The sequence below is a fragment of the Myodes glareolus genome, chromosome 22 (genome assembly GCF_982192425.1).
Source record: "Myodes glareolus chromosome 22, mMyoGla1.1, whole genome shotgun sequence".
Classification (NCBI taxonomy): domain Eukaryota; kingdom Metazoa; phylum Chordata; class Mammalia; order Rodentia; family Cricetidae; genus Myodes; species Myodes glareolus.
Window position 1 is genome coordinate 12744328 of NC_142047.1, and position 54022 is coordinate 12798349.

The window sequence follows — 54022 nt, forward strand, 5'->3', positions numbered from 1 at the left end:
ATTATAAATCATAACATAAAATATCCGTGTTTTCCAATGGTCTTAGGTGACCCTCTGAAAGGGTCATTAGATAATGAATAACAGAATTTGAAAGGAAATAGTCCACGGAAAGACAAAGCTTCCAAAATTCATAGGTTATTAAACAAAAGTTCCAATGTGGTGTATAGGTTACCTCCTTATGAGTCATTGATTAAGGAGGCCCCATAAACAACACCCAGCTCCATAAACCACATAAGCTGTTTCCACTGCTCATGGATTACCCACCAGAAGTAAAAGATAAAACCCTAGTACTAAAGATACCTGTCCTAATTTTCCTATTGCTGTGACAGCATCTCTTAAAAAGGAAAATATTTAATTGGGGTGTGCTGCATTTATCTAAGTTGTCCTACTACCAATAAAGCCTCAGGATTTGGATACTGGGATGAAACCTGATAGATCAAAGAAGTGGTGGAGGAGACCAGCTGGCTTTCTCCCCATACTTCCTAGACCCCAGAAGAAAGGACAAAAAGACCACGAATCTCCAAGTCCTTCCCTATTCCTTCCTGTGCCACTCTACCCATATCCTAGGTTCTCTGTATTGTCTACGACTAGTCACTGACTTTGTCCCTTACCACCATTCAAGGTTAACTTCATTAACACAATCTAGAAGTTTCACAGTATGATCAAATATCCTGCAACAGGGTGGCTTACAATTTCAGAGGTTCAGTCCGTTATCATTATGGCTGGACATGGCAGCATGCAGGCAGACATGATGCTAGAGAAGGAGCTGAGAGTTCTAAGGTTTGATCCACAGGAAGCTGGAAGTGACCTGTGTCACTGGGCACAGTTTGAGCATAGGAGACCTCAAAGTCTACCCCCCACAGTGACACATTTCCTTAAGCACAAGGCCATACCTACTCCAACAAAGTCACACCTCTTAATAGTCCCCCTACCTATGAGCTATGGGTGCCAATTACAATCAAAGCTGCCACAATACCACACACTTTGCAGGACAAGGAGAGAATAAGCTGGAGCTGAGCTAGAGGTGTCCTCCCTGCTGTCTGGCTTTCATAATTCTATATAGATCGTCAGGGGAGAAAAATCATCAACAATCTCATCTAGCTGTGAGCTCTATGAGCTACAGCACCAACCTGCCAGGCAAGATGTGCCCACTGATGCAATACTGGCATGACTGCTCCATGGTAACAGAGGTGGTTTGAAAAGAAAATGGTTCCCAAGGGGAGAGTCACTCATAGAAGGTGTGGCCTTGTTGGAGGGAGTATGTCACTGTGGGGGTGGGCTTTGAAGTCTCTCATGTTCAAACAACACCAGTGAGACAGATCATTTCCTGTTGCCTGCAGGATCAAGATGAAGTTTTTCTCCACTCTCCACTCCTTCTCCAGTATCATTCTGCCCGCACGCCACTATGTCCCACCATTATGATAATGAACTAACACTGAAACTGTAAGTCCCCCAATTAAATATTTTCCTTCAAAGATGTTGCCATGGTCATGGTGTCTCCCCACAGCAATAGAAATCCTAAGATTGTAGCCAACCATTGGATTTGAGTCCTGTTCCATAAGAGCCTGGTACTATAAACTTGGTCAAAATCTCCCTATCTGGAGAGGTCACATGACTGTTATTGGGTCATGATGTCAGACTGCCTTCCAAATTTTTATGCTTTAGTGATTAATGTTCCTCCTACTTGTGGCAAGAGAAACTTCTGTTTAGAATGGGCAATGGTTAATTCATGACCAATCACAGTCCTGCAGGTAGGTGAGTTTGAGTGCTCTGCTCTAAATGGCCATCTATGGCAATCCTGCACTTCAAGGGCAGGTAACATTGTGGGTAGGGATGAAAGGAAGCAAGAGCTAAAGGGTAGAAAGGAATGCTACCAAAAGCTCTCTTTGACTATGAATGACTGTCATTTTCATTAACCCAGAGCAGGAGCAGCTACAGCACAAGATTAGGTTCATCCAGATTTCATGACGGATGGGGAAAAAGTTCATAAGGTCTCACCCCTCTTTGGAAAGCTATGGGCAGTTCAGGGCTGCTGGTATAGCCACCTCTAAGCTGCCCTTTCTCTAGTTACCCACTTATGCTTATGTGATGGACCCTAGTTAAATGGGCCACAAACCAATTATGGTGGTTTTAATGAGGATGGCCCCATAGGTCCATGTGTCTGATTACTTGATTCTCAGTTGGTAGACTTGCTATGGAAGGGTTAGGTGTTGTGGTCTTGAACAGGTGTCTCACTGGGTGCAAGCCTGATGCTTCAGAAGTTTCCCCTATTCCCAGTATACTCTCTGCCTACTGTTTATAGATCAGGATGTGCTTTCTCAGCTGCTCCAGCTGCCCTGCTGCCTTGCCTTTAATTCATGGACATTGACTCTAGCCCTCTGGGATCATAAGCCCTAAATAAACTCTTCTAGAGTTTGTGTTGGTGATGGTATGGTGTGGGAAAATTGTCTGCATTCTGTCAATTATGTTTTAAATAAACGCTGATTGGCCAGGCAGAAAGTATACGTGGGTCAACCACACAGGAAGTAGAGGCGGGGAAATGAGAACAGGAGTATTCTCAGAAGCAGGAACCTCCCACGCAGTCCTGCCCAGACCAGGGAAGAAGCAAGGTGTAATCTACCTGGCTCAGAAAGGTACCAAGCCATGTGGCTAACATAGATAGGAATAATGGGTTAATATAAGCTACAGGAGCTAATAAGTAACCTGAGCTAATGGACCAATCAGTTTTATAACTTATAGAGATCTCTGTGTGCTTTTCTTTGGGGCTTGCCAGCTTTGGGGTACCGGGCAGGACAGAAACCCCAACAAGCAGTCCCTTTCATGTTACAATGGTATTTCATTAAAACAGTATGAAAGTTACTAAGGCACTAACCAACCATTGTGATGTACCTTGACAATATATATATCCTGCGGGAAGAGATCTTGGTGGAAAGATGAAGGGACTGGGTGGCAGAGGGGAGATAATAGGAGGGGAATATATAATCAAAGTATATCATATATACGTGAAATTATGAGAGAATAAAAATTTCAAAACAGAGACAACTTTACCCTTCCACTCCCCAAAACAAGACATTTGGAAAGTAATTGTCAATACCACTTGCCTGCCTGGCACCACCAAAATGACAAAATGATAAAAACATAAAGGATTGTAAACAGAGATTGTCCTTTTGCTCTCTGGCTGCCCAGACCCGAATAATCACACAAAAACTATGTTTATTACAACACTGTTTGGGCGATGGCTCAGGCATATTTCTAGCTAGCTCTTATATCTTAAATTAACGCATTTCTAATCATCTATATATCACCATGAGGGTGTGGCCTACCAGTAAGCTTCCTGCATCTTTCTCCTTTGGCAGCTACATGGCATCTCCCTGACTTGGCCTTCTTTCTCTCTGCATTCGATTTAGTTTTCCCTCCTAGCCCTATTCTGGCCTGCCATAGGCTAAAGCAGCTTCTTTATGAACCAATGGTATTAAAACATTCACAGCATACAGAGGGGAATCCCACATCAAAGGATTTTCTTTTTTTAACAAAAAAATTTTTTTTAAAAAAGATTTATTTATTTATGTATACAGTATCCTGCCTGCAGGCCAGAAGAGGGCACCAGATCTCATTACAGAGAGTTGTGAGCCACCATGTGGTTGCTGGAAATTGAACTCAGGACCTCTGGAAGAGCAGTCAATGCTCTTAACTACTGAGCTATCTCTCCAGCCCCAGATTTTCTTTTTAAGTTTATTTTTTATTCTATTTTATATGTGTGTGTTTTGCCTGCATGTATGTATATTCACCATGTGCATGCCTGATGCCTCCACAGGTCAGAAAAGTATGTCAGATCCCCTAGAATTGGGGGTTATCGGTGGCACTACTTGGATGCTGGGAATCAAACCTGGATCCTCTACCAGAGCAACAAGAGTTCTAAAGCACTGAATCATCTCTCCAGTCCCCTGCAAATGATTTTCTAACTTCTTGCAAAACGTAGGGCTGACACATAACTCATTTCCTGAAGACCCAGAATGATTTGACATTCTGAAATGATTTGACATTGACATGAATGAAATGACAGTCATCTGTAGTCCTGGACTCACGCATCTACGGACCATTCAGGAACTTCTTTGCAGTTAGTCCCATTCTTGAATTCCTCAGTCCTTCCTCCAACTTGCCACTCTGGTAGAGTTTTTTCTGCATGCTGTTTAATAAATTCTCAAACTCCAGACAGTGAATGAGCAGGGGAAAGTGTGCCTGATATAGAAAGCATGGCTTCTGTTCTGCTTTAGGCATGTCTGACATGCCTGGGACCTGCTCCTCTTTGCAGAGCTGATAGGAATCTAGGAGGGAAGATGCTTCCCAGTTTCAGGCCAAGAAAGGCTCTGTGTATGGCTAACAGCAGGCCAAGTGTTGAGAGGAATATAATTATGTCTCTAGGACTATAAATGGGAACCTGCAGCCATACATAAAAAGAGATACCATATCTGGGCCCTTTTCTGTATAATTCTAGCACTTGAGAGGCAGAGGCAGGAAGATTTCTCCAATTATGAGGTCATCTTGAGCTACATGGTGTAGCTAGGGCAGCCAGGGTTAGGGAATGGAATCTTGTCTCAAAAACAAAACAAAAAATCCAACCACTGGGGTGGTTTAATGAGAAAAGCATTTGCCATACATGTGAGGATCTGAGATCAATTCCTGATGACGGGAATCCACATGATGACGAGAGAGAACTGACTTCAGCAGTTTGTCCTTTGACTTGCACACAGACAGCTTGCCAAGTACACACTACACACATACACAAGCATACAAATTTAAAATTGAAAACAAAAATCGGAGAAAGGGGGAAAGCGTCTTCCAGGGCGAAAGACACTATATTGCCTGGAAACAAACAGTGCAGGTGGGAGACATAAGCAGGCTGTGGCTCTCCTGAGGCAGGAGCAGACCTAAACAGGCTGTGGTTCTCCCGAGGCAGGAGCAGACATAAGCAGGCTGTGGTTCTCCTGAGATGGGAGGAGACATAAGCAGGCTGTGGCTCTCCCGAGGCAGGAGCAGACCTAAGCAGGCTGTGGTTCTCCCGAGGCAGGAGCAGACCTAAGCAGGCTGTGGTTCTCCTGAGATGGGAGGAGACATAAGCAGGCTGTGGCTCTCCCGAGGCAGGAGCAGACCTAAGCAGGCGGTTATCCTTGTGATCTGCTGTAGCCACAGAGCATCTAGAGGGCATCAGTATAAAGTCTTGACTGGTTGGCCAATTTGGCTTGGATTTTTGGTTTTTTTTGCTAAATGTAGCCTTGCCATATAGCCCAGGCTGGCTTCCAGCTTGATACTCTCCTTTCTCAGTCTCTCAAATGTTGGGAGGAAAGGTGTGGGATGCCCTGTCTGAAAAACACTGCTTGTTAGTGCATGCAGAGGACACCATGCATTGACGGTAGAGGCCACTCAGTCAGTGGGCTTCTTTAAACAGCAGTAATATATTTATTCCTCATAGACTGAGTCAGCAAACCATAGCGCCTTGATGGAGAGGGGACTTAATGGGTTTTCTAAAAATGGAGGGACTGCAGAGACCCTGGAAAGGTGTTAATGAGTGTAGCAGCAAACATGAAACCAAGGTCAGATCTGTGCTTTGGAACAGGGCATTGCACACTGTTGGGGTGAGGCTTAGGCATTTTAAAAGTTAGTGTGCTATGACGTATTAGAGGGATGAGGTTTTGGATATCTGAGCTGTATACACACATGAGCTTGAATTCACCTTTGTCTATGCTTTCCCTGCCTGAGGTAGAGTCTCCTGTAACACAGGGTGTCCCTGACCTTGCTCTAGGGGGATTAAGAGTTCTCTACAGCCTGTCTAGTCAGGTTTGCAGGCAATCCTAGAGAACTTGAAATTTAAGCCAGGTGTGGTAATCCACACCTGTAATTCCAGCACTCAGGAGGACTGCCAATTGGAAACCAGTGTGAGCTCTATAGCAAGACACTGGCAGGGAAAAGGGAGGTGGGCAATGCAAGACCCACTCTGTTAATTCTACTTGTTTCTACTTCATTTAAGAAAATCACCGCGCATCAAAGACTTCTTGTTGAGACAATGCAAGGAGCTGTGTATCTCACTTATATTAATCACCCCGATAAGGACAGTCCTGTATGTCCCCTTTTTCCTAAGAGGAAAGTGAGTTATTTCTGTCACTGCAGCCCTTATAAGGGGTCAGTACAGGACAGCTGTTTTCTATCCCATTGGAGATGTGATTGCCAATCAACAGGATCCTCACACACTCTTATCCTGAAGTATTTTCTGCACAGGGCCTAAAATACCCTCATTTGCAGCATTATTGTTTACAAAATCCTTTCTGGTCTAGAGATGCAGTTTAGTGGTGTAGCTGTTTTTTTTTTTTTCTTTCTCTTTGCTCTTAGAGGACCCAACACCCAGTTGCCAAATAATCACATGGAGACTTATTCCTTCTTATGAATGCCCAGCCTTGGTTTATTTCTAAACAGCTTTTTAAAAATTATCTCATCTACCATTTGTCTCTGGTTTTTTTACCTTTCTTTTTCTGTATATCTTTCCTTTTATTCTTGTTCCATGTCTGGCTGTAGGGCAGCCCCCCCCAACATCCTCCTCTCCTTATTGTTCCTTCTTTCTTGTTTATTCTCTCTGCCTTGCTTAGTTCTATCTCCTGCCTAGCTATTGGCCGTGCAGCTATTTGACCAATCAGGTGTTGCAGATAGGCAAAGTAACATAGCTTTACAGAGTTAAACCAATGCAACATAAGGGAATGCAACACAAGATGTTGCATCATGAAACAAATATTTCACCACACAGACGAATGTAGCACATCTTAACTACAATTCCACAACATAGTTGACACAATCCTTCTGTAGCAAGCAAGGGGTTCTAGGTTTGATCCCCAATAGGGCAAGTAGTAAAACAGTGCTTTCCTACAGTATTATGGAAATGCCAGCATCCATGTTCCATTATTTTTCTTTAAAATGGGAGGTACATTAACGTTATGAATGTGAGGCTCATATCCTACCCATACCTATCACCTGGATTTAGCCAATCAGGTTTCTAAATCCCATTAAAACCCTGAGATGAGATTAATATGATGAGATTAGCTTTGTATAAAAAGGAATCAGAAAAATGAAGGAGAGAATTTTGATTTCTGAATGAGAGGAGACTTAAAACAAAGGGGAAAGCAACAAGAGGAAAAGGAGTGAATGAATTCTGAGGCAAGACCGCACCTGGGTGCTGATGTAAGAATGCCAACATCTTGAGACCGGCCTTCCTTTGGTATCCCTGGGAACACTCTGTCCTGGGTACCTGGCAACTTCAAGACTCCTGTGATTTACAAGGCTCTTAGCCATCTGTCAGTATCAGGCCAGACAGATGCGGTCATTATCAGATTGACAAACGCTATTTGGAGAAAGGAGAGGTGAGGTGTGAGGAATAGAGATGCCTGTCTTTGTGTTGACAACTTTGTTTCAATGTCAGGTTCTCTTGTTCACCTTGCTGCAGTGTTCAGAGATGGGAGTAGGGTGAGGTTGGGGATGGACTATGCCCCACCCCAGAGGGGCTAGCTCTCTCTTTCCCAAGCCTGTAACCTTCCAAACCCAGGCCCAACACCCGTGAAAATGCAAAGTTCACTCCCAGACTGTCTCTAATTCTCTTACAAAGGCATTGCAAGTTTCTCTGAAAAAGTGAAAGGAAAATTCTAGGCAAGTGCCTTACCACTAAGTGAGAGTCTCAGATATTTCTGTAGTCTTTATAATTTATTTATTGAAACAGGGTCTCACTACACAACTCTGACTGACCTTGAGCACACAGTGATTTGTCTGCCTCTGCCTCCTGAGTGCTAGGATTAAAGGTATCCCACATCTGTCTCATTTTTGCAAACAGACTCACTAGGTTACTCTTGGACAATGTCATCTCTGAAGAAACTGGGGCCATATGACTGAGACACCATACCTGGCTTGCATCTTATTCTGGAAGTTTGTTGAGATTGGAGTTGTGGGCATTTTGTTGTTGTTGCTGCCTTTGAGACAATGTTTCATTCTGTGCTGACCTGAAATTTACAATATATTCAAGCTGACTTGAACTCTTGCCTCAGACATGTCCCATTATTACTTATATTCTGTAATTCCACTTTATAGTATCTAGTTACACAGTCATGAAATCGACAAACCCCAAAATGTCCATTCCAAAACAAACCATTTTTGGTTAATTTAAAATTAGTTTGTCCATGACTCTGGAAAATCTGCCTTCATATAGCCACACAGGGGTTTCCTCAAGGGGCAAAGGACTTCTGACCTCTGTGACTTCTCGGTCCTCACTCCATGCTTTCTACATGGACTCCAAGCTCTTTCCATTTAAAGAAGGTGTGTGCAGAGTGCACGCCTTTAATCCCAGGCAGAGGCAGGTGGATCTCAGTTTGAGGTCAGCCTGGTGAACAGGCTGAGTTCCAGGGCAGACAGGGCTACACAGAGAAACTGTGTCTTGAGAAACAAAAACAAGAATTCCTCTTGCTTTCTGCTGGAACCTTGGAATGGCAGTCAGGACACTGAAGCTGGGTTTAGGTTTTTAATAGACACTGTATTCAGTGGTGATGCACTCATCTCATTCTCCCGAGCACTGGATCTACCAGCATGCCCCACTGTGCACTAGTGTGTTGGATCTGGATCCTGACTGGCATCTAGCATCTTCTAGGTTTCATGTGGCTTACTTGCTCTAGCAGAGCAAGAATGGGAACAGTAATGGTAGTTATTTCATGGAGCTTTCTGCTTTTTTCGAGACAGGGTTTCCTGTGTAGCTCCGGATGTCTTGGAACCTGCTTTGTAGACTAGGCTAGATTTGAACTCTCATACAGGCACCTGCCTCTGCCTCCAGAGTGCTGGGATTAAAGGCGTGCACCATGGCAGCCAGGCTTATTTCAGGGAGTTTTTGTGGGACTGGTGAAGTAACCCGCTGAGTCTGGCACTGGGGTATAGTAGCATTTGATACTCTTTTCAGGGGCCCATCCAAGATACCTTTCTCCGTAGCCACCTCCTGGTGTGGGCTTTCATTTTGTGGATTTTCTCTCGACTTTCCCTGGGTTTTTCTTCTCTCTGCTTCTTTGGCCTCTCCCATATCGACTCGTACCATTCTGTCACCAGGCCGAGAAGTACTGTCCCTTAGGAAACACAAGTGAACACCTTGGTCCTCAAAGTTCGGCATCTCTGAACTCCACTGGCTTTGCAGCACCCCAGGGCCTTATGCTCTCCCTTCCTCAGCCCATAGTGGAGCAGTTGACAGCAGCAGGGTAGTCTTCTGACATTTTCTTCTGCTTCATCCGTGTCCCCACAATTTCTAGCCTCCCTTCAATCTGGCTAATTCCTTGTCCTTCAGTTTTGTGCCAGACACCTGTGCACACACACATTCCAGAGTTAGGCACCTTCTTTGGTGATGTTTTCCTCACAGCTGTAATGGTCCGTGTAGGAGACTAATGTTTATGTCTCCTGCTAGAGTATAAAACGTCCTAAGTACCCAGCAATGGCTCTGTATTCTCAGGACTAGCACGGGGACTATCATTTGTTCAGTGAATGGGAGAGTGAACGAATTCTTCCTGCTTGGTAAGCTCTGTGACCAAGCACAGCATATGACAGATTATTTTACCATTCCCTATGTAATTATGTATTTGTTGAAATGAACAAGAACACTACGAAAATCTAAAATCTTTGTGGATCTATACAATGGAAACCTTTTATCTGGCTTTTGGGCTTTGGGGACCAACAAATTTGTACTAATATAATGATACTTTTGGCTAAAAACACCTTAACTTTCTCAACTGGATGTGCCAGTGGTTCCAGAGGAAGGGCACGGTGAGAAAACTATCAGCTCAAGAACACAAGTACCAAGGCAGCAGACTACAAAGATGCTGAGGGAAGCTGGAAATTCTGCCTTTGAGCACAAGTTCGGGTGGTGGCTGGGGCGGTGTTTGTGCTGATGGTTCAGGGGGAGGAGTCTTTTTTGTCCCACAGAAAAAGTACTTTGTTTTCACACAGCATTCCATTTCTAGAGTTCTTCCCTGGAAATCCACTCAGGAACCTAGTCAGACCCAGGCACCCATCAAAAAACTGTAACGGGGACTGTGGAGATGGCTCAGCTGAGGCTCTGCCGCCAAGGCTCACCACTGGCGTTGCACCCCCAGAACCCACAAGATGTCCCTCTGACTCCTACACACACAGCCCACACCAGAATCAAATGGAAAGGCTCCCACCCCTTCACCTGCAATTTGGGGATCTCATCCTAGGCAAGCATTCCTCGTGAATACATCTCTAGCCCTGAAGAAGAGGTTTTCTTTTAATAATTTTAGATTCAGGGTCCACCGTGAAGTCCTTCAAATTTCTACACAGACCAACCTGGCCCCAAACTTGTGAAGATCCTGTTTCTGCTTCCCGAGTGCCTGGCTCCTTTTTCTGTTTTAAATTTAAAGCAGCACATGGACAGCCCCCAACGAGGAGCTTCCTAGAAGAGTGGGGATATAGAGGAAAAGCCATGCTTGCTTCTAACTAGCCAGCTTTCAACTAGCCTCCGGGGGCGTGGCCCTCCTCCTCCAGGAGTGGGGTCCTGGAGGCCACTACAGGCCACGGGCCCGCAGAGTGTCGAGGCGGAAACCTAGGCGGCCCCACAGAAAGTCGGGAAACCGCACGGTCGCCTCGCAAGGACACTGGTGGCGCATCTCCGGTAACCGAAACGTCCCGACTCCGAAAGTCAGGTATGTGTGCCCGCCCCAGCCACCAGTGCGCATGCGCGGCCGTGGGAAACCCCGCCCAGGGCTTCTCCGCTCGCGTCCGTTCCCGCTCGGCGGGCGCGCTCTCGTGGTCGGCGAGCGCGCTCTCGTGGTCGGCGGCCCCCGGTGTCCAGTCGGTGTCTGCGCTTCAAGAAGTGGAGGCGCGGCCCGTGGTCGCGACGGTGGCGGGGGACGCAGCTGGGGACCGGGCGCGTTAGACGGGGCCTGCGCGCTCTCCGTCCACAGGTAAGCGGGCGGCCTGGAGGGAGGAGCCGGCCGCGGCCCGGGGTGGACCGGGTGAGCCCTCGGGGCGGGGCTGAGCTTTTGTCTCGGCCGCCCCGGGCGGGCCCAGGCGTGAACGGCCAAGTGGGCCAGCGGCGGACGGGCGGGCGACTTTCCGCTGACCTGCGCCTTCATCGTGAGGGGAAAGAAGGCAGCCTCCTTCCTTGTTTACCTCGCCAGGAGCCAGCAAGGGGAAGGAGGCAGCCTCCTCCCTTGTTTACCTCGCCAGGAGCCAGCACGCGGACACCCGCCCGGGCAGCTCCAGCCTTTAAGCCTGAGCCTTGCTCCCCCAACTTCCTTTGCGGGATAGTTGGGTCCTTGCTCCAAGCTCCCAGATGCAACTTAGTGAAAAGGAGACTCCAAGGAGACAGAGAGTTTGCACCTTGCACTGTGTGTCCAGATGCCGCTCAGAATAGCAGTGCAGGTGGGGCCAGTAGGACAGAAACAACGAAATGTGGGGCTCAATCCTGAACTACAGTTGTAATGTAGACCTTGAGACCCATGGCCTCTCTCTCTCTGTTGCCTCTTCCAGTCCTAAGGAAGTCAGCTTCATTTCGAGGGGAGCTACAGGCGCCACCAGAGAAGCCTAGCTGTCCCTGAAAATGGCTTTCAACAGCAAGCAGAATCCTCGGCTCCTCAAAACGCGAAGGCTGCCTGTGAGAAACGTTCTGGCTGCTGTAGCTCTCCTCAGCCTAAGCCAAACTATTCCCCTCCACCGCTGCCCCAGCTGTTACCTTCAGCTACTGATGCACGATTGGCTGGAACCTCTGAGCTTATGGATTCCTCAGTCACTGGGGTTCAGAAATTTCGAGATAACCTGAAAGCACCGTACAAGCTGGAATTAAAAAATGAACCAGGGAAGCTGATTTGAAGCATATTATTATAGATGGGAGTAATGCTACAATTACGTAAGTCTACTCTGTTCTTACCTAGTTCTCTCAGCAGCATCTGAGAGCTGTGTGCGAGTGTGTGTGTGCCTGTGCGCACGTGCGCGTTCAGGACTGCATTCTGTTCTAGTGGATCTGGAGCCTTTGGAAGCCAGGGAAGGACCAGCTGCTTGGGAAGAGTTTTTGTTGTTGTGTCGTTTTTTGGATTTTTTCTTTTTTGTTTTTCGAGACAGTGTTTCTCTGTGAACTTACTCTGTAGACCAGGCTGTTCTCGAATGCACAGAGATCTGCCTGCCTCTGCCTCCTGAGTGCTGGGGTTAAAGGTGTGTGTAACCACTACCTGGCTGGTTGGAAGGGTTTTGCATTTGATTTTCTGGAGTTCTAAGCTCTTGCTTGACCCTGTTGCTGTGGGTAGGGGAAGCTAAAGACTATATTTTCACGTTACATGTCACTCTAGCACATCTGGTGCAACTGTAGATGAACTAGACTTTGAAACCTGTGTTAGAATCCCAGTACAAGAATGGAGCTGCTGCCTGCTGCTGTCTTTTGTTTGTGAGACATTCTCTTACAGCCCAGGCTAGCTACTAATTTGTAGTACTTCTTGCCTCACCTTCCCCGAGAAAATCTTTTTTAAAAATTAATTAGTTTAAAGTGAGTGTGTGTGTGTGTGTGTGTGTGTGTGCGTGCGTGCGCGCCCGTGTGTTGGATTTTCAAAGAAAGGGTTTCTCTGTGTATCCTTGGGTGTTCTAGATCTAGCTGTGTAGACCAGGTTGGCCTTGAACTCACAGAGAACCACCTTCCACTACCTCCTGAGTACTGGGATTTAAGACGATAGCCACCACCAGCACCTGGTTTATTTTTATTTTTAATTCAGTGTATGTGTGTGTCTGAAAGTTAATTTGTAAACATGGAAACAGTACCCGTGGGGGCCAGAGAAGCGTGTCAGATCCTCTAGAGCTGGAGTTCTAGGTGAGTTTGAGCCACCTGACATGGGTGCTAGAAACTGAATTCAAGCCTTTCTTAACTGCTGAGCCATCACTCCCAGCTCCTACGGATGTTAAATTCTGAGAATAATATTCTCTGTTGAGTGCCTGGATGACCACTTTCTAGGAATTCGGAAAGGTCAACTCATGTCCTGAAGGTTTAGGAATGCCTTTGGCTTTTTCTTTCTGGTCCTCACGTTTGGACAGGGTCCTTATGTGAGGTGGGCGCATGCTCCAGCCCTGTGCTGTCTCCCTGTAGGCTTCTCATCTGGAGATGCTGGGGAGGCGACTTTCTGACTCAGGATCCTCCTAGTGCTTATGTTATAGGCATGAAAAATAAATTATTGGCATATATGTTTATTTTATGTGTATGAGAGTTTTGTCTGCATGTTTATATGCCCACCACATGCATGTCTGCTGTCCAAGGAGGCCAGAAGAGGAAACTGGATCCCCGGAACTATAGTTACAGCTGTGAGCCACAGTGAGGGTGCTGGGAACTGAACCCAAGTCCTCTGCAATGTAGCAAATGCTCTTAACTGCTGAGCTGTCTTTTCAGCCACTGTATATCTTGTCTTTCTTCTTTCTTTTAAGTGTATATGCTGTGCATTTGTGTGAACGCATTCCATATGTTTGCAGGTGCCCCTTGGAAGAGGCCAGACAAATGCATTGGATCCTCTGGAGCCAGTGTTGCAGGCAGTTGTGAGCCTCCCTCTATTGATGTGGGAACTGGAGTCAGCTTTACTTAATGAGTTATTTATTTTGCTAGGTTTTTTTAAATTAAAATTTACAAAGAAATATAACAAGAAAGTATGGCAATTCTCCGTGGGTTTTCTTAGCCCCAACAATTACTAGTTCATGACCACTCTTGTTCCATCTGCACTCTTACCCTACAGCTTTAAACCCACTTTTATGGGATTTTATTTTTCTTTATTTTATTCTGTTTATTGTCCCTGTGGTGCTGGGGGTGGAGGCCAGGCTCTTCTGAGCTTTAGGCCAATGCCCTACTGCTGAGTTCCCTCCCTAGCCCTTGTGTACTTCAAAGGAGATCTCAGGTGCATGTGTCATCCGGAAATACTCCAGGGTGTGTCTAAGATACACGCCATGCTTTCTGAAAGTATTTCCTACTCAGAGGAAGATGGGACTTTATATCTTGGCAGTCGCCTTCCTCATGGTGGCGAGGACTCTTGCTCAGTTCCTCTCCCTCCCTTTCTTTTGGTGTGGCTGTATGTTCGTCTGTCCTTTTCTTGATGAATTCTGGGACCTGCTTGTCCTTGGCTCCACTGAGCAGCTCCAGAGCTCCCTGCTGGTAGGGAGCAAAGCCACACACCTCCCACATGAACTTGGTGTGTTTGGTGAGGTGCCTCCAGCAGCCACTGTGCCTGGCTTGCTCATGGAAAGTCCACAGCCATAGGGTAGCACAGAACCATGGCTGCTGACAGCAGTAAGCTGCAGGACTGGAAGCCAGGCCGTTTGGTCTTCTCTGGTATCTTCAGCTTGCTTGCCATCCTCCAACCCACCTTTGAAGTCTGCCCTGACAGCTTTTGGTGTGTGTCTTTTGTTTTGGAACAAGGTCTCGCCATGTAGGCCTAGTCTGCTACTTGCTGTGATGACTGACCAGGCTGCCCTAAACTCACAAAAGATCCAATCTGTTTCCTGAGTGCCGGGATTGTAGGCATGGGCCTCCACACCTGCCATGTTTGTTTTGAGGCAAAGTCTTACTATGTAGCCCTTGCTGGTCTGCTATGTCAACCCAGGCAGGCCCCCAAGTCAGGAAGATCCTCCTCCCTGTGCCTTCCCAGTGCTAGGCTTTAAAGGTGTGTGCTACTGTGCCTGTCAGTGTGGATTTTGCGAGCATGAGCATTGTTTTGGTTTTCTTTTTCTTTTTTAAATTATTTGTTTACATTTTGCTGTCAAAATTTAAAAAAAAAGTGCCACCATTTTAGATATTAGAAGTTTGGCCATTTGCACTGGGGCTACGTGTAGCTCTGTTGGTAGAATGCTCGCCTAGCATTCATGAAGCCCTGGGTTTTATCCCTTAAACTGGACTTGGTGGCCTCTTCCTGAATCCCAGCCCTGGGAAGGTCAAGGCTGGGGGATCAGAAGTTGAGAAATGTCAAGGCAGGAGTAAAACTATTGCACCTGTGTCCTCATTTCCAACAGTGCTGCCTCTTATGATCACTTTGGGTTCTGGCAGCTCTGTTGGGGGAAACCCAGCAAATGCCCCACAGCTGCATAGATTGATCTAAGTAAAACTGTAAGAGCCGTTTGGGTACCTGTAGGACAAGACCGACTCCAGGTCCTCCTTGTTAGTTCTTAAGCTGAGTGGGGACACAGAGTTTATGTCGTGATTTTGAGGAATACTAATTCTTTTGCAAAAACCTTTCTATATGTGCAAAGATTTCTCAGAGTGATGTTGAAGCAGTCAGAACACAGATGAGCTAAGGCTGAGCATGTTAGCGATATTTGTGTGTGCATGCTATATGTTCATGAGTATGTGTGTGCGCGTATGGAGAGCAGAGGTTAATATTGGGCATCGTCCTCGATGGCTTTCCACCTTGGTTTTTTGTTTCGGTTTTGTTGTTGTCTTTGAGTTATTCTTTCCCTGACGCTGCCTCCAGTTCGGCTCGATTGGCTGCTGGGGACCTCCGAGATTCCTCCTGTCTATTTCTCTAGAGCAGTACTAGGATTACAAGTGTGTGCCCACCCCCACCTTCACTTTTTACATCACTTTTTACATGGGTGCTGGGGATCTGAACTCAAGTCCTCATGCTTGTTTAACACACACTTTGCCAGCTGATCCATCAACTTTTTAGAGTAGTAACTAGTATCGCTCACTATTAGAATGTACAGTACTGTTTGACCATGCCAGCGTGTGTTACAGATATGATCCCTTCTCCTTTGCCCATAGTGTGCTTCCCAGACACATGACAACCCAAAACACTACTACATATTTCCCAACATTCTTGGATATAGTACTGTTGCTTTTGAAAAATAGTGTTATCGCTTAAAATGAGCATGCAAGCTTTTATTACTATATATTTTAATTGTTTATTTATTGATTGTGTTTGTGTCTGTGTATGTATACTACATGGAATGACAGCTGTGAACCACCTGACATGGGTGCTAGGACCTGAACTCAGTTAAGAACAGCAGGTACTCTTAACTGCTGACTTATGATCCTCATTACTTTAGGCATTCGTTTTATTAATGTATATGGGTAGGGGTACAGGGAGGTTGTGCACATGCATGCTGGTGCCGTGGAGGTCAGAAGAGGCTGTTGGATCCCTGGCACTGGGGTTGCAGGTGGCCATGAATTGCTTGGCCATGGGCTGGAAGCTGAACTGCAACTTCTGGAAGAGCAGCTGGTGCTGCAGCCGCTGAGCCAGCTCTCCAGCTCCTCACTAGCTTCGAACACTGATTCTTTCTAGAGGATTTAACTTTCTTTTGAATTTACTGATGTTTGGGCTTAAGAGCAACACTTTGAAAAGGGATGTTACCCTAAGACGCAGCCGCACTTAGTTAGATGTAGGTTCACCTGGAATGTGAGTGTCTTAGGGTTTCTGTTGCTGTGGAGAGACATTCTGATCACAGTGACTCTTCTGAAGGAAAACATTTCATTGGGGCTGGCTTACATTTCAGAGGTTCAGTCCATTATCATCCTGACGTGCAGGCAGACATGCTAGAGGAGCTGAGAGTTGTACATCTTGATCTACAGGAAGCAGGCCGAGAAACTAGCTGCAACTTCTGATCCCTCAAAGCCCATCCCCCTAGTCACACACCTCCTCCAACAAGGCCGCACCTACTTCCTGGCCACACCTCCTAAGTGGTGCTCCTCCCTATAGACCCCTGAGGGTCATTTATAGTCAAACCACCACAGTTAGTAATCAAAGTTAACCCTTTTTCTGAGAGAAGAAAGTGCCAGTATGGGTAGGACTTGACTCTGAGTTGGGACATCTTCAGATCAGATGCCTCTGTGCTGCATGATGCCGGGGACTGAGTGCCCGGAGGACTTCCCTCAGAAAGTCCCAAAGGTGTTGATGCTGGCTCTGGCACAGCCCATCTGCTTCCACAGGGAGTGAGTGCAGGTAGACTGTTCTCTCAACCCCTCAGCCTCAGGCTCTGGACATGGCGGGCTTCCCGGAAGAGAGAGCTGCTGAGGAGAAGTCTAGGACTTTCTTACTGGCTTCTTGTCACCACTTGTGACTTCATGGCCTGCTTGCCTTCCGTGTCACCAGTGTAGACTGCGTTTTAACTGAGACCATGGATTTCCTAAGTTTTTTGGCAGTAAGAATTGAACTTTGGTTCTTAGACACACTAGGCAAATGCTCTGCTTGAGTTTCACTCTTAGCCTGGCATGTTATTATCATTATTATTATTATTATTTATTGCAATCTTCATACTCGTTTCTTGGAGCAAGAATTAGGTACAGCTTGCGTGGCATGAAGTGACATGAGCCTTGTCCAGGGTCACACCTAGACTTGTGGGGCCATGTCTTTCTCCTCAGCACCAGGACTGTCTGCGGCTCCCACAGGAGTTGAGGTTGGACTGCTCAGACCTTTTTCTTACTGGACACATTAGAGCTGCTGAATAATCCTGTCCCATTTGGCACAGCTTGCAGGAATTTAGAAGGAAATCCAAGGCCTGCAGGAATTGGGTCTATTGATGTGAACTACCCTGAAGCAGCACTACCACCACCCCCCATCCTGGATTGCTGTTTATTTGGTTCAGCATGAGGTTGACGCTCATAGATACCACAAACAGGTCTGAAGCACCTGCCTTCTGCTGCTGAGGATGTGTTTTCAGTCGTTTCCCGTCATCACTGTGAGTCAGGTGATGAGTCAGTGGAAATGTTTGCAGTCTCTGGCCCGACATCACAGTAGCGGCTGAAACTCCAGCATGAGAGCACCTGACTAGTCTCCTTTGGTGACTGTGTGTCGATGGGGTTTGCCCGTTGTCTTGTCAGAACTGTACATGTGTCCACTGTGCTTGCTCGTCTCTCTGTAGCAGGTTCCACGGCTATTTTATGAGGTGGAAGATAGAAGGAAATTGTGCTTTTCTGGTTAATGCAGAAAGGGCTTCCCACAGTATTTCCCTGCACTCCCCTGTCTGGCCTGACAGCCACTGCTAGCTAGCTGTTGTCACCCAGCTCTCCTCTGTTTGAAACGTGTGGACTGACTGCTAGAATGTGAAAAATAGCCGGGTAATTTAACTTGTCTCCAGAGGCCTGGAGCAGGAGTTCAGATCTCCCTGAAGAGCTGACACTCCTACCCTCCAGGCTCAGTGTTTTCCTGCATGTGAGGCTGGGGTCTATTTGGAGTCCCTAAAATAGAAGGTATTAGTCTGTGCACTGTGAATGTATGTCCTCTAGGTCAGGGTAGGCCACTAGTTGGCACTTCCCTGTCCAGCACTCTGTCTCTATTGCAGAGACCAGAGGCAGCAAGGATTAACACACTTCATCGGGCTTAGAAGAAGAGCTCTCACTGCACTGTCTAACATTATAACAGCAGTTTGGTTCTTTTTTTTCCCCTTCCTGGGGCTAAGACTTCAACTCAGATCACACACATATGCTATATTGGTCACACCCCAGCCCTCATTTCCTTTTTCTGTAGTTTTCTTTTCTAGATGAATCTCTATATCTAGAACCTTGAAGCACTGCTTAACTGTGGAGTCTTCAGAGTGAAAATGCTGTGATCTTCTGTAGAGAGCACTGAGAACTGGTGCAGCCTTGGTGCTTCTGACAGCAAACTATTTGTTCTACTGTTGCTTTAAACTTAGATACCCAGGGTAGCAGAATTCCTGCCATCTGCTTTGGCTTCCTTTTCTTCATTGACCGCAAGTGGAGCTCTGTCCCCATCCATTCCTGCTGTGTGGTCAGCAGAAGATTTAAGGAGAGGAGGGCAAGCAGGTTCACTGGATCCTGTGTGCGCGTGTGTGTGCTCTTGATTTGGGATCTTCATGTTCGAACTGGCAGGGGATCTCTGTGAGTTCAAAGGCCAGCCTGGTATACAGAGTGAGTTCCAGGACAGGCTCAAAAGCTCCACAGAGAAACCCTCGAACAACTCACAGAGACCTAGGCCTGCCTCTGCCTCTGCCTCTGCCTCTGCCTCTTGAGTGCTGGATTAAAGCATGTGCCACCACTGGCCAGCTGATAGTTTCCTCTTTATTGGTCTCTGAAAAAGCAATGGCTTTATCCTCTAGCAAAGGGAACTTGTGGGCTACTCTTTGCAACCTCCTGACAGCTTAGCTGTGTGTATCCAAGCCTTCCTGCACTCAAGGGTCAGGAATGCAAAGAGGGTTGGCATCATACTATGGGATATTGGAAGGGCCTTGGCCAGGTGTGGGCAATGATTCTACCCCAGCACACCCACTCTCAACAGGCAACTCTGATACACTGCAAAGTAGAAGGTAGGAGCTGAGAGACAGGATGGGCTGACTTCACAGGAGACTAGACTGAACCCTCAGAGGGGCTGGTAGGGAAGAAACACAAGGACACTTAGCAACCAGGATGGGTAACAAGACCATCCAAGAGCAAGAGCTGGTTGGCATGTGTTTTATGGGAAGTTTACCATGACCTGCTCTCTCTGATCTGTCAAATGTGGAGGGGACCTGGAAGCGAGTCCTAGCAGAGGATGTGTGTGGGAACGACATCTCTCCCCCACCTCTATTTGACTGCCTGAAACAAAAATATGTATTTGGTTTTTTTTAAAATCATGTTTGCTTACTTACTTGTTTATGTGTGTTTGTATTGGGGGAGTACACACACCATGGTCCATGTGTGGCACTTTTGCCTGTGGAGCCGTATAGCCAGCTGATTTTTTTTAAATGTGTCTGAGTGTTTTGCCTGTGTCTCTCTCTGTGTGTGTGTGTGTGTGTGTGTGTGTGTGTGCTGTGTGCCATATACATGCCTGGTCAGAAAAGGGGTTCTGATCCCCTAGAATTATGGATGGTTTGAGCTGCCATGTGGGTGCTAAGAATCAAACCCATGCCCGTTTGCAAGAGCAGCAAGTGCTCTTAAGTATGAGCCGTCTCTCCATCCAGTTCTGGTTTTGTACTTTGAAATGTACTGCCAGACTTAGGAGCTACATTTTTTGTGTACCTTCTGAGCAAGAAGTCACACACTGGGCTAAGTACGGCCCCATTTCTGTCTCATGTGAGTAGGAACTCAGCCATATTTGCCATCTACAGCTGTGTGTGGCTGTTGTCACATTGCTGTGGCGGAATCGAGTGGTGAGACAGTGACCATGGTGACCTTTGCAGATTGAGGTTCTGGCCCGTTTCTTACATGTTTTCCTTATTCCTGCTTTCTGATTCATTCAGTATGGTCCCATGGTTCTAGTTAGTTTCCTTTGAATCTTGTTTTCAAATTGTTCTTTTTAAGTTATAAACTCAGGCCTTTTCAGTTCCCTGGAAAGTGTGTGGTGCACCCACCCACCCTCCAGAGGTAGCGGTGACATTGGGCGCTGTGGTAGTACAGCAGGGTCACATCTTTAATCCCTGTCCTCAGCCATAGGCAGGCACATAGCACAGCTACTGAGCCACAAATTCTGTGATAAAATTCACAAGTTCTTAGACATACGCTGGCAGTGAAGCACAGCGGTAGAGTGCTAGCCTAGCTCGTGTGAGGACCTGGGTCTCATCCCTAACACAGGAAACAGGCAGCACCCCACACAGCAGCACAGCCCCACCAGGACTTGACTCCAGAGTCACAGTAGGCTAGATGTGCAGTGTACGCCAGTGTGTCAGAATTCAGGGGGCTGAGTCAGGAGGATCACATGCTTTAAGTCAGTTCATTGACTTACAGAGACCACATCTCACAAAAAGAAGATAAGGATTTTAGAGTCCATTGGTTAGACAGACGTTAGAAACAGTAGTGGTTTTCCAAGTAGACTATACTGGAAACCCCTGTGATAATAAACAGACATTACAGCAAGCCTGCCGCCCTCCAGCAAAACAGCGTACCCAGTTCGTCAAGTACAAGGAAAAGACCCAAGACTCTGAGATGCAGGAAGGACTCAGTCAGCAGGTCTGACTTGGCTCTGCAGCACAGCAAAGTGCACAGCACATTGGAAAAGTAAAAGCGTGTCTGACTGTTTCTGTTGTATGATTGTTCTCTGTGCTAAACGTGGGCTTTCCATATGCCTTAACCTAATGAAATCGTTCTTGCTTTCTTCCAGCCATGGTCTGAAAAAGTTCTTCAGTTGCCGTGGGATAGCAATTGCAGTTGAATATTTTTGGAAGCTTGGCAACAGAAACATCACTGTGTTTGTCCCACAGTGGAGAACAAGGCGCGATCCTAATGTCACAGGTGAGGCCCAGCGACTTTTCCATATTTCTGGTTAGGTATTCAATGAACTGGCTTCAAACTGCAGCACAGGGTACTTAGAATAGAATCACACACGTGGGCAGCAGATTGAATGACGAAATTCTAAATTGGTTCTGTCTGGTAAAATATCAGTTGAAAACTTGGTTTGATGGTACACACCTGTAATGCACTCAGGAAGGAGTAGAGGACCAGAGCCGCCCTTGGCTACACGGTAGAATTTTTGTGGCTGACCTGGGATAGACATGCCTCTCAATTGAGGAGTGTTGTAGTATAAAAGGGAGTGGTTAGGAAGGGTGGAAGGCTAGCATTGCTGTTAGAAGTTAAGTGTCCCTACTAGGTTGCGATTCGGAATATTTAAGTAATTTTTCTTTAAAATAGTTACTTAGCCAGTTTTCTGTCCTCAGATAACGTCTTTCCAATAGTCTGATGGCTTCTTAGGAATCACTTCTGTTTGCCATGTAGTACTTTGTGCATAACCTACAGGCTCCACATAGGAAGTTTGGACTTACTATGTTGTAAAATACTCCAGAGAAACGTAAGGTTGTTTCTGTCCTGGGTCATCATAGACAAACAGGGGGAAAGGCTGTGGCAGGCAGAGCACACGAGGGCTCCTAGAAAGGAGAGATAGCACACGGGGGAGGGGGACATTTGTCCAGTTCAGAAACAGGAAGTGAAGTACTGACGCCAGTCCACTCCACTCCGGAGTGTTCCCAGCTTCCTTTATCTGGGAGATGTCAGAACAGAAGGTCCTAGAGGAGCGAGCAGATTCACTCATTGCCTAGCAGAGTCTTAGTGCATGCCCACTGGGCAGCTGCGAGCTAGGGAACCCCCGTGTGGGCAGGTCAGCTCAGGTCACTGGCAGCTACTTTGGTAGGAAATGCAAACCCAGGAATCTTAGGTCTCAGCTTCTCTTGCCTGTGACTGCTTTCTTTCCCACAGAAGAGCATCAGCCCTCCATCTTGTCCCTAGTGTACCTGGGACAGTCAGGCTTGTGCAGACAACTGAGACTAATTGGGAGAGGAGGCTACATTCAGACTGGAGTGCCAGCCTTTCTTGACTAGAGCAAAGCGGTTTATCCCTGCTGCTGCCTCTGCCTCCAGAGGGCTCTTCCCCTCCCCATTTCCACCTTTAGGGGACTCTTTCTGTATTCTACTTGTCATGTATACCTTTGGAAGAGTTCTTGAGGACAGCGTGAATTAATTACAGGCTTATGGTTTAGTCTCAAGAGGAAATTAATATTGTTTGTTTGTTTGTTTGTTTGTTTGTTTAAAAACTACCCAGTCAGTTCCTATGCAGGGTTTGTCTGAGTATGAGTCTTACTTGATTTATTTTGTTTTTCTACTTGATCTGGTAGTTAGTAAAATTGAGTCAATAGGAAAAGGAGGTTTTCTGCAAGTCCCCAAGTGAAGTATTTGGGTTTGTGTCCATTTGTTTACACTTCTGGGAAAGATGGCCTTTACTGAACACATCAACTTCTTCCACAAACAGAACAGCACTTCTTAACCCAGCTCCAGGAGCTTGGAATATTATCTTTAACTCCTGCCCGGATGGTCTTTGGAGAACGAATCGCTTCTCATGATGACAGGTATGAAGGGCTGTTTCCTTCCCTGGTGGGAGTGGGGTGGTGAGGAGCCAGCTGCCTGCCACCAGGCTGGTGTGCGCTCTGAAGGGACCTGCTTGCTCAGTTTTAAAACTCGTGATCAAAGTCACTACTAAGCTTATACACTCTATGAGGTTAGGAATGACACAGAAGACACCATTGTTTTAAGTTTGATTTTGTTTAATTTAGTAAAGTATGTCTGAAGTGAGAAAAGGCAGATATATGTAGTTGGTTTTCCTTTTTATTCCTTTTATTTCCTCCCTGAGACAGTTTCACCATGCCGCCCTGCCCTAGAACTCACTATGTAAATCACAGATCTGAGTGAATCTCTGCATTTCAGGCCAGCCAGGGTCACCTGGTGAGATCCCCACCTCCCAAAAGGAGGATTTTGGATTCCCAGCTTCCCCGGTGATATGTAGTTTTCGCAACTCTATTCTGGTGTTGTCGTGGTAGTGACAAGCGTGGTGTCTGTTGCCTTTGGGCTGTCTGCCCCTTCTCTGCTTTGTTCTGTGCATTCCCACCCCTTCCACTGAAGGCGGTGCTTCACGTGTTACCCACACTGCTGTGTGGTGGGATAGGAAAGAGGTGATGTAGGAGCTCTACAGACATTCCCTCACCGATAGGAAAGAGATGGGCTTAGATGGGGTGCATTCAAGGTGCTGTCAAAGAGCGGTGTGAGAAGAGCTGAGGGAGGGCAGCACACGGGTTGGGAGCTTTCCTGGGAATCTGTCCTGGAAGGGCAGTTCTTGTCCGCATGGTCACAGGCTCAGGAACCCCGAAGTGCTCGGGTGGAAAAGCAAGTCGGCCAGTAGGCACAGGAAAAGCCTTCAGGCCTCTACATCCACCGCTTTTTCTCACAGCCAAGGGATTCGAACCCAGGAACAGGCATGCAGATGAAGCTTCCTCTGGGTTTCTATTGCTCTGGGTTTCAGAGAGCATAGTTGTGTGTCCTGGTGGGAAGCCTCACTATCTGCTTTTATTGACAGCACAGAGCACCATTGGCCGTCGTGCCCTTTAGAAGTGAACTGAAATGTTTATTAACAAAGACCTTAGCCAAGTGTGGTGGCTCCAACCTGTAATCCCAGAATTTTAGAGGTCGAAGCAGGAGGATCAGGGATTTGAAGTCATGCTCAGTTACATAGTGAATTCTAAGCTGGCCCGGAATTTGTGAGTTCCTGTTGGGGAGTGAGGGTGGTGAAAATAAAAACAAATCCATCTTCCCCAAGTTCCTAAGAGTTAGGAAACTGTTAAGTTGTTTTTAGTCCCGCCTAGGAGTCACTGCCACTGTGAAGAAGAGCGGCCTCTGCACCTCAGAGTCCAGTGACTGGGCTTTTGTTTCACTGTCTTTGTTCGTGCTCAAGAAATAACACGTCCATTCCTTTCACAGCTTTTGTTCTGTTTTGTTTGTATTTTAGATAGTTTTCACCAGTGGCCCTGACTGGTCCTGGAACTCACTATGTAGACCAGGCTGTGCTCAAGCTCACAGATAGCTGCCAGCCTCTGCCTCCCGAGTGCTGGGATTAAAGATGTGCACTGCTGTGCCTGGCTACTCACGATGTTTTAAGAGGGTTTAGACAGGGGTTATCTTCAGCAACGAAAAAATTCTTTATTCCTTATTCTTAATCTTTTTCATCACTGTGTGTATATGAGACCCTGTGTGCTGGAACTTACCCGGAGTCCCAGCACCAAAAGGTCAGGGTCATCTTTAGTTCAAGGCCAACCTAGGAGAGTTAAGACCCTCTCACATATAGGGCTACGAGTTTAGTTTTAAGAATCCAAAGGGATTCCCAGTTCTCCCAAGGGTGACCCCAAAATGGCAGTCATGGTCATATAGTCTGCTTAAGCTGGACTGTAGAAGGAGTGCTGTCAGAGATGAAGGCTCCCGCGTGCAGCATTCCTGCCTAGCAGAAAGGGCCGCTTCCTTTGGCTGTGCCTGTGGTTACATAGCAAGCCCCAAACTAACCTCCAGGCTCCTCCATCCCTAGTAACTTGTATGTGTTATGACTATCCAAGCCCCTGCTAATCTCACTATTCCCCCTCCCCTGCACTATGCTTCCAAACTGGAGAACACGCTCTTTGGAATGGCAAACGAAGCCCCTCTCGATATTCATTCTTTCCAACTTCTCTTTATTGTCATGTCTCCACTGACCCCTGCCCCCCAAACATATTTGAGAAGGATCCACAGCCAGTCTGCTTTCCCTCTCTGCTCTGGACTCTTCCAGATGCATCTGGCTGTTCTCTCTCTCCTATCCACACTGTAAAAACTTCCCCCAGCCATCCAGCCACGGAGCAGCCATCTTGGTTTCTTTACTGTGCCCTCACTTTTGCTTGCCTCGCCTGTCAGGCCCTTAGTTTGATCCCAGCACCACAACTTTTTTAAGATCACAAAAGGCACTTTGTCACCACGTGTTCTTTTGTAATTGAGCGAATCTATCTATATTTATGCCAAAATGATGTTGTCTTCTTAAAGCAAAGCAGAAATTTGTGATTGTTCTTTAGAAAATTGCAGAGCTGACTGTCAGCTAACACTGAAGTAAACTCAGCTGAAGTATCTCGTAGGCCTCTTACCTTTAGCTTGTCCTCGGCTCACGTCTTCATGCATTGTCACCACAGTTTATTGGTGGGTCTGTTCTAAAAAATGTAAGAATCAGTTGAAATCATTTTTTTGTAGAACTGGACTGCATGAAAAAAAGGTGCTTTATAATCCCACTGATCATTCCAGAGATGCTTATCGTTTTATCCGTCTTCAGTGGACGGGACCTAACATCTCTGTATCCGACCTTGTTTAAAGCGGCTGTTTTCTTCTTTCACTATAGCCCAGCTTCTCTCAGTGAGGCATGCTGTCTGCTCATGTTGAACTCTCTTGTACCCATAGGTTCCTGCTACACTTAGCGGACAAAACTGGGGGTATAATTGTAACAAATGATAACTTCAGAGAGTTCGTGACTGAGTTGGTGTCCTAGAGAGAAATTATTACAAAAAGGTAACCTTTTCTTACTTTGCTTTGATCAGGAGTTTGGTGTTTGCTTCTTGTTTGCATTTTGTCTGTGCTGCTTGCCAGATGGTAGACCCAGGAGAGGGTGAAGGGGGGCCTCCTCGGAGCACCTGTAAGTCGGGACCTCGTGCCGTCTGAAGTGTCAGCTCTGGGTACTGTGACTCCAGCAGGAACGTAGCCCAAAAGCAATATGCCGAGGGAGGGGGCACCTAACTGCGGGCACGGGCAAGTCTAGTTTTGATGGCTGGTGTTTTCCATGAGTTTAGCGTGCAGCTTTTCTTGTTGCTGCCACTGTGAACGTGTTCAGTCGTGAACTGCTGACCAGCGGTGAATGCTGGCTTCCATGAGCCCACAGAAGACTTGACACTCGAGCAGCTGCTTCCCACAAGAAGGGAGATTGCTGTACTGTGGCTCAGGGATAAGGCAGATCTGCTGTAGATCTGAAGCATATAGGGAATGTGCAGGGCAGTGTGGGTAAGCAACACATTTAGACACACGTGTCTCTCAGATTTCATTCAACCTTTGTCTCAGACTTACAGCTTGCTACATCCTAACAGGGTTTCTGAAAGCTTGGGCTGGTGAGATGTGCCAAGCCTGAGGACTTGGAAGTCTCCAGAACCACACAGAAAAGAGAGAATCAAAGTTGTGGGCACACAAATAAGGAAACAATGTAACTTTAAATTTTTAGAAGAAAGAGAAACTTTGGCTGCAGACTCTTGGATGAAAGTCAGTTACTTGAGACATTTTGAGCTCTGTGTTGTTCAGAAGGTCTTGGTAATGGGTGGAGGAAAGTGTGACCTGGTGGGCACAGTTGATGAGTTGCTGAACTTCTCAGACACTGGTGTGCGCTAGACACAAGTCTGCACACAAGGAGGCTCAACCAACCCACTGCTTTTAGACCTCACAGAAGCAACTTGGATACCAAAATGTACATCACAGACATAAATGCTAGGATTTTGTAAGTTTAATTTAATTTTATTTATTCATTTATTCGAGAGAGTATCTTACTATATAGCTGTCACAGGCTCCATGTCTCCTGCCTCTCGAGTGCGGGGATTAAAAGCATGTATCACCTTGTCCAGTTAGTTCTTTATTTCTAAACCCCACGGTGTTCCGTGTTCCTGACAAGACTTTCCTGCTGAGCAGGCTCAGGTCCCTGTCCTGGATGAGTAATGCCGGATCTACCCTGGCTTTTTCTGCCAAGTATGATGTTTTCTCTTTTAAATCAGAGGTTTGTGTTTGAACTTTTTTTTTTTCTGGTTTTACTTTGTGGCACACCTGCTGAGTTCCAAGCAAAAGGTCTTTAATTGTGTTTTTTCGTCTGGTAGAAAATAGAATACCTGACTGGCATCTGGATGAGACTTTTGGGCAGCTGAGAGGAGCTTCTCGCATGACTGTGTCCACAACAGAAGTTAGGACGCTTTCTCTTGCATGTGGGGCTTCTTCCCCTCCAGGCAGATAGCACTGGGAATGTTCACTGATGTCCCCAGGTGGGAAATGTTGCATTTCCTCAGCAGTGAAGGGGACTGATGGTCAGCACTGTGACTTTCTGTGTTGTAGGCTGCTTCAGTACACGTTCGTGGGGGACATATTCATGGTTCCCGATGACCCCCTGGGAAGAAACGGACCTCGGCTAGAAGAATTTCTTCGCAAGGAGGGCTTTCTTAGGTATGTCTGTGTATTTCCTTGTATGTGAAAGCTTTTATATTTTAACCAAATGTTGTGCTTTGCAACAAATGCTGTCCTTGAAAACTAGAATGGCACTTGAATGTCTTCTAGGGTTAGCGATGTGTGACCGGTATAGAAGCCAGTCAAGGAAGCAGCCCAAGGCTGATCTTCTGTGTGGTCTTTTTCAGTGTTGTTTTGCCTGCCTGGCAGCCTTAGAACTGTTTCCTCTGAGTCAGCAGGCTAAGCTCAAACTCTGATCCTCTGCCACTGCCTCATGTGCCAGGGTCTAGGCCTGCCCTGTGTGGGGTTCCTTTTCATTTTAGTCTAAGAGCACAGAGACATTCATGAGGGGCTCAGCAGAAGCAGGTTTTCAAGGTGGTGCTAACTTGCAGGTCACTGCTCCCCGGGATCTCTGTGTGGGATGCTTTCCCATGCACTTTCTGCAGTCGTTTCTTTTGAGTGTCCGGTGCTGCCGTGAACTTGTGTCCTGCTCGGAACCGCTGTGGGGAGTAGGGTGAGGGCCCACAGCTACTGTTTACCATCTCTGCACGGGAAAACCTGCTCGCTTTATTGTCTGCCACTGGGAAGTAGAGGTTATTTCTATGCTAAGAATTCCCAGGTGACCTTGTTAACCACAGCCTCCTTCATGCTAACCTAGTGGCAGACCTTCTTTGTTTTAAAACGAAAGTGAGCTATGTTTTTATGGATCTCCTGTCAGGTTTTTGCATGGGGTTGGTCTAGGTCAATAAACAGAGAACTTAGACTCTGTCTCGTCTTTCAAGGCTGCTAGTTGGTCATTTGTAGCCTGAGCCTTTGAGATCATCAGTTTGAACTTGGTGGTGCACTGCAGTGGGTTGATTTTCACCCGGGGATCTTCTTCAGTGGAGACCGACACACTTGGAGAGTCCTGGCCTTGTTATCATTTCTCTGGGAGCCTTTGGGTTTTATCACACTGTTAAGGCCTTGACTCGGTCCAAGGACATGGCAGCCTGCTGTATGCTTTCCCAGTCCAACCCCTCAACCCCACCTCTTCTATGGGAAATCCTCATGGTGTTTTAGGCCTCAAGGCCTATGTTTGAGGCTGTGTGTTGTGTGGGCCCCATGCTGAGCTGAGGCCCAGGTCAAACTAGAGGTGACTTCTTTGCTACCTGTTCCACTCCTTCAGTAGCCTGGTGACAGGGTCAGCCCTGCTGGTCCTTTTCCCTCTCACCTAGTGTCATCTTCAAAGTGCCTGGTGGCCACCAGCTGTCACTCCTTCATGAGGGGATGCCGCTAATGTTAATGGAGCTTTTGCAGGCTGTCAAGCTTCTGACGTTGATGGCATGGTTAGCCCCAGTTCTCAGCTACAGCTGAAATTGGTGGGAGTTTTTAGACAACACCATGTGCACACGCATTCAGAGCACACTTGCCCCACCCAGACCTCACTGGAGACAGGGATTCCAGGAGCCTCTTGGAGTTGCCCCTGCCCAGAGGGTTTCCTCTCCCCAGTCTGCCTACACTGCCTAGAATAAAACCCTCCAGATGAGCAGGGACTTTGCAGAAACAACAACCATGGCCTGCTCTCAGACAGCAGGCTGGGAGGGGCTGTCCATCCCAGAGGTGTTTGTTCCCTCATTGGTCTGGAAATGGTGCCGGGTGCCCTGTGAGCCACTCTGTGGGGCTGATTTCACATCCCCTTGGCTCTCTGGCCTTCAGAAAACATGGAACTAGCTAGCATCTAGATCCTCTGTGTTACGTACGCGCTTTCCCGGGTTTCTCACTGCCGCTCTCACCATGGTCACTTCATCCGCAGAGACATGCAGCCGCTACTCAATGCCCTGCCAAATGTGGGCACGTTTGATCCTGGCTTCCGGAGCCCCAACACCCAAGTAGCCAACACCAGCCACCAGCCTCCATCCCGGAACCAGGGGGTCTCTTCAGGCCCTTGGCTTCCTCAGCAGCCCCACTTCACACCCCTGGCCACCGTTCCCAGTATACAGCAGAACCTTCTCGTACCAGCACAGAGATCTTCCGCAGAGACCAGCGAGCTGAGGGCGGCCCTGCTGAAGATCTTCCCTGACTCTGAGCAAAAACTGAAGATCGACCAGATCCTGGTAGATCATCCATACATGAAAGACCTGAATGCCCTTTCTGCCCTGGTATTGGACTGAAGGCTGGGCTGAGAGCCCACTGCTGATGGGGACCAGAGGGAGCTGCCAACTGTGGAGTTCCGTAGTGGGGAGAAGCTTTCCAGAGTGCACAGTGCTGCTCTCAGTAGGAAAAGGAAGGGATGTGTTTTATGTATACAAAAATCTGGATTTTCAAAGCCAGCTTTTTTCTATATATAAATTATGCTGCTATCACAGATTGAACATTTTCTGTAAAAGGAAAGTACATTTTCTGCCTGTTCAGAACTGTTTAATAGCAGTTACTCTTGAGTGTATTTACAACTTTATGGTTTTTAAACTATTTTCCTTAAAGCTGAAGAAAAATTGACAAATGAATATGGTTAGCCTTTCTAAATAAAATTAAAAAATTAAAAAAAAAAAAGGAATTGCTTCCTTAAGGAAGGCAAGCCCTCTTAAAGTATATTTTCTTGAGGTGATCTCTTCTGTCCACTCACGTGGTGTGTGCTCCCCTGCCTTCCTCCTTGCAGCTGGCCTGCTCCACTCTTCTGGGTCTTCTCAGCAGGCCACCCGTGAGAGTGGAGAAGTGGAGCCACTAGATGGCACTTGGTGCCTGGCTGTAGTCAGTGACAAGACAAAGTCAGACTCAGAAGAGCAGGGTGACAAGTCTCAGTTCATTCAGCCCCATCCTTCTTCCTCTCCGCTGGACAGAGAAGGGAACTGATTCCCAGCGTACTCCCTGATTGGCGCAGCTCCCTAATGCCCTCCCCAGCTGAGGCTGTCATGTTCCTGATCTGATTCCACAGCTGCTGTCACCTCAGAAGGTGAGTGAGGTAGGGTTGGAGAGTCTGCTGAAGAACTCCCTTCTGTGGCCAGCATGAGTCCACAGCCCACAAGTATGGGGAAGAACCCCATGTGGAGTTTGTACAGCTTTGCCAAAAAGTTTTCTATTCTCAAGGATGACCCAAGCCAATAAATAGCATTAGCAGTTTCAGAAGGGGTCTCAAAGCCCTGCTGTTTGCCTCTTCTGTCTTTTAGAGGTCTCTTAGCCGCTCTTCCTGAGTCTTTCAGAACCAGTTATCTCAGTATTGTCTCTTCTCAATGTAGCTCGAATTCTGTGTCTGTGAAACATTTCCTGGTCATTCTTAGCATCTTGACTCTCACCTACACCTTTTAAGGGCTCTGTGTTTTCCATCCGTGCTGTATCCCAGCCCTCACGGTCAATTCCACTGCTCTGTGGATTGTGTCTTTCTCCTGGTCCCACAGTTAGTAACTGAGGATGTGGTGCTGGTTGGTTCTCTGTGGTGCAGGGACTATGTAGATCCCAGGATGCTGTCACCATGCATATATCTTGGTTTCATTTGATCCTTGCATCCCTGAGGAGATGATACAGCTTTCTAGGTGGCCACGGTTGTACTTCAGTCATATTCTCCTGAATTCATTGATGATGTAACCTGCTGGGGAATCATTTGTCATCTGTCACTTGGGCTTTTGAGACCTGCAGGCAGTGACAGTAGAAAACAGACTTTGCAAGGTCCAGGAGTAGCCTCACTACAGCCTTGTGCCCCAGCTTCTGAGCACAGTAAAGGTGCCAAGGTGGAGCCATCCCCAGGACCTCCCGGTCTGCTCAGTCCCAGTCCAGCATTCCCGGGAACCAGGAGAGTCAGGGTGCTCTGTGGAGCACAGTCGCCACATCCTGATGCTTGCAGGGAGGAAGGAGCATGAGCTTTCCCGGACTGTACAGGCAGATTGACTTTGTTGTGTGGCCTCTCTGTTCTTAGTATTGTTTCTGAGATATCTGCCTGTGTCCCCTTCCCCATATAGGAGGGAAGAAAAGTTGGAGGAAATCGAGAGGCATTAATGACTGTGTAGATTATAATGTGAACTGTAATTCTAAACTCTCTGTGAAATTCATCACCTTTAGGTGTAGCATTTAAATCCCAGTTATCCAGCCACTGAAGGAAGCTCACGACCTGCTTCTCTGCCTCATCCCAAGCTCTGTTGCTGTTAGGTGCTTGTAGATGCTCAGCCTCCATCCCTCAGTGCCTCCACGGTGAACTTTGGAGTGTCTTGGCATTCCTCCCTATGTGGAGTGCCTCTGCCTCCTGCGTATCCTGACATTTGGGTGAGGTGGTCATTTTGATCATTGGTCAAGGTATCTGATGTTTACAGAGGTTGAAAGGATAAGTAATGTAGCTGATGGACTTCCAGCTGCTGTGCGCATGCGTGCATGTGTGCGTGCATGCGTTGCAGTCGCTGTCCTGGTCCAATGTGGTGGCACCATGGTTGGCAGGATCAGCTGTGTTACTGGGGTTTGCTGTGAGACAGGATGGAGTTGTGTTTACGCAGGCTTGTGAATGTGTAAAGCAAAAAAGAAGACTCCACCCCTGTTTGCCACTGCCAAGTACCAAGTCCCTCCCCCTGGTAGGGGCAATGGCTGCAGACCCTGTGCCCGCTGCCCCATCCTCAGCATTCTGAGCCATCTCAGCTGGGTCCATTAGTTGCACTGTTCACTGGCATTACCCCCTTTTTGTTACCCTTGATCCCTGGGGTGAAAATGCCCTGCATTTTGTTGCTGATGCTTTACTCTACCTTCCCACCTTTTCACTCCCCAGTTTGCAAACTTGGCTCCTGCCCTCCACATGGGAGTAGCCTGGGAAATCACTGGTTGCCATTTCATTGTTAATGTAATAGCTACAGACAGTGAGGCCATTGGCTTTATATATTTCTTCCATTTTCCTTCTAGATGCTCTGCATTCCTTTCTTCTCCTTGAAGGCCAATTCTTAATGCAGTTTCTCCACAGGTGGTTCTAAAACTGGGCCACCCTAGGACACCAGTGAAAAGGGCAGCCCGTGCTAAAATGCAGGTTATCACGCACACCCTGAGGTGTGGGCTCTGTGGTAGAGGAAAACCTGAAAGCTTTACCGTGCCACACACCCTGACTAGCTCCCAGTTGTTGGCCTGGAACTGCACTTTGAGAAGCTGCACTGACTGTAGGAGGTCACCACTCTTTCCTAATGTCACCGTCCATGGTGGTGGCACTAATCCTGTCACTAAGCCTATGGGATCGTGACTCCCAGAACCTCAGAAGCTCGGCCTCAGTTCTGTCATCTTCTCACCTATTCCCGGAAAGCTCCCTGTATCCTTCTTGGCCTTTGGCTTCCTCCTGCCCCCCACTTCCCACAGTCCCCCGTGACACTGTTCTCTCATGGGTCCCTCAACACTAGGCCACTTTACAACTCCCCTCTCCCAGACTCCAGGAGCTCATTCAGGTTCATCTAAGAGACCATTGTGTCCTCCCTCCTCCTTCTCTTCAGTGATCTACAGCTGCCACCACAGCATGAGTTCCCGTCCTGTGAGCCGAGTGCCCATGGCTGTTGCCCCATGGCCGTACTTGACTATCCACTGTCTATCCCTGCCACGATGCTCACTCCGCCACCCAGATCTGGGTTCCCAGGGGCCCTGTCCGTGCTTATTTCTCTTCTAGAAATGGCCCTTTGCCCTACAGCCTTCCTCCTCAAAGGCCCAGTCCTGAATCGTCTTTGTGCCCTGAACAGAAGCAGCTCAGTGGTATTCTGTGACCCCCACAGCACTTGGCGTCTCGCTTCTGGCTCCTGCCACTCTGGCAGGTGTAGCTGCAGCCAACTGTGTACTGTGTCGCCTCCCTCTAGACTGTGAGCTCCTCGTGGGCAGGGACCATATGGTCACTCTGTATCTCTTGTGGCACCTAACAGTGCCTTGCACTTGGTAGGTGCTCAATAAATGTCTGTTCAAGTGAACTGGAGGACGGTGCCTTCTTGACTGGAGGAACTTTGGTGACCGTGTTCCAGAGATGGGACCCACTTCTGTCAGGTGTAGGGGAGGCTTAGCTTGCCTGCTTCACTCTGCGCCCCTTCCCTAGGGCCTTCAGCACATGCCATCCTGGTCAACTTGCCCAGACCTGGAATCCTGACCAGATGGAACCGTCCAAAGCAGACAGTTGGCTTAGACCTCACCCGCCAGTCTTCCTCAGAGATGTTGCCCGTTGTGCTGGGAGCTATGTGGGATCCACCCACATAGAAAATTAGCACCATTTTCTGCCATGGGGAAGAAACATTGTCAAGGAAACCTTCCTCAGGTGTCAGGAGGCTCAGTATTCTCGAAGTGCGCCCTGATGCTGAAGCAGTTTCATGTTAATGTGTCCCGTGAGATCACGTGTCTATGCAGAGTGAAGCACCTCACCGTCCTTAGCAGAGCCTGGCAGTTTGGAGAGCAGGCGTCCAGCTTGATGTTTAGGAAGGTCCCAAAGACTTGTGCCAAGAGCCCGCCAGGATGAGCACCTAGTCTGGGTGTCAGCATGCCCCTCTGTCCTGCTCGAGAGAGCCCCACCCCCACCGAGTACCTGCTGCCCTACCCCTCTTCCACCCTAGAGAAGGAGGCTGCCTCCACTGTTCTGTGCTGAGGGATGCACCCAGTACTGTTGCTGTGAGAGGAGAGAGGAAGCACATTTGGTGGTTTGCTTTTGTACACTCTTTATCCTGTAGTCCAGGCTGTCCTTGAATTCACAGCAGTCCTCCTGCCTCAGCCTTCCAAATGTTGGAGTTACAGGTGAGACCCACTATGCTTTGCTCCACTGGTTTTGAGAACCAAAAGCAGCTCAGGTTTCCAGTTTTTAGACTCATGGTACTTCTGGGGAAGCAGCTGAGCCAGAATCCTTCTGCCAGTGCGGAGATGCATCCCAGGGGCTGGGCTTGCTCCTCCTGCCTCCTCCTGTTTGGTGGCTTTTGCTGCAAATCACAGGGCTCTGTGCTGCACACTGTAGCTTCTATGGTTTTGCTTGCCATCTCTCTCCAGATTCCCAGCTAGCCGCGCTCAACCGCGCAGTCTGGAACCCAGACCTGGGTCAGGCCCCTCCTCTGTCACTGCTCCCAGCAGAGGAACCAGGCCTGTAAGGCTCTGCCACATGTCTGGCTCCTGGATCAGGCTCAAGTTGCAATCCCCCAAACAGGCGGCAGGAAGAAGGGTCCTTCTGAGTGGCCCACAGGAGCTGAAAAGGTTCTGTGTTCACAGCTTCCCCATCTATAGGGGCTATACCAGCAAGTCACTTGGACCCTCTGAAAAGGGTTAAGCACCCACAGAAAATAACCCCAATACCAACTCCCCCCCCCCCCCCGGATACCTTTGCTTTATCTGTGCCCTGAGACCCTTCTACCCAAAGAAAACACTGGGGTGGTCCTGGAAGGAAGGAGACTGTCAGAACGTCCCTCAGGTGAGTGTGTGGGCCCTGCTTTGACACACCCAGTGCTGTGTGGCCTGGAGAATGGAAACCCAGCCTCTGGAAGGCTTGATGCTGATGTCTGTAGAGGGATAGCATGATGCTGCTGTGTGTGGAAGGCTCGGTGCCCTCCCCTCGCTCAGCCAGCACTGCCTATCTACCATCTCGTGATGACCCTGTTCTGCAGTAAGCAGAAGAGGAAGCTGAGCAAAAACACTTGTCAGGGCAGGTGAGTAACAACTTTTCACTGGCGTCCAAGGAGAGGAGACTGCCGCCTTCCTGCAGGCCTTTCCCCTTTCGCAGAGAAGAAGTCACATCTTGGGACAGAGCTGAGAAGAAATGGATACCTCTGTAGGGATACTTAGTTTGTGTTTGAACCAATAAAGCTTGCCTGAAAATCAGAGTGCAGATCTAAGCTACTAGAGGTCAGGCAGTGATAGCACACACCTTTAATCCCAGAACTGGGAGAGACAAAGGCAGAGGGATCTCTGTTAGTTCAAGGCTACTCTGGGCTACAGAAGATTGAATCTGTCTAAAAGAGAAACAGCTCACACAAATGTGATCCTAGTACTTGTGAGCCCACTCCTTTAATCCCAGCACAGGAGGGATATGGCTGGGAGGAGAGAGGAATATAAGATGGGAAGAGACAGTCTGAGGACAGGATCGCCCCTTCAGTTTGAACTTTGGTCGAGGTAAAAGGTCTCTTTAGTGGCTGGCACACTGCTCTGATTCTTCAGCCTTCACGCCCTAGTATCTGACTCTGGGTGGGTTTATTTTTTTTTTTTGTTTTTTGTGTTTTTTAAGAATAATTGGAATTTGTGCTATGTACCTCTGCTGGGAGGCTCCCTTTGGAGGGTGGAGCAGAGCTCAGCTGTACCAGTGCTGAGAGCCCCAGGATTGGTGCATCTGGCGGGGAGACCACCCCTCCCCATAGCCCAGCTTCAGGTAGAGCCTGACTTCCCAACAAGTCAGGATGCCTTTCCCTAGTTGCCCGTGTCTTCCTTTCTGGGTGTACTTCTTGGATCCAGAATTCAACTTCATGATTCTCTTCTCGATGGCCTTCCAGTGCGAATTTAGAGAAGCTGTCTCCCACCAGCTCTGGGGCTCATCGCTTCTCCTAGACTCTGTCCTAAGACTCTCAAGAGTGGGGATCACCACTGCGTGCTGGTGCTGCTGACTTTATATGCGGGTGCTGGGACACAAATGTAGGTCCCCACTGTTGTCTGACAAGTACTCTGCCAACCGAGGAATCCCCCCAACGCAATCCCTAGTTCCGGTTTCTTAGTCCCTATGTTCGCCATGATTGTCACTCTCTGTGGCTCTCACGAGCTGGATGTTCCTCAGAAGGTGGAAGTCCATATCCCATTCCCCATGGTGTCTGTCTATCCATGTTGATGTGACTGTGGTCTGTGCTCTGAAAACAATGATGACCCAACATGAAGAACAATGTAGTCTTCTGCCTGTTGGTCAGAACTATAACCAAAATGCTAGAGGTTTGGCTGCATGGAGTCAGCCTGTCTCCTAGCCTTTTCGTTTCTGCCAGAGACCGTCTCTTCTGAGGCCTTCAGGGCCTCTGTCGCTAGTCTCTCTGAGCTTTGGGAATTGAAGGTGACCATGGTGTGCATTGACACTTCTCCTCCTGTGATACCGTTGCTCCAGTTTCTGACACCCCTCGGTGTGAATATCTGCTAAGAGGGGCCCAAGCTACACAACATAAGTGGCGAGCGTCCACAGTAATTTTAAGTCCAGAGGAGATCCTTCTTTCACTTCCTGACACCAGGTCTTGCTGTGGGATAACCCTTCTGTATGCTGCTGGCTGATGAAAAAGCTGATTTGGCCTTTAACAAGGCAGAATAAATCTAGGTGGGAAAGCCAAACAGGGAGAAAGAAGGGCAGAATCATGTGAGACGGGGTCAGAACCCAAGACACAAGACACAAGCAGACAGGGAAAGCCACGGCCACAGGGCAACACATAGATTAAACGAAATGGGTTAATTTAACTGTAAGAGATATTTAGTAATAAGCCTCAGCAATAGGCCAAAATTTGTAATCAATATAACCTGAGTGACTATTACTATTATCGATTGTATTTCGAGACAGGGATTCTCTGTGTAACAGTCAGTCCTAACTGTCCTGGAAGTAACTTGTAGATCAGGCTGGCCTCTAACTCACAGAGACCCGCCTCCCTCTGCCTCCTGAGTGCTGGGATTAAAGGTTTGCACCACCACCTCTCAGCCTAGGGATTAATTCAAAGCTGCTACTGGATGGTGCAGTCCAGAGAAACCTCTGTTTCCAACCCCTCCATGAAATCTGTAAAATGGTTGCGGGATCACCTTAGTCAGGAAGTGTTGCCCCAGCATGCTTCAGTGTCTGATACAGATTTGTAGCACTGGACAGATGAAGAGGGAGGCCAATGCCTGTAATGTCAGCACTTGGCAGTAGAACAGAACGAGCAGATGTTTGAGGACACGTAGGGCCTTCATTGAGCTTCAGAATGGGTCACTAGCCCTGTCTCAAAGAATCATAAATCCAAATACTTGGAGACACACCAGTCCACAAAAGTTCAGTTTATTCTTTATGATTCTTTTTCCATTCTCTCTCCTTCCTCTCTCCTCCCACCACCACCCCATATGTGTGCCTGTGTGTGTGTGTATCTGTGATTCTTCTTACATGTATACGGATGCACTTGTGTCTGTGTGTACACATACATTCCTTTAGTATATATGCATGTGGAAGCCACAGGAAAACCTCAGTGTTTGTTCCTAAGACACATTCACCTTGTTTATTTGAAACAGGCCACTCATTTACATCAGATCTCATGGTTTCTGCTAGACTGGTTATATTCACCTTTTTTTTTTTGACACAGGTCGCTCATCCATATCAGATCTCAGTGATACTTCTAGGCTGGTGGCATTGACAGTGAGACCCAGTAATCAGCATATGGTTGCCTTGCCAGTGGTGGATTCCAAGCATATGTCACCATTCCTGTTTGCCAACGGAGAGGGGGAAGACAGGAAGTCAGAATACATGCTTGCCTAGCAAGCAGTGAACGGACACCTCTCTCTCAAGCTTCCTTTGCTTTTTCAGGAGAGTGTTTCTCTGTAAACAGTCCTTGCTATTCTGGAACTCTCTTTGTGAATGCGACAGATCTTGAACTCACAAAGATCCTCCTGCTTCTGCCTAATGAGTGTGCTTCCTTTGCTTTGGTTTTTATGTTTTCCCTAGTTGCTCTGCTGTCTTTTTGTGTGAATTTCCTGAGACAGGTTGGTACTGACGGCTGGACAAGCTGAAGCAGGGACATCTAAGCTGAAGGCACCTTCCCAGGCCTCTTTTTTTGTTGCTATTGTTGTTTGGTTTTTGTTCTCTAGACCTATAAATGTTTTTCAATATGGTTTTCGGTTTACATCCCTTAAGGCCTCCTTCTCATTTGGCCATCCCAGAAACTGGTTTCTTCCCACCAGTGAGAGCCCTGGGACCACGTGACCCCGGCACAGAAGACCTTCCTAGCTACTTCCTGGACTGCTCACGTCAATGCAGTCAAGAAGCATCGGGTGTGGCCATGCTGCAGATGTGACATGTTTGTGTGCTTCAGACACAGCTACCAATAAGACATAGGTGCCCTGAAGCACGGGACTGCTTCAAGAGTCAATGCCAAAGTTTTTGTGGGAAATAGTTCTGAAAACTACCAGCCACGGTGAAATCAAACAGGATTAGAAAATCCTGACTGAGAAGTTGTGCTGCAATATTTCAATTCACTTGGGATTGGATACCATAGGTTTACATCAGTGTTGGGGTCCAGCCCCAACATAAACTATCTCCCTGGGCCAGTGTGGAGGGGTAGGAATAGTTGAGACACAGCTCATAGGGCAATATCAGGAGGGAGTCCCAGGATTCATTCAATCCTTAAGATCACCCGTGTTTATTATCCAAACAGCTTTTCTATCAAAAGGTGAACTGAGGGGAAGTTCATTAGCGTTCTTTTTCGAGGTAGGGGGACTAAAGTCACTTCCACAAGTATGGTTGCTCCTTCAGGTAGCCTGGATTAACACTTCCCAGGTGATCTCCATAATGGCAAAGAAAGAATCAGAACAATATTAGCATATCCTAATCTTTTTAGGATGGCGACATCCTGTCTGGAAGTCATGTGACCACCTTCCGTGTGGCCAGGTATGAGCTGGCCTGTAAGTTTGGCTGCCATACAATGGCCTGTATATAATGGCCTGTATAATATTGCCCCACAGGTCAGGATAAAAATCAAGTCAACATTTAATATAGTAAATAATAAACATGAATTTATTTATTGAATAATGAAATAGTACACAGGAAATTCTGTGTCTGGCCTGTGAAATATTCTTTCACCTCTGGGAGTGGAATATAGTCCTGATGTGCCAACATCAAGTGAAAACTATCAGTGTCATACTACCATGACACCACGGGAAATGGCTAGGGATGCCATTCTGTTGCCGTCCCACAGAGGCAGCTTACAACAGGTTACCCCGCTGGTCTTGATAGGTTCAAGTGACCCGTGATGTTCAGCAGAGTTATCCGAGCAGACAGACAAAAATGAAGTTGAAACCACAGTTATGCAGGAACCTTTCGCTAGAATGCTGTGGACAAAATCACAGTTATCGCAGGTTGAGAAATCGATCCCACACATAAGAACAATCATTTATGAAAGATGAAGCCTTCACCCATGTTTCTATTCCCTTTTCTTCATGCCTCCCATCTTTTGTGTGTGTGTTCATATGTGTCTTCTGGAGCACTGCCTGTGTCCACTCCCATGTGAGTAGGAGGGTCTCAAGTGTCATACTTACCTTGCTTCCTGAGACACTCTCCTTGAACCTGTGACTTGTCAGTAACTCTAGATCACCTGTACAAGGATGAAAAGGGGACTTCTCCCTTCCACCTCCATAGAGGTAGGATGATGCGCTCCCACTGGCCTTCAAGGCTTTTTTGTGGCAGCTGGTTCTGAGCCCACGCCCTCACGTTTGAAGAGCGAGCACTTGGTGGAGTGAGTTATTCCTGTCACTAGGAGGGCAATTTGATGGCTACGTTCTCATCTCATGATATCTCTCAGGAGCCTAATGTTGTCAACAGAACAAATGAATAATTGACCCTGTGTGGTGGTCAATCCCTGTTGGAGCTCTGTATGGAAAGCAAGAAGAGATTGTGATTGGATGTGTTCACGAGTGCTTGCAAGTTAAGGAAGACCAAAGGTTATTATGCATTTCCTGCCAATGGTGAGCAGCTTGGGGAATCAGAAAGGTTGGTCAAAAACCAAAAACCAAACAAAAGCAACCACATGATTTCTTGACTTGTGTGAAGATGAGCAGTGTGGATTTGCTGTCTGAAAGGGGCAGAGAAGCCACCACAAGCTTTCCTGAGGTAAGACCGAAGGGCAGATGAGGCTGGTGCCTTCGAGACCTTGAAAGGAAGTGCCCTGGCTTTATTGGATGGTGTCCCTAATGGATTCTGTAACCTTGTCTGTCAGGGACAGATTTCTTTCACATTGTCCCTGGCTAGACAGCCTTTGCTTGAGGAGAGCTGAGCAGACATGTGTGTCCCATTCTAACCTTCCATGGTGCTCAGCCTGAATTCTCTGGCCACCTGCCCACCTACCTCCCATTCAGCTTCACCACGACAGGAGACAGATCATGATGTCAGAGTCACACAGAGTTTGCTATTCCCCTGCTTTCCAAAGGCTCATGAGAAAGCTGTGAAGATCATCCTTTGCTTGATTAGATGGCTTTCCCAACACCAGGAGCTGATTGACAGGACACTCCCTAAACTCCATGATGCCCTGCGCTGGTCCAGGACTTATGTTCACATTGACTACTGTGTCTGATAGTCAGGGGCTGGAAGACACTAACGCTGAATGCCCCACCTCTTTCAGCAAGTTGGCAGAGAGGCTGTGGCATGGGTTGGTTGACGGGCTGCCACTGTGGTCAGACTTCTGTTGTCACATAAGGCAGACCACTGATGGTTTTGTATGTTGTGTCTCCCAGTGAGGATTGAGGGGTGTGCCTGTTGTTTGTTCTTTTTCTGAAACTATCTAGCCCATTCTGACCGTGTGAGGTGGTCCCGAACATCCAATTGGGTGCAGAGAGGCAAACAGGGCTCCTCTAGGTGAGGGGTTCCACAAAAGAAACTTTGTTGTGGATTTGACTGAGTGCAAGGGTCTCTTCTGTCTTCCCGACATCTTTATGGAAATGCAGGTTTGTAACTTTCAAGAGAGACAGTGGTGTCATCGGCTCTCTGAGAGAGCAAGGAGAGCAGAAGAGTGGGGACAGTGACAGTCAGAGCTCAGGGAGATGCTACCCAAGAGTTTGCTCTCCCCATCCTGGATAATATATTGCTTAGTTTGAATGAGAATGACTCCCATGGATGGACATGTTTGGATATGGAACAGGAGGTATGGCCTGGAAGGAGGAAGTGTCAGTAGGGGTCACAGAGCTTTAAGGATTCTACAGCCAAACCATTCCAAATAATTCTCTCTCTCTCTCTCTCTCTCTCTCTCTCTCTCTCTCTCTCTCTCTCTCTCTCTCTGTGTGTGTGTGGGGGTGTTGCTTGAGAATCAGTGTCAGCTATCACCTCCAGCTCCAATGTCACGACTGCCTGCCTATTGCTAGATTCCCATCAGGATGGTCATGTACTGTCCCCCTCTGCAACTGTGGAACCTTAAATAACATGCTTTCTCACTTAAGTGGCCTTGGCCACAGTGTTTTGTCAGCAGAATGGGCTAATTCAGTAAGTGAATGCTAGAATAGGTATCTGTCTGCACCAAGGTCCTATCTCAAAGGTCCTAGGGTATCTGCAAATGATTCTTGACACAGGGAGACAAGTGTCAAGGCCTCCTCAGGATGACCCGCTGACCCACTGCCCCATCAACACTAGAGTTCGGCAATGTAGGCTGCCACAGAGACTGTGTGTGCAAGCTGTGCTCAGCGGTGGCTGAGGAAGTAGACTGCTGTTTGCTAAGCTGATGCAACACCCACATTCAGAAAGACCAATGCCAGCATTCTCAGCAGACATAAAGCCCGATTCATTGGTGGATTCCGTTAAGATCAGGCTTCAGAAACTCATCTTCCACACAGAGACATTCAGAGAACTCAAACTAATTCATCACTTCAGCGCTTCTCAATCTGTGGGTCTCAACCTCTTTAGGGATCGAATGAGCCTTTCACAGGCTCACCTAAGATCGGAAACAGGAGCAAAGGTAACTGTTTTTTGGGGGTCTCCACAACATAAGGAACTGTATTAAGGTTGCAGCATTAGGAATATTGAGAACCACTGATTCAAATAATCCCCTCAGACAAGAACCCTGGATTCCCTGTCAGCTGGGAAGCTCTCGCTGACACAGAGCTGTTCACAACCTGCATGGTGACCATGAGGATTCTGCAGTCACCTCACTCAGCAAGAATGTACACAATAACACTGGCTGATACCTTGTAGCTCCATGACAGTGACTGTTTTCCCCAATCTAGACCCCGGATGTCATCACTGGACACAAAGCCGGCCAAGGATGCAGGCCTTGTCCAGCAGTGATGTTCCACAGTCCTCTCAAGTCCTAGTTACCTTTTCACAGTAGCCAGAAAAGTCCTGTAATTTTAGACAATCAGAGTGAAAGAATCATTCAATGGGATAAAAATACAACCACAGTTTCTAAACTTCTGGAACATGGGAAGGGCAGCATGGACCCTGGTGGCAGGAGGCTGTGAAGAAAAGGACGCAGATGCTACCAGATCAGCCTGTGGTTGGATAGAGCAGAAAGAGGAGGCTCCTGGGAAGGGGTTGGCTTGAACCCCCTAGGGAGGCATGGTCTTCTGCTCCTGAGTACCCATGCCCTGCACCCCATATCTCTCTTCTCCAGGGAGTTTCTCCCGATCAGCCCGCCCAAGGTCCCTGTCCTTGCCCTACCTGCTCATCTCTTTCTTCTCAACTGCGTGGCTGGAACTGGAATTTCCCATGGGCAGACTCCTCCCCTTCCCCAGCGTCATGCCCTGTCCCCCTCACTGTCTTACTGATTTTCTTCTCTCTTGCCTTGTCCCACAGACTCCTCTCCTCCTCTCTGCCCTGGATGTGGACTTCTTTACAGCTGGTTATCCATAAGGATCTTCAAAAATTAGGGGACGATTTGGTGAAGACCCCATGTCGTGTGGAACATGAAGTTGCATAACGTAGATTGCAGAAGTTGGATGGCTGACTCTTTAAAATAGGCTTCCCGTGTGTCCGACTTCTGTGTCCAGCCATAGCGCTGGGACAAGTATGAGCTTACCTTGTGGGAGCTAACAGCTCCCACTGCAGGGAGAGGAGGGGTAGAGAGCTTGTCCCAATGTTGTGTCACAAGGCATGATGTTCAGGCACATAGCTCTTAAATGTTCTGGCCTGGTACCCTCTTGTGGCTGGTAGGCCACACCAGGCCGAACAGCAGCCATGGTTTATGAACCATGGCCCCAGGCCTGTTCTTCAGACCTTGAAAGGGGACACAAACAAAGGACTCTGTTAGTGACTCTGACATAGACAGGACTCACCACTGGGCTAGCCTGTTGTTCCACAGCTCTCTACGTGATTCCTCTTGCCTAACCTGATCTCCCTACCCCAAGCCCAAACCCCTCTCCTTCCCTCCGCTGCCCCTGGTTGCATCCTCTGCTTCTCTGCTTCAGGCTCAACTTCCCCAAATCCATATAAAGGGGTAGAGTGGGAACGCTCCTTCTAGGGTCACAGACATTAGGGTTCGTATCCTATAACAGGTGCAGCATATCCTTGGCAAAAGCTAAGATCTAATACACAAGAAATCACTGGGCTTGTCTAACCGGGCTCATTGGGACTCCATTTCCCACCTCTCCCTGTCCCTCACCTGGGGGTTGGGGTTCCTTCCGTTGGGGTGAGGAGGCAACAGAAGAAACAGCAGCAGAGACGATGAATTTGCCTCCTCACCCCTTTAAGGCGCCATCTCTTCTTCTTCTTGTCAGGGTTCTGGTTTCCAGCATGCAAGTTGTCTTCACGGTCCACATTTGGGCTAGGCGGGCTGCCCACGGATTCTTCATATTCCTCCCTCTGATTCAGGAGAGGGGCCAAGGACTCCTCACTCCCCCAGGGGGAGCCAGGGATAATGATGACTTCGGGATATAGACATGGGGTCACAGGACCACCAAATGTTACATCATTCTCTGTGCCCTGGTTTGGGCCATCACCTATGGTGCCCTCATTCTCCCTGCTGAGGCCAGTGCCCCTGGTGACGTCGGGGTCTTCACTATGACTCAGGGGATCACAATAAGTTACATCAACTCCATTGCCCTCTCTTGGGCCATGGCCTGTGGTGGACTCAGTAACCATGCTGGGGCCAGGGCCCTTGGTGACCTGAGGGTCTTCATTGTGGCTCAGGGGATCACAATCAGTTACATCAATTCCTATTCCCTCTGCTGGGCCATGGCCTGTGGTGGACTCAGTAACCATGTTGGGGCCAGGGCCCTTGGTGACCTGAGGGTCTTCATTGTGGCTCAGGGGATCACAATCAGTTAGATCAATTCCTATGCCCTCTGTTGTGCCATGGCCTGTGGTGGACTCAGTAACCATGCTGGGGCCAGGGCTCTTGGTGACCTGAGGGTCTTCATTGTGGCTCAGGGGATCACAATCAGTTACATCAATTCCTATGCCCTCTCTTGGGCTCTGGTCTGTGGTGGACTCTGTATCCCTGCTGGGGCCAGGGCCCTTGGTGACCTGAGGGTCTTCATTGTGGCTCAGGGGATCACAATCAGTTACATCAATTCCTATGCCCTCTGTTGTGCCATGGCCTGTGGTGGACTCAGTAACCATGCTGGGGCCAGGGCCCTTGGTGACCTGAGTGTCTTCATTGTGGCTCAGGGGATCACAATCAGTTACATCAATTCCTATGCCCTCTGTTGTGCCATGGCCTGTGGTGGACTCATTATCCCTGCTGTTGCCAGGGCCCTTGGTGACCTGAGGGTCTTCATTGTGGCTCAGGGGATCACAATCAGTTACATCAATTCCTATGCCCTCTGTTGTGCCATGGCCTGTGGTGGACTCAGTAACCATGCTGGGGCCAGGGCCCTTGGTGACCTGAGGGCCTTCATTGTGTCTCAGGGGATCACAATCAGTTACATCAATTCCTATGCCCTCCGTTGTGCCATGGTCTGTGGTGGACTCAGCAACCATGCTGGGGCCAGGGCCCTTGGTGACCTGTGGATCTTCATTGTGGCTCAGGGGATCACAATCAGTTACATCAATTCCTATGCCCTCTGCTGGGCCATGGCCTGTGGTGGACTCAGTAACCATGCTGGGGCCAGGGCCTTTGGTGACCTGAGGGTCTTCATTGTGGCTCAGGGGATCACAATCAGTTACATCAATTCCTATGCCCTCTCTTGGGCTCTGGCCTGTGGTGGACTCAGTAACCATGCTGGGGCCAGGGCCCTTGGTGACCTGAGGGTCTTCATTGTGGCTCAGGGGATCACAATCAGTTACATCAATTCCTATGCCCTCTCTTGGGCTCTGGTCTGTGGTGGACTCTGTATCCCTGCTGGGGCCAGAGCCCTTGGTGACCTGAGGGTCTTCATTGTGGCTCAGGGGATCACAATCAATTACATCAATTCCTATGCCCTCTGTTGTGCCATGGCCTGTGGTGGACTCAGTAACCATGCTGGGGCCAGGGCCCTTGGTGACCTGAGGGTCTTCATTGTGGCTCACGGGATCACAATCAGTTACATCAATTCCTATGCCCTCTCTTGGGCTCTGGCCTGTGGTGGACTCTGCATCCCTGCTGGGGCCAGGGCCCTTGGTGACCTGAGGGTCTTCATTGTGGCTCAGGGGATCACAATCAGTTACATCAATTCCTATGCCCTCTGCTGGGCCATGGCCTGTGGTGGACTCAGTAACCATGCTGGGGCCAGGGCCCTTGGTGACCTGAGGGTCTTCATTGTGGCTCAGGGGATCACAATCAGTTACATCAATTCCTATTCCCTCTGTTGTGCCAGGGCCTGTGGTGGACTCAGTAACCATGCTGGGGCCAGGGCCCTTGGTGACCTGAGGGTCTTCATTGTGGCTCAGGGGATCACAATCAGTTACATCAATTCCTATGCCCTCTCTTGGGCTCTGGCCTGTGGTGGACTCAGTAACCATGCTGGGGCCAGGGCCCTTGGTGACCTGAGGGTCTTCATTGTGGCTCAGGGGATCACAATCAGTTACATCAATTCCTATGCCCTCTGTTGTGCCATGGCCTGTGGTGGACTCAGTAACCTTGCTGGGGCCAGGGCCCTTGGTGACCTGAGTGTCTTCATTGTGGCTCAGGGGATCACAATCAGTTACATCAATTCCTATGCCCTCTCTTGGGCTCTGGCCTGTGGTGGACTCTGCATCCCTGCTGGGGCCAGGGCCCTTGGTGACCTGAGGGTCTTCATTGTGGCTCAGGGGATCACAATCAGTTACATCAATTCCTATGCCCTCTCTTGGGCTCTGGCCTGTGGTGGACTCAGTAACCATGCTGGGGCCAGGGCCCTTGGTGACCTGAGGGTCTTCATTGTGGCTCAGGGGATCACAATCAGTTACATCAATTCCTATGCCCTCTGTTGTGCCATGGCCTGTGGTGGACTCAGTAACCATGCTGGGGCCAGGGCCCTTGGTGACCTGAGGGTCTTTATTGTGGCTCAGGGGACCACGATAGGTTACATGAATTGCAATATCCCGGCTTGGGCCATGGCCTGTGGTGGACTCATTATCCCTGCTTGCGCCAGGGCCCTTGGTGACCTGAGGGTCTTCATTGTGGCTCAGGGTATCACAATCAGTTACATCAATTCCTATGCCCTCTCTTGGGCTCTGGCCTGTGGTGGCCTCAGTAACCATGCTGGGGCCAGGGCCCTTGGTGACCTGAGGGTCTTCATTGTGGCTCAGGGGATCACAATCAGTTACATCAATTCCTATGCCCTCTGTTTTGCCATGGCCTGTGGTGGACTCAGTAACCATGCTGGGGCCAGGGCCCTTGGTGACCTGAGGGTCTTTATTGTGGCTCAGGGGACCACGATAGGTTACATGAATTGCAATGGCCCGGCTTGGGCCATGGCCTGTGGTGGACTCATTATCCCTGCTGTTGCCAGGGCCCTTGGTGACCTGAGGGTCTTCATTGTGGCTCAGGGGATCACAATCAGTTACATCAATTCCTATGCCCTCTGTTTTGCCATGGCCTGTGGTGGACTCAGTAACCATGCTGGGGCCAGGGCCCTTGGTGACCTGAGGGCCTTCATTGTGGCTCAGGGGATCACAATCTGTTACATCAATTCCTATGCCCTCTCTTGGGCTCTGGCCTGTGGTGGACTCAGTATCCCTGCTGGGGCCAGGGCCCTTGGTGACCTGAGGGCCTTCATTGTGGCTTAGGGCATCACAATCAGTTACATCAATTCCTATGCCCTCTGTTGTGCCATGGCCTGTGGTGGACTCAGTAACCATGCTGGGGCCAGGGCCCTTGGTGACCTGAGGGTCTTCATTGTGGCTCAGGGGATCACAATCAGTTACATCAATTCCTATGCCCTCTGTTGTGCCATGGCCTGTGGTGGACTCAGTAACCATGCTGGGGCCAGGGTCCTTGGTGAACTGTGGGTCTTCATTGTGGCTCTGTGGACCACGATAGGTTACATGAATTGCAATGTCCTGGCTTGGGCCATGGCCTGTGGTGGACTCATTATCCCTGCTGGTGCCAGGGCCCTTGGTGACCTGAGGGTCTTCATTGTGGCTCAGGGGATCACAATCAGTTACATCAATTCCTATGCCCTCTGTTGTGCCATGGCCTGTGGTGGACTCAGTAACCATGCTGGGGCCAGGGCCCTTGGTGACCTGAGGGCCTTCATTGTGGCTCAGGGGATCACAATCAGTTACATCAATTCCTATGCCCTCTGTTGTGCCATGGTCTGTGGTGGACTCAGTAACCATGCTGGGGCCAGGGCGCTTGGTGACCTGAGGGTCTTCATTGTGGCTCAGGGGATCACAATCAGTTACATCAATTCCTATGCCCTCTCTTGGGCTCTGGCCTGTGGTGGACTCAGTAACCATGCTCTGGCCAGGGCCCTTGGTGACCTGAGGGTCTTCATTGTGGCTCAGGGGATCACAATCAGTTACATCAATTCCTATGCCCTCTGTTGTGCCATGGCTTGTGGTGGACTGAGTAACCATGCTGGGGCCAGGGCCCTTGGTGACCTGAGGGTCTTCATTGTGGCTCAGGGGATCACAATCAGTTACATCAATTCCTATGCCCTCTCTTGGGCTCTGGCCTGTGGTGGACTCAGTAACCATGCTGGGGCCAGGGCCCTTGGTGACCTGAGGGCCTTCATTGTGGCTCAGGGGATCACAATCAGTTACATCAATTCCTATGCCCTCTGTTGTGCCATGGCCTGTGGTGGACTCAGTAACCATGCTGGGGCCGGGGCCCTTGGTGACCTGAGAGTCTTCATTGTGGCTCAGGGGATCACAATCAGTTACATCAATTCCTACGCCCTCTGTTGTGCCATGGCCTGTGGTGGACTCAGTAACCATGCTGGGGCCAGGGCCCTTGGTGACCTGAGGGTCTTCATTGTGGCTCAGGGGACCACGACAGGTTACATGAATTGCAATGTCCCGGCTTGGGCCATGGCCTGTGGTGGACTCATTATCCCTGCTGGTGCCCGGGCCCTTGGTGACCTGAGGGTCTTCATTGTGGCTCAGGGGATCACAATCAGTTACATCAATTCCTATGCCCTCTGTTGTGCCATGGCCTGTGGTGGACTCAGTAACCATGCTGGGGCCAGGGCCCTTGGTGACCTGAGGGTCTTCATTGTGACTCAGGGGCTCACAATAGGTTACATCACTTTCTATGGCCACTCCTGGGCCATGGCCTGTTCTGTCTTTAGTATCCCTGCTGGTGCCAGTACCCATCGTGACATCAGGGACTGTAGTTTGGCTTGGGGGAATACCATCCCAGTCTTCGACATCTGTACATTGACTTTTGCAAGGGCCCATAGTTTCTTTGTGGTCTTCCCCCTGGCTCAGGGCACACAGCAGAGTAAGGCCTGACCGGAAGTTGATGCTGCCCTTCTCCTGCACCTCATCCTCTCCGCTGTCATCCTCCATGTCTAAATCCTCCATGCAGGAGAAGTAGTCCTCCTCTGACTCACTGTAAAGATCAGTTTCATTCGAGTTAGTACTCTCCATCTCCTCAGAAAAATTCTGTGAGGCCGACAAAACCGGCCAGCTCTTATGCCCCAGTTTTTCCGTTTCCTCGTCCATGACCCCCACCCTGACGGGTGGGGGATGGGACCACCACAAGATTCTAGAAGGAAAAAGACAAAAGCAGGTCTAGAGAAGTTTATGGCTCTAAATGTCTAAATCATGAAAATCATCAAAAAATTAGCTACCTCAAACCTCCTAATGATACATCTTAGGGTCAGAGGTTAAAAAGAAAATAAATGTCAACCCAAACCCCAAAGCAATTATGGGAAAGCATAAGAAAGAGCAGAGACGAAATAAGTGGTCTCTTAGAGTTTGAATCAGAGACCAAAGAAACAAGGATCTGATGATTTGAAAGGATGAAGTCTGACAAACCCTTGACCTGCATCACCCAGAGAGAAGATTGAAACTCTTGAAATGTGAGACAAGACATAAAGTATGAAGGAAGGACAAGTAGGACCTAGGGAGCCCTGCGTGTGTGTGATGTGAACTGACTCTAAACAGTTGATACTCCTGTAAGCAAGAGATTTCTTGAATTATAAGAGACACTAACGTTGATAAGATGTTATTAAACCTACATAGCACTTGCTGCCTTCCAACTACTCCACCCTGAGCATGAGGATCAATTCCACATGTTATAAAACATTCACAGGGATCAATTTAGGGATGAGATGGAAAGAGAAACACAACTTCTGCTAGCAAGGACATCTCAGGACCAACAGAGTGCATGATGGCTCTTTCCATATAACAGAGACCACTGCTCCTCGGGAAGCATCAAAAAGCCACGAAGAAAGATCATTGCAAATATAGTCTTGAAAGCCAGTATAATCCTGAGGCTGAACCCATAACAACAACAACCACAACACACACACACACACACACACACACACAGGATTAAGTGTATCCCAGTGTCCTTGACCAACATTCACTTGTACATCTGTTATCAGATTCCTTGCTTCTTCACACAAATTCAAACAATCCATGACAGCTAGGATGTTTCCTATTCACAGAGAGTTCAACAGGGAATCCTAGGACAATTCTATGGGCAACTATCTAACAGGCATGTAAGGAGATCAAGTGAAGAGGTCCATACTTAGCCACAAAAACATCAACTTTTGTTGTTCTCTGAAGACAAAATAGACATGATGTTCGTACTGCAATCCCCACCCCCTTTCTGGTTCCAGAGAAATGGTGACTAGAGCTGTGCATCATTAGCTCGAATCCTAATTGAAATGGGGGACTTTGGGGCACACACCAGGGGCAGCTGTAATGTCACAGAGCAGATGAAAAGGATCCCAGGTCATTGTATACATCTATAGAAGTGTTACAGAGGATTCCTTATTTCACACAGATAAGGTTTAAAATAAGAAAAATGAAACTAAAGTAAAACGTGGCAAAAATATTTAAATGGAACAATTCAGCAAAATGAACACATAAGCAGAAATCTGTGCCTCAACAAAAAGCATTGATTGTATGTATCAAAAACAACTGAACACAAAATCCAGACAACAAAGAGGAAATCTCCCAATGTCAAGGTCCAAGAGATTAGGAGATTCCAGTTTATGAGGTCAAGTGTAGAAGTCTGGCTGCTCTCTATCCAACAAGAGTTTCTCTGCAGCATCAAGACAAACCGCAGTCTGCTGCAGGGCCTTATAGGATGAGATTTCGATAACTTCTCACAAAGGCCTTTTGTGATGTCACAGTAAGGAATGGACCAGTAACAGCAAAAAGACCAAAAGATGATTCTCTACCCTGCTCCAGGGACTACATAACTTTTGTCAAGGCTGTGAGCAAATCCCCAACAAAATACAGCTTAAATGACAAAGGGTAACCCTCTCTCAGGCTCTCAGGGGACAGGGAGGGGTGGCAGATGAGGAGCTGGGGACTTGGGAAGATAGGTCTGAAGCAGTTGGATACATGACTTTGGCAGGTCCCTGGTGTATCCAGCCACCCAATTCCTCCTGATGTCCTAGGCTTTTATGACTTCCCCAAACTGGATCAAACTGCACCTCCTGCTAGAACCCAGGCATTCAGACACATGAGAAGGTGTGAGTACCTCCCTATCAAACCTGAGCAGGACACTTTGACTTTAAGAACATAGTAAGCAGGTATCACAGTAACAAGGTAACAAGTGATATAGTAACAAGGTGGACAGACTCAGCAACTCTGTGCTGACCTTTGCTAGGGATGCGGGTATGGACTAGAGAATGAACCCATGGTGTGCCCCAATGCCCTTTGCACTAGGATGCTAAAGTTCTCTAAGTATTCTGATGACTACAGACATCGTCTCCACACTTCACACCTTCAGCTCCTTTATCTAAAACTCATATAGACGGTCATCTAAAGGATGCTAGCCCTCCCCGACACTGGGATGCTGTAATAAAATGGACTGTACCTCATGGTACACATGACATGTTTTTGGTCTTTTTTGCCGGGTGTTGGGGTGTAACATAGCAAGTGTGGAAGATAGCTACCAGGGTAGATGAGCATTTAAGTGCTCCAAAGGATCTGTGAGATAAAAGATGGCACAGGTAGATGTGGTAAATCTTCACACGGGGATGAAAGAGATGGCTTTAAAGCTTGTCCATACTAGTAAACTTTGAAAACCAGAAGTATTAAATTTAAGGAATGTCAAGGAATAATCATGCTAAAGAATAGATATACAGGACTAGTAAAGAGAAACTGAATGAAAAGCACAAATTAAGTCAAGAACCACCTCAGCGACAGAAATGAAAACCAGAAAACTGGGAAGCAAACTCACTGTTTGGATGTCAAAGCAAATGAATAGCGTCTGTTTTCGTAGATCAGTAATATCAAGGTTTATATGAATCAATATACGAGCTCAACAACACTGCACCTAACCAAGCTAGTTTCTCTGCAGAGTGAGAAGCCCCAGCCCCAGCCAGGGCCTCATGTGGGCAGAGTCTGCAACTCCTCACAATGGCTCCAGTGAGGTCATGGGGGAAATGAACCAATCACAGCTATTTACAACCCCCCCAAAAAAACCCACTTCACCTTCTGTCTCCCAGGACTGCATGGTTGTCTCACTGCCATGACCAATTCCCTGAGAAGCAGCAACATTTGTTCCATAGGTTGTGCTATGGCTCAGACTCTCAGAGGACAGGGAATCCATGTCTGGGGACTTGGGAAGATGGGTCTGAAGCAGCTGCTTACATGGCTTTGTCATGTCCTGTTGCCTCTAATGACTCAATTCCCCCTGCTGGGTTCCACCACCATGGGGCATTACAATGTTCAGAACAGCACCCCGTGTTAGAGACCAGAAATCCAGAGAATTGAGGAGGTGTGAAACCTCTCCCACACAAACCTTGAGGACATTTGGACTTTAATAACAGCAGCAGTACCAACAAGAGTGGACTCAGCCGGCTTTGGGCTAGCCTGGGTTAGAGACAGGCTATGGACTAGATAGTGAACACAGGCTTCTTCAAGGTCCTTTTCACTCAGACCCTCAAATTCTCTGATGACTCCAACTACTGCAGCCCTCTTCCTCTCCACCCTCAGGACACTCAGTTCCTTTCCCCTAAACTCATAGTTTTTAACACCCAAAGGATGATGGCCTGTCTGTGACACCGAGAGGCCATGAGAAAACTGTCATCCCTCGAGACTTTCCAGAGCGTGTTCTGTTTAATGAGTGGCATGGTGCACAGAAGAGTCTTAACGTGATAAGGGGATTTATAACCACAGGGAAATGGCGGGGAAAGTAACAAGGGAGGTGGGTATGCTCCGAGTGCACTACCGAATCAAATCCCTTATCTTTTACAGCTAACTTAACAAAAGTTAGGTAAAGAAATAAACCAATGTATGAAATGTCAAAGATGAATGTGTAGAGAATAACAGAAAATGGTTGATGAGGAAATAAACTGAAGGAGGTGCGAACTAAATCTAAGCCAAGTCAGTCAAAATTCAGACACAAACCCGCCCCCACTGGGAGGCACACTCACGATGTTCAGGTCAGTGGTGATCACAGATGTTCACTTCCAAAGACGCACAATAAAAATCAAAATCTATAAAATCTATAAAAAAAATCTAGAGTAAAGTTCTCTGCACCCAACCAACGGTTTCACTGCAGCCTAAGAACAAGGTCTAGGCCCAGCTGGTGCCTAATATAGGTGGGTCTCTCTCATACATCACAATGGTTCCTTGTGAGGTCACGGAGCCATGCGCCAATCACAGTTGACCAGAAGTCAGCATAGCTTTGGAGTTCTTTGCTCATGGCTCCTCCCACATCAATGCCAAGACTCAGTATAAGGGAGGTAGAAGTTATTTGACTCAGGCTTGCAGAGGATCAGAACAGCAGGGTGGTGGGCTCAGCTGGTGGCACTGGCAGCAGGGCCTCAGGCGACTGCTTTCTCTGCATAGACATCTCCCCACCCTCGAGCCTATTGAAATATCCTTGCCATCTAGGCCACTCCTGAAATTCTTTTCTGTGTCAAAACCACAAATCCTGGTTGATCCTGAGTCAAGATCCCTAAAAGCTTAAACTGCTGAGGGTGACAGTTCCAAGTTAGTTTTCTATCATGTCAGTGACTGACATTTCAGGGGTAGAGAGCTGACTGTGTTGCCTGGTGGCCTAGGTTTACCTTCTGCATTGCTCCTTTATAGAATGAGAAATATATAATAAGCAGATCAGGTGACTGCTTGGTACTTATCTCCTCTACAAGCTGGGAGCTTTATTCTCTACCTGTATCACACTCCAGGCATCCTGGACTATGACCATACAGCTTGATCCCATCAGCTAAGCAGGGCTGGGCCCGGTTAGCACTTGGAGGGCACGCCAGGCATGTTGGCACACATGGTAATCTTACCATATGGGGGTGAAGGCAGGAGGATCAGAAGTTCAAGGTCATCCCTAGACATCTGTTAAGAACAACATGAGCTCCATGAGACCCTGTCTAAAAAAGGAAAGCAAAACATTTTAATACATTTCCACAGCTTTGGATTCAGCAATGCTTTCTTATCCCAGCA

General features: G+C 48.1%; 2 protein-coding genes and 1 long non-coding RNA gene across 3 annotated transcripts; 1 reads left to right on the plus strand and 2 right to left on the minus strand.

Annotated features, from left to right (window-relative positions):
- Positions 1 to 9795: 9795 nt before the first annotated feature.
- On the plus strand, positions 9796 to 33359 carry LOC148118428 (NEDD4-binding protein 1-like). Its single transcript, XM_087900634.1, has 6 exons — positions 9796 to 9825; positions 10564 to 10982; positions 21063 to 21193; positions 22700 to 22796; positions 27367 to 27474; positions 29267 to 33359. Exons 1-6 carry the CDS (start codon positions 9796 to 9798, stop codon positions 29622 to 29624), a joined length of 1143 nt encoding a protein of 380 aa, XP_087756760.1. The 3' UTR covers positions 29625 to 33359.
- A 5750-nt stretch (positions 33360 to 39109) lies between these two features.
- LOC148118429 (uncharacterized) lies at positions 39110 to 44016 on the minus strand. Its single transcript, XR_015735943.1, has 3 exons — positions 43692 to 44016; positions 43110 to 43306; positions 39110 to 39441 (listed from the first exon to the last, which is right to left on the minus strand). It is a non-coding gene; the product is annotated as an uncharacterized LOC148118429 (long non-coding RNA).
- Positions 44017 to 47204: 3188 nt separating this feature from the next.
- Positions 47205 to 51914, minus strand: LOC148118430 (uncharacterized). The gene is made up of 3 exons (XM_087900635.1): positions 51801 to 51914; positions 47408 to 49142; positions 47205 to 47213 (listed from the first exon to the last, which is right to left on the minus strand). Exons 2-3 carry the CDS (start codon positions 49097 to 49099, stop codon positions 47205 to 47207), a joined length of 1701 nt encoding a protein of 566 aa, XP_087756761.1. The 5' UTR covers positions 49100 to 49142; positions 51801 to 51914.
- Between the last annotated feature and the right edge of the window lie 2108 nt (positions 51915 to 54022).

Coding starts and splice junctions, on each gene's coding strand:
- LOC148118428 (XM_087900634.1), top strand. CDS start 9,796: ATGTGCCAGTGGTTCCAGAGGAAGGGCACG. Junction 10,983..21,062: donor TGCGCGCTCTCCGTCCACAG/GTAAGCGGGCGG, acceptor GCTTTCTTCCAG/CCATGGTCTGAAAAAGTTCT. Junction 21,194..22,699: donor GCGCGATCCTAATGTCACAG/GTGAGGCCCAGC, acceptor TTCCACAAACAG/AACAGCACTTCTTAACCCAG.
- LOC148118430 (XM_087900635.1), bottom strand. CDS start 49,099: ATGGACGAGGAAACGGAAAAACTGGGGCATAAGAGCTGGCCGGTTTTG.